Genomic DNA, 51,004 nt, shown 5'->3' on the forward strand with positions numbered 1-51,004 from the left:
AAACCATAATGACTTTAGTATTGATGATCTAGGATTGACTTGAGTTGTTTTGAGGTGAGAAAGGGCTGAACTTGGTGATTCTTAGTCTCCTCACACCCATATTTAGTGTCTCCTTATGGATTTATTTCCCTGTGCATTTTATAATTACACAGCTTCTGCAATTGTAGATTTTGGTTTCAGTAGAGATGTTATTTGGGGTGTATTAAATCCCTTCTGTTATCAGTGTAGTGGACATTTGGAGTCTTGACTGGACAGGTTCCTATTGGTTTAATGCTAGAGCTCTCTTGGACCGATATCCTATACATACAAAAATTAGAATTTAAAATAAACAGCTATTTTTTATTGTGAATTCCCTTTTATTTTATGTAGACAACTTTAGAGGATCAAAAGATTCTTCTAAAAAAAACAAAAACAAAAAACTTTTCAATGAATACCCAAAGAGCTGAACCATAACAACGTACTATTTCTTTATTTAAAATAAAACATAGATATTTAAAAACAATTTGAAAACTATTAACACTGATAGTAATACTATCAATTATCTCCTGTGTGCAATGAGATAATTTGCCTGAATTAAACATTTTTACGGAGCAACAAACTGAATGCTTCCAGCTGGCTGTAAATCCATGCTAGTGCTCTTGCAAACACTGTGGCTTGAAGTGTCTTGTTCTCTCTTCCCAGTCATTTTCCTTCTACTAATATGTGTATTTAATGTGTGATTTTCAGCTTACGAAGTCCTTCTGTCAGCTTTATGGAGACATTCCACAGACTTTCCATATTCACTACCCTGTAACAAAGAAAAATGAAAATTAAGTGAAGAGAGGTGTAGATATAATGGAATTAACAACCAGGATGTCAGAATGAGAAAGAAAAGAATGCACATGGTAATTTTTTTTGAGACAGGGTTTCTCTGTGTAGACCTAACTGTCTTGGAACTAGATCTTGTAGAGCAGGCTGGCCTTAAACTCACAGAGATGCACTTGCCTCTTCACCCTAAGTACGGAGATTAATGGCATGAACCACTCTCCCCTCCCCAATCCCTGGCCCCTGTATCTATTTTGTTATTGAATTTTCTCAAAACATTTTGTCCAAAAAAATTGGGTGGGCTCATTACAGACAGATGGGCCTTAATTTCTAAATATTGCTGTGAATTTCCTAGAAAGCAGAACAATCTTCTTTTGATTATTTATTTACTAACTCATCGGTTGTGTCTGTGTACATGCTTCCGCTCCACAGTGAGCATCTGCGAGTCAGAGGACAATCTGTGGGGATTGGTTTTCTCCTCCCACCATGTGGGTTTCAGGGTCAGACTGAGGTTGCTGGGCTGGGCAGTCAATGTCCTTACCTGCTGAGATATCTCTCTGTGCCAAAGCATTCTACACAGCACAATTATCTTGGCAAGTGTGATGAACATTACTATGCTATCTAACATGGGGTTCTTACATAAATTTTCACCAAATGTCCTTTTCACGAAAATGAAAAGTGGTACCAGTACGTATTTAGCAACCTTGAAACACCTACAGAGTACAGAATAATTTGTCCTGTTCTCTTCAATCAAATATACAAAGCAAAGCCCCCAAAACAAACAATCGAAGGATGAACACAAAGAGGACAGTCCATGCTTCAAGTCTCACTTGCATGGAAACAGGAAAATCACCCACAGTCCTCACAGTCTCCACACACTTTGTCCACACTGGTCAGAACAGGGAGAAGTGCACGTATATTATCACTTTTTGTTTTCATGGCATCTTTGGTTCTGTTTAACACACACCTTTCTCCTCCATCACAGCATATAGAATAAATGCATCCCCTCAGCCAGTATTTCCAAGGACAACCAAACAAGCAGGCACTGATAGAGAAATATAGCAATGGAAGTTTTCTTTAAATCCAGAAAGATTTTCCCTGCCACTGATGTTTAAGGTACACATCTAGGGAATGCACTGAGAGGAAATGAAGAGAGGTAGAACTGGATGCATTAGGGGCTGTGTTGCTCATCTTACCAAAAGCTCTTCATGGCTGTCTGCTTGTTCTTTATAAGGTCTCGTTCTTTGTGAGACACAGATCCGGCTCCATGAGCTTCAAGTTCATCCAAAAATCCACGGTCTCCACTGGCATGAATTAGATCACCTCTTGTCTGAGTGAGAGTTGGAAGGAGAAGACCATTCAGAAACCATGAGAAACATGATTGCCCAAAACTCTCCTAGACTATAATGTACTTTTGCTAAGGATGACTGCCTCCAGTCAGAGGTCAAGAGGTCAGCGCTTGTTAAAACCAGCAAGGATGCCTTTAGGAACCATCACTTTCTATGGAGATAATAAAATCAATTTTTTGAGGATGAAGGTAAATCATGTCATATGTATGTGTGTGTTAACATATTTTATTGACATTCAAAATTTCAAATTTATGTCATGTTTCTCAAATAGTGCCAGAATTGACTAAACTATTTCTTAGATGTTATAGGTGGAAAGTCTTATTACTAATTTAATATTTAGTATCCACAGTAAAATAGTTACAAGTGCTGGTAGGAGAAGTCCCATATGTGAAAATATTGCCATTTGAAATATAAATTCATTAATATAAATACCACATTTCTATTACTTTAGATTGTAAATACTGAGAAACTAAAATTCCTTGAGTTGTCTTTTGTGTGGTTAGAAGTAACTATGGTTGCAGACCTCTACCTAATAAGATCTCCAACACATTTTTCCTCCTCAAAACAAAGAAATCTCATTAGGTATATGATTTCCAAGAGCTAATGACATTCCCACATTAACTTAGTAGAATATTACTGTGAAAACTTTCACTTCTTAAAAGAGATGGTAACAAAGGATATGTGCTAGAAAGAATCTAAGGCAGTACATCCCACACAAGTCCTAGAGAATTCAGCTGCCATGTAGTATTTTTATATTTCTTTTGTTTCAGTGAGTAACTTTAATACTAGAACTGATAATCATATTTGAAGACCACAGAACATAGTTTGCTCTTGCTTCTATAATAGTAATAAAACTACACACAGTGTTAAACATAATTTGACCTGTGTCTATAGCTTTTGTTCTAGTGTTGGGAACAGCATCTAATATAGTCTGTCAGCAAATGAAAAGCCTAACATGGGAGGAATTTAACAGCTAAACCTCATGGGGCCAATTGTGAGCAGCTGGGCTTCAGGTAGCCAATAGATCACCCCCAAAGTCTTTGCCATAACCATGCAAGGCACCCCTGCACCTTATTGGGAGTCCTGTCTGGAAGTAACCCTGTTGTCTCAGGGTGGAGCTTTCTGAGACCAAGTGCCACAAAATTCATGAACCACAATTTCTGATTCAAATGAACTGAAGCCTCTCCTTTAGGAACAGTGTATTCTCCTGAAGTCTCACTAGATATAAGTTGTTTGATATGAACCAAATACCAGACTTATTAGTAAAGTATCAGTCAAATTAATGAACAAAGATAAAAAGTTACCTAGAATATTTAAGTGAAAAAAAGCACTGAAAACTAACCTCAGAGATATTCAAATCTTGAATGAAAACTAACCTCAGATATATCCAAATCTTGAAGGCTTCTTTCGTTTTCTTTAATCTCTTGCCTTTTTGTAGTGTCCTCGCCTAGAGGCATCTGTAGCTTCAGTACTTTTTCTATATCAGAAACCCTTTTCTCTGTAATTTCGCATTGTTGTTTCTCTTTAATGAAACTAGAACGCATTTCAGCTACTTGGTTCTCTAACTGTGCTAGTCTCAAAGTTAATGTGAAGATGTCTATTCCTGTGTTGTCTCCTTTCAGAGGATTTACATTGTGCCTATCTCTCATTTCTGGTTCTGATGTTCTCTTCTCTTGGAAGTACTTCACGTACTGCTGAAAGGCCTCCATTTGTGCTTGATTAACGGTGGCTTCAGCTATTTTCTCTACTAGTAAATTTTGAAGAATATTGATCTTCTTTTGAAGAAGTTCTGGTTTTGACTTTCCTTGCTCCAGGGTTAGTAACTGTGTTTCTAGACTTCTGTAACCTTTGCAGCTTTGTTTAAGGCCACCGACAGGAGTCAGGGTCTTTAGAAGCTCAGAAGAGTCCTGGGCAGAGACATCTTCTGGCTTCAGTGCATCAGCCTGGAGCTCATCGGCAGTCATGCCAACACTTTCCATAGGTACAGTGTGCAGTTGCTCCGGGTCCATGTGTCCTTTGTTCAGAGTTTCTGTTACAAAAAGTATGTTTGTGAGAACAATGTAGTAAATACAGAATAAAACATTTTTATGATTAGGAAAAGAACAAAGTTCAATTGAATTAAAACATAAAACACTGACTACATTTTTGACCATAGGCAAAACTAAGTACATTCCAAAGCAAATACTCACCTGTATGTGCATACACAATGAATACAGTAAGCAGATAGGGTTAAAATGTTAACTGAGAAAAGGGAACAGAAAGAGGAAGGATATGACAGTCAGGGTTTCTGATTAGTCTTGTACTTTTTCACATTAGGTCCATGTCCCTCAGGTCCCTGTTCATGTGTATAAGTTTGTGCAACAAGGGAACACAAGCACATATGGGGATCCATGTGGTTAGTGCATGAGAGCAGATTCATTTCCTACGTCTACTACTTTTCTCATGTGTGACATTTGATAAGATTGTCTTCAGTTTTGTTATCTGAACAATTGGGCATGAAATGAACTAATGAGTGTAAAGATTAGAGTCTGGGGTATAGAAAGGACTTTGTGAATGTATTTATTGTTAATGTAGGTGATAAAATACAGACAGCAAATATAAAAATAAAAGAACCTTGTAGAAATTTTACACTGACTAATGTGCCAACACTGTTTTCAGATCTGGGATCTGTAGATAATGCCATTATTATATGTTAATATCAAAGCAAAACAGCCAAAAATGCCTCTTAGTAAATCATTTGATCTATTTGATACCATGAGCTTACCAACTTCTCTGTTTAGCAAGGAAAACTATGAAAAAAATTGAAGACCATAGACTTAATATATTCAAAAAAGAAAAAGAGTTTGCTTCTTTTTAGATGTGAGCCTAGCCTTTAACAGATAAGCCTTCCCTCCAGTGGGGGAAGGACAGAGAGGGAGAGCACGGCAAGAGAAATTGACAGCAGGAGCTATTATCAGGTGTCGAGAAACCTAGCACTAGGGACTTTCCCAGGAATCCACAAGGATGACCCCAATGAAGAACCTTAGCAACAGTGGAGAGGCTTCCTTAACTGCCCTTCCCCTGTAATCAGATTGATGACTACCTTAACTGACATTATAGTGCCTTCATCCAGTAACTGATGGAAGCACATACAAAGATCCTCAGCTAAGTAGGGTTTCTAACACTTGGAGATCAGCAGTAGAGAGGGAGGGGTGATAATATGAGCAAAGGAGTCAAGACCATATTGGGGAAACCCACAGAAACAGCTTTCAAGCAACTAGGAGATGAGGCCACACTGACAGCTGGCCAACCTGTATAAGACTGAACCAGGCTCCCTGAATGTGGGCGAAATTTGGGAGGTCTGGAGAGACTAGGGACCTGCTGGTAGTGATATCAGTAATTATCCCAGGTGCATGAACTGGCTTTTTATACCATTTCCTATGGATGGATACCCTGCTTGACTGATATGCAGGGGAGAGGGCCTTGTACCTGCCCCATATGATGTGATAGACTTGGAGGATTCCCCATGGGAGGCCTCATCCTGTCTCAGCAGTAGATGGGGTGGAGATGGGAGATGGTGGTAGGAGAGGGAGGATGGGTGGTAGAGGAGCTGGGATTGGTATCTGAATAAGATTCTTTTAGAAGGAAAATGAAATAAAATGATAATAATAAATTTTTGAAAAGAAAAAATACTTTGTTTCTTAAAGATACTCAATTTTTCTTTGAAAAAATCCCAATGAGTTTGTGCTCTGTGCAAAACAGATGAAATATGATTATGGTAACGATGAACCTCAGGTTTTAGTAGCAAATCACAACATATTTTTACTGTAAAACATGCTGTGTTCTGTTAAAAGAAAATGAAAGGAACACAACAGACATCTATAAATTAGAACTGTTAGTTGAAAATCAAGAGTCACCCAAATTTCACATCCGCACACAAATTTCACATCTGCACACATTAAAATGCTAATGTCATTGCTTGTCACTGCTACACACAGTTCCACATCTCTTGCATATGTTGTATGTATGACATGAGATCTTTAAACCTTAAAAATTCCAGCACTAAATCTCTGCCAAACTACTCAGAGCACCCCCCCCAGGAGAAACTGGATATTTTATTTCTAAGGTTATCAAATTTGAGAAACTCAAAATTTATAGATTCCAACTGTGCATTGAAAATCAAAGGTTTGATAAGGAGAATTTAAAGGCCATAATCACAAAGACATATATCCCACTCAACAAGCTATAAAATCAAGATGTAAATATCAGCCATTATGCAGTTAAATGTTCTGTGAATGCTTCTAAATGAGATGTCAGATGTCTTCTGCTCTCTCTGGCTTGCAAGCCCACACTGCCCACACCTGCTCATGACCAGCAGCAGATGAGGGTTCACAACACACTCATGACCTGTCTCCCACTAAAGATCTCTCTTTACCCATTTCCTAAGCATGCAGCCTCAACAAATGTAGCTTTTTTCTTTTTGATACAGATGATTGAGAATAAATGAATAATTCTATTGTCCTGTTAATAGTTAATAGCCTTAAAAGGCAAAATAGTAAATATGATTACATAAAAATGACTAAAAACTCATTTGCCTTTCGAGTATATTTTCTTATGATTTTTCAAGTTTGTCTGTGAAACATACAAATAACACCACTGGAGAGGATAGTCTGTCACATGAGCATCTGAAGAGTAAAGACAGGAGAGGAACTATAAGACACAAAGTCTCAGTACATACGCTGCTCCACTGGGCCAGCCCCTGCTCCCATGGCCTCCTTCTGCCTGGACAGCAATGCTCGCTCCTCCTGTATTTGCTGTTGCTCTTCTTCGAGTTTTGAAACTCTCCCGCTCATGCACAGCAACTCGTGCTCTAGATGATCTATCGTGCAGGCGTTTTCCTGAATTTCTCTTTCCAAAAGAATTCTTTCATCCAAATTCCCATCAATAATACCTATGAGACACAATGTAGGGGAATGGAATTGCCTCCAATTTAAATTCACAATGAGGCTTTGTTTTTTGAAGCAGGGTCTCACTAGCATACCCAAAGGTAGCCTTGAACATTGTGATGCTCCTGCCTCAGCCTTCTAAGTGTTGAGATAGCAGATGTGTACATCTAGGCCAAGCTAACCATCAGATTCTAATAGTAACAATAAAACCATCCTATTAGCAAAACTCTCAGTCACTTCATCCTAGTAAAAGCCTGTTGCCGAGCTTTGCTGTCATGTTGCAGGAAGTTTCCTTGCTTACTGTACATAAACATGAAATCTTCCTAAAATGTCTAGTAGTTTGCTATAATAAAGAACACAACACACATATGTAATATAGTTTATTATACATATGGAAATAGACTCAATCTAAAATACATCATGTGTTTTGAATTTAGCCACATTTAAGATTTACTAGAGAAGGCTGATATTATAAGCAATTCTAGAAGGCCAGCACCCTAAACTGCCTGAGAAAACAGAAGAGCGATTTTGAGGTTAAAGTTACCAATATCATTTAATTATGACCTTACACCTTAGAAACAACAGCTTTAGCCTCAGTTTTCTCATTTTGAAGAAACTACCTCAGACTCACCACCATCTACATTTGCACCATTGAAATTTTTAAATGTCAGCTCTGATTCTATAAATTCTTTTTCTAATGTTCATGTGTGCCTTGCTAATTTTTTTAATTGCTTATAGGAACTCAGAGGACACACCATAACTATTTTTCAGTGGTGACTTTAAAGTAGACTGGGGGTTTACAAACCTGACTGTAGGTCAAAGTTTCTCTTTTTTTTGTTTTTGTTTTTATGAGACAGGGTTTCTCTGTATTGTTTTGGAGGCTGTCGGTCCAGCCCGGCCTCGAACTCACAGAGATCTGCCTGCCTCTGCCTCCCGAGTGCTGGGATTAAAGGCTTGCGCCAACACCACCCTGCTCAAAGTTTCTCTTTTAAGACTAAAACATCTCCTGCCTCAGTGACCAAAGTCAAGGCACTTACTTTCAGCTTTATTTAGATGAACAGCTGGCTGCTCTCTGGACCTGGGCTGTTCCTGTTGGTGCTCATTCAGGTCATCTAGGCACCACAATGACTCTGTGTTTTCTTGGTTCTGTGGAAATGACTCAAGCATCTCTTCTGTCTGTGTAACATATAATTATGAGATGATTAATTATGTTAATATATTGGCTGTCTAGAATTATATTTTAAATTATATATAGAATAATATATAGTTAGATATTAATATTAATTTGTTTAATGTGACATTACTAATATCTAAGCTAGAAAAGGATTTATCCTTTTTAAATGTAAAATGACTTTTGTGGCGACTGGAAAGAAACAGAAAGTCATCTGTACACAAATACTTTTTAATTGAGTTGCAACAGCTATTTGCAAAAGTACCAGTCACTTCTGCATAAGCACACATAAATCTCTCCATTAAATTACTTAATTGCTCCCTACTAAATGAGTGAACTCTCTAAGAGTTCAGAGCCATGATCTACACATATGCATTTCTTTTTATATTTCAAATTTAGAACACATATTGAACAAAGAATCTGAAATAAAAGAAAATCCAGCTTTATATGAGTAAATTGCCACACCCTTAATTTTTTCTGTCATTTCACACGATTTAAGCTAGTTAGCTTCACAGTATACTTAAAAATATAGAATAAGAACAAGATGGAGATCACAGCTCTGCTACTGGAGATTTGAAGAGTGGAGCTCTTGGATGTTTCCCTGTGGGGCATGCACTGTCCCAAGAGTATTATGATGATACAACCTGTGCTACTTGAGGACCTATCCAATAGCACCAGGACCAGGATCTTGGGGATTCCTGAACACTCATCTGCTTCCCCACAGTAGGAAGACCAAAGTACTGAAACTGATTTCCCAAGAATAAGGTGTGTGTGTGTGTGTGTGTGTGTGTGTGTGTGTGTTATGATAATAAGGAAAAAATGATGTGAATCTGAGAAGTAAGAGGGGCATATGGGGAAAACCTAAGAATGGAAAAGGAACAGGGGAGATAATGTCACTGAACTTTAATCAAAATGAAATAAATCAGGACAAAGTTTAAACAATATTTAACATACTTAGATAATAAAAAACAAGTTTACTTGATCATGGTGCGTGATTTTTCTGATGTGTCCTTGGATTCAATTGCTAGTAATTTATTGAGTATTTTTGCATCAATTTTCATGAGGGAAATTGGTATGCAGTTTACTTTCTTAGTTGTGTATTTGTGAGGCTTGGGTACCAAGGTAATTGTAGCTTCATAAAAAGAGTTTGGCAGCAAACTTCCTGCTTCTATTGTGTGGAACACTTTGAGTAGTATTAGAATTAACTCTTCATCAAATTTCTTATAGAATTCTTCAATGAATCATCTGGGCCTAGACTTCTTTTGGTTAGGAGAATTTTGATGACTGCTTGTATTTCATTAGGGGTAATAGGTCTGTTAAGACTGCTTATGTCTTCTTAGTTTAATTTTGACAAGTGATATCTATCCAGAATACTGCCCATTTCTTTAAATTTTCAAATTTTGTGGAGTACAGGTAATCTGGTATGTATTCACACATATATGGATTTTAGACATGGAGCAGGACGTTGCAGCCTGCTATCCCACCGCCAGAGAGTCTGGGAAGCTGGGAGGACCCTAAGAGAGATAAGCATGGTAACCCGGAGCAGGGTTATGGAACGAGATCTCCTAATTGGATTGGGGAAGCTGGGGAGGGCAGAAGGAGATGGGATGTTTCCCTGTGGGGCATGCACTGTTCCAAGAGTATTATGACGATATGTCCTGTGCAACTTGAGAACCTATCCTATAGCAACAGGACCAGGATCTTGGGGATTCCTGAACATTGGTCAAAAGATGGCCTGTTCTGCTTCCCCACAGTAGGAAGACCGGAGTAATGAAACTTATTTCCCAAGAATAAGGTGTGTGCGTGTGTGTGTGTGTGTGTGTGTGTGTGTGTGTGTGTGTGTGTGTGTTTGAGTGTGTGTTATGGGAAGCAGGGACGACCCTAAGAGAGATAAGCATGGTAACCCGGAGAAGGCTTATGGAATGAGATCTCCTAATTGGATTGGGGGGCTGGGGAGGCCAGAAGGAGATGGGAGAAAGGAATGGGGAAAGAGGAGGGGGAGGACATGGGTGAGCAGGAAGTTTGAACCAGGGTAAGAATAGAGGAGAGAAGGAGGAGAGATACCGTAATAGAGGGAGCCATTATAAGTTGGAGGAGAGATTTGGCACTAGTGAGATATTCACAGATCTACAAGAATGACACCAACTGGAATTAAAGCTACTTTAAGTACCCTCCCTTGATAAAGATATTGATGACTACCTTATATGCCATCCTTGAACCTTTGGCTAAAAACTGAACTGAACACCTGGAACCTAATTGCAAAGAGGAGTGATGAGCAAACGAATTAAGATCAGGCTGATGAAAACCCACAGAGGAAGCTGACCTAAACAAGAGCGAGCACTTGAATCCCAGACTTATGCATGAGAGGCCACCATGGGATGGATTCAGATATCCCCCCACCCAACCTGGGTTTCAGAGAAGAGGCCTCAGCAAGCTATGGGACTTTCGAGAGTAGAGCTGTGTTTATTCCTGGCATTCAAATAGACTCTGGGGGCCCTTTCCAATAGGAGGGATGCTGTCTCAGCCTGAACATATTGGGGAGGACCAAGCCCCTCTGAGGATGATATGACAGCCTCTAAATATCCCGCATGGAAGCCCTTACTCACCCTGGGGAGTGGAGAGGGGATGGAGTGGGGTGGTGGATTCAGGACTGGGGGGCTGGGGAAGGAGGAGAGGGAAGTGAGAGTAACATGTGGAAAAAGATTAATAAAAAAAGGACAAAAAAACCCCTTCGACCGAAAAGCAAAATAGGAAAGAAAAGACAAGTCCTCATGTTTACTTTTACATGTGCTAAGAAAAAATGCAAGTCTTTAAATGTGCTAAATCTATTTTCCTGAATAAATAGTTAATAAAACACATTTATAAACATGATAGTAAGAAAACTCAGGGTATTTAATGTTTAAAAATGATGGGAAAAAATAATACCTCTATTACTATGATGACGTGGTCAGGTCGACAGTTTCCTCGGCAAACAGTTTTCTGTAAAACACTGTCTTTGAATAGCATTGAATCAACACTAAATATAAACAAAAGATGGTGATTAATGTTAATAAGGGTTTTGAGTCATTTTATAATGTTTATAGCATACATTCATATAGTGGGAAAGGGGGAAACAAAACATGAAACATGATACGCCAAGGCTTACAGATACTGTAACACAAGTCATATTTTTGTCTAAATTTTATATTTAAAAGTAATATAATGACAAGAGAATTTTTCAGATCAACAGATAAACTTTACACCATTTTATAAAGTATATTAAGATATTCATACAGGCATTAGTTTTAGAAATTTATTAAAAATACATTATCTAGTGAAAAGACCGAAAATATCAATTTTACTAAAATATATTTAACACAACACACACACACACACACACACACAGAAAACAACATTTAGAATGAAGACTATCAGTGGAAATGAAGTAAATGGGCAGAAGACACGGTTCCCAGTTACATAGGGATTTTGGAGTTTGCTGATTTTATTCTACTCTTTGTGTAGTCTTCAGCATGTGTCTCTATTTTACATTGTTCTACAAACATCCATTAATTTATGTTTTTCTAAAATTTTAATATCCATAATAAAAATAAAGCAACATGAACATTTAGGAACACAGGAGAGGAAAAAGGTAGAAAACTATAGTTTTCATTTTTAGGAAATAAAATTACCCAGTCCCCATTCACGTGTATCTATACTGCCTTCTTGGTTCCAATCTCCATTTTAATTTTCCAATCTCTTCCTTTTTCTTTTCTGCTCTACTCTTCTTATTCCTATTCTCTTTCACATTTTGTTCTGTCTAAAACTTTCCATACACAAGTGATGTCATTGTCTAGCTTTATCACTTAAATTCTTATGGCATCTAGCCCTTTCAAATATTCAGTAATATAAATAATGCTACAATATCAAATTCCACAAAGTATATCTTGACGCTTACATCCTATTTCTCTATGATAAAATCCTAATTGCTGTTAAGTGCAATACCTGGAATCCTGACCCTTCATGAGCAATGACTTCATTCTGTAAGCTTTATAGGTATTTATCCCAAATTGAAAAAGACCAGTTTGGTTAACACTGAATTCACTGCTACTCTTTCGACCAGGTGTGTCTACTGGTCCCTTCCTATCTGGTTTCATCCTTTATATAAGTGAAGTCAAGTTCCATATTCTCTACCAAAACACACGGGTCCTGGTATGTCCTCTATACTTCCAATAACATGTCTATCACAGGTATCTGTAAACATCCCTTATTCTGCTTTCCTGGTATTCTAGTTGGCAACATCACAGCAATGTGCAATGAAAGTGTTATACAGCTGTGGCCTTAAATTCCAGAACTTTCCTTATGTCACTAGTTTATAGACCCAACCATTATTATCTTGTGAATGATACTCACTAAATAATTACATTGAAATGCCTGAGAAAAGGCACTATATATACATCTCATTCATTTTTGAAAAATTAATTATTAACTTGGTATATTTAAAGCATTCAGTACCATTCTGGCACTTCCAAGCAAAATGTGTTTTAGCAGATTCTCCTCATTGGCTTCACTCTGTCCTCACCTTCCATTTAAGCCCTTTCCCCTCTTCATTTCCTTTCTGCTTTCAAGTCACAAGGCTTTCGTTTGCCCCTCCTCCATCTTCACCAGCAATCCATTGTGCTCTCAGACTCTATTTTTTGGGGGTGGGGTGGAAGTTCCAGATAGGGTTTCACTGTGTAACAGACCTGACTTGTCTGGAACTCTCCTTTTACACCAGGCTGACCTCGAACTCACTGACATCCTCCTGCCTCTTCCTCCCAAGTGCTGGGATAAAAGCAGTTTGCCACCACTGCCTGACCAGACACTATTTTATTAAGCCTTATATCATTTACACACTCTCTCTCCTCTCTGTATCCCTGTCTCTCTCTCTTTCTCCCATTCTGTGTGTCTCTCTCTGTCCAAATTTGTCTGTCTGTCTGTCTGTCTCTGTCTCTCTGTCTCACACACACACACACACACACACACTCACACACAGTCATGGCCATTAGAAGTTTAGATCCGCATTCAAGGGAGAACGTTTTGTCTTTAAGAGTTTGGACCACTTTGCTTAATTTTATCCTTCCCAGATTCATTAATTTTCTCACAAATCTTATATTTTCTCTACAACTTAGCAAAATTGAATTGTTAAAGATGCTGCACACATTGATTACCCAGTCATCTGTTGGTAGACATCTGGTTGATGGCACTATTTGCTACTGCGGTTAGGGAAACAATAACACGGATATGAGGTAGCATATGGAGTCCTTTGGCTGTATGTCCAGGATTGGCATAACTGGGTCATGCATTAGCTCTATTGTTAAATTTTAAGAGACCTCTGTATTGAGTTCCATACTGGTTGCACTAGTTTGCACTCCCACCATCAGTGAATAAGGCTTCCTCTTTTCCCACCTCCATGCAGGCATTTGTCATTTGATTTCCTGATTTTAGCCATTATGACTGGGGTGAGGGGAATCTCACTAATTTCCATTTCCCTGAAGGATGAGGATGTGGCAAAATATTTCAAATACTTATTATTGATCATTTCTATTTCTTGAGAACTATTTGTTCATTTCATTAACCGTTTGTTAACTGGCAGTTTGGGGGTTACATTTTTCCAGTTATTTCTCAGTGCTGGATATTAGTCCTCAACGGCAAAGATTTTCTCCCATTCTAATGGCTACATGCTTGCTCTGCTAACAATTTCATTTGCTGTGCAGAAACTTTGAAATTTCATTGTAAATCTAATCATCCTTACACAGTATCTACTCAATACTCTTCACAATTTCTGCTTCATTTAATCCTCAAAATCCCGACGGAGAATATTATTGTCTCTGTTACTTTTAGAAGTGCTGTAATCTATTCATGATCACAGACACAGCCAAAAGTTATTTCAGAGGTCCAATGCTCTGAAATTCATGGATGTTTCAATCTCAAATATCTGTCTAAAAGGCTCTGGTGTGATGCTTCTAAATATTTGTTAAATAAAGATTCTGTTTTTGTCAAACTAACAATGTCTGATTGCAGAGGATACTAAGCTCTTAATTACAAGTGTAAGAGAGGTCAGTAAGCAGGCTCAACCCCAAAAGCAGAAAAAACAAAGCAGCTTCTTGATGTTCTCAGGTCACCACCCCAACACTGCCACCTTTTCTTCACACATTAGAAAAAGTATCACCAATTCAAGATTAATCATAACTAATCACTAATGAAAGACTGTTTGAAATACCCTGACTGTTTAACAGAGAATTCTTGCTCAAAACGATGACTGCAGTAGTTTCTAAATGCCATTCCGAGGATTTGGTGCGTGAGTTATCTTGTTAAATACACAAAATTGTGAGATTTCACAGTTAATCTGACTCCAAAGATATAATTAAATAATTCTTGTGATACATGTTTTAAAAGTATAAACTAACTGAAGAATCTCTTGTGTTTTTTATGTGTGGAAACTTGAGAAGGCCTCAAAGAACCTAGGGATTTACAGGACTGACAAAATGAGTAAGCAGCTCCAAAGGCCACATACAGCTCTTAAATAAAAGAAGAATAAGACAGCTTTCAATCATTCAGTGTCTTCCACCACAATTGAAAAGCCAGTCTGTGGTTCCATTGACAAGTGCCACGAATACTTATGTTCTTAAACGGTAGATTTTAACAGTCAGAATAAACCTTCATTTTCATAACAGTAGTTACGGGTCATGCATACATCCCGAAGTGAATTACTAAACATTTATCAAGGATAGACTAAGCTCCTACTATGTGCAAGGAATTTCAAATCCTCAGAATCAATCAACTATCGAATAACACAAGACTCCTCCCTTCCTCCTACAGATTTATGTTTCTTCATCAGAATCAATACTAATTCATTTAGGGTGACCAAAAAGCCCTCATGACTATGTTCATAAGTGAGGATTCAAGGGACGTGAAGGTGTTGGACAGGTCAGGATTTGTTGAATGCAGTACAGGTGGAAGAAAGTGTCAGGCAAAATACTTAAGCAGAAGCAGACTGATATATTTAAGGACTCCAAGGAGGATTCTCAATCTGAGAACAGCGACAGTTGAGTATGTGAGAATATTCAAGGGGGTCACAGGAACCTATTGTGCAGGACAGAATAACACTGAATTTACGTGGTCTGTGTGAAGTTTTGAGGAGTATAGTGCTGGCCCTCAGTTGCCTGTATAGAGAAGAGACTCTAAGGAAGAATTAGAATAATTAGTCCTCACGAAAGAGCAGGGACTAGTGGGTGGTGAAGAATGGTGTGGTTCCCATGACCTGTGAAAGCAGAGAGAACAGGAATTTTTCATAGATGAGAAGACAGGTATGAGGAAAAGAGGAGGAGTCAAGGCAGATGGAGAGAGCTAAGAAAGGCACACTTCGAAAAGATGCAGGTTTGCTTTAGACATTGCTGATTGTCAGGCATTCCATCAAAAAGTGAAAGAAACCCAGTGGAATTATCTATCTAACACTGCTAGAGGTACTTGCAATGTCAAAGTAGTGAAGACGCTGCAAAGAATACACAACAAATGTGCACTCATTGTCTCATCTAATCCTGCAGAACAACATCTTTATGAAAATGCAACTAAAATTCCCATGGTAAATATCTTCGGGTCACATTTATTTCACACATCTAAAAGTCACAGAATGATCTCCAATTTATTCCTTCTTATGTCTCTGATCAACTTATATTTCAGTCTTAAAATAACCTCTTTGTATATACTGATGCATGACAGACAGCACACAGATGGATACCTCGGATGAGCTGACGGTCCATGGATGGTCTCAATGCTTCCCTGAACCATCGGGATCTCTGTTCCATAATGAGCTTCAGTTGCTTTCAGCTGCTGCTCTAAGGTGTCGACAGGGCTCTCTAACACCTGAAGCTGCTTTTCATGGTTTTTACTGTCTTCACCCTCTGGCCGAGAAGACAGCTCACTCTCATGTCGGATGTCAGTGTCTGTGTCATCGGAACAGAAGGAAAGGCACACCTTGGTCCAAGTTTCTTTATGACAATGCAGAAATACTTGTGTGTATTAAAAATACTTGTGATTCTTTAAAAACATTCTTTTAGTGATAACTTATTCTTCTCATAAAAAACCCAGTGTGATTCAAGAACACTTTTTCTATCCTCCTGTTTGTAGAATCACTAACTCCAACAAGTTTACATCATTATGTTTCAAACAATTTAGAAACATAGTGTGTGAGAAATGATAAGGACAAAAGAGATGAGGAGTCTGGACTTTCACATTAAAGATGAGAAAACTGAACAAGAAGATGACCATGAGAGGTCATCAAATTACCACAGAGTTTTTTGTTTGCTTTATTTTTTTTTTTTTGGTTTTTCAAGACAGGGTTTCTCTGTATTGCTTTGGAGGTTGTCCTGGAACTTGCTCTGCAGACCAGGCTGGCCTCAAAGTCACAGAGATCTGCCTGCCTCTGCCTCCCGAGTGCTGGGTTAAAGGCGTGCACCACCACTGCCCAACCACAGGTTTTAAGGAAAGCACTTTTTTAAACATTGGCTATAAAAGTGCTGTAACATGGTCTACACTTAAAATTTACCAATGCTCTCTAAACCAGCCTGAGAGCAAACCGACAAAATCCCTGATTCCTCTTCTGCCACATTTTCCTCTGCAAACTCAAGTTTCGCACCATCTGTTTGCTGTCTGTGAATCTATTGAAAACAGAAGAATGATGACATGAAGGTCCAATCAGGGACATTGAAATCTATATTAAAAGTATTAAAGAACTTCACATTAAGTGTGATTTTTTTAATCACCTACACTTGTTTTGAAAAGGGAAAATAAAGCTAGGTAAGTAAAGTACATATAAATTACAAGGAAAAGAGTTTTAAGAGACTATTTTAATTGGTCACTACTCTAATAGGTGTCCTCTACCACACGCCTACCTCCTGAATGCTTCTTATTACCTTGTGTGTTTGTGTGAGCACACGCATGTTTCTGCATATACAATTAATATGGGGTGCATGGACATGGAAGTCAGAGGTCAACAGCAAATGTTTTCTCTTTCAGTTTCTCAACACACTTGGAACTTTTATATTAGGCTAGCCTGGTTGGCCAGCAAGCCCCAGGGATCCTCCAGTCCCTTCCTCTCTCAAAGTGGGATTATGGGATTTGCCACATTGCTATGAGTTTGGAGGGATTAAACTCAGGTCCACTTCTTGCACAGCAAGCACTATACTGAGCCTTTCTCCATCTTCTGACGACACTGAAACAGGGGAATCTTACCTCTCACTTCTAGGGGAAATAATAAAAAACACCAGATAATACAATTTACAGCCTAATATTTTATATCTTTACTGAATTCATTCATAAATACCTACTGAGCCTATACCATGTGCAATCCAAGTGCTGTGCTAACAAGAATGAATAAGCACAGAATTCTCTGACTTGAAAGTTTGGAGTCTTCAACTTTGAAGACACTGCATGGAAGACCTCAGCCTCCCTGGGAGCAGAAAGGGGATGAGAGTGGGGGTTGGTGAGGGGCAGCAGAGGAGGGAATGGAGGGGAAACTGGGGTTTGACATGTAAAACAAGACGGTTTCTAATTTAAAGAAAAAATTGTATATATACAAAAAAAAATATTTGGAGTCTGTGGAAGAGGTAGATCAATAAACAATTATAATACAATGAAAAGTAATGTGATACAAACATATGCTTAACAGAGAGCTTTGAAACATGAAAGAGAGAAGACTATCCAGGCACATGCGCTAAAAGAAACTTAGAGAACATACGAAAAAAAATGTCAAAGCCTAGGAAGGCAAGAGAAGATGACATAAGGAAGTGACGTTTAAACCAACAGTAACAAGAAACAGGAACAAGTAAGAAAGACTTGAGGAGGATGGGTACCACTAGAAAAGGAAAATCATTCAACTAAGCCCAGGAGTGAGAGTTTCAGTTCCTCTGGCTGAGATGCTGGTGTAGTGTTGTTATGACCTGATAAGCAAGGACTTGGCGTTGGCTGTGTCTTAATTGTGGTAGCATATAAACTGTGTTACTTTTGTTTGTGCTGCATTTGTTTAACCCTGTGAAGCTGTGTTACTGTGTCTGTCTAAAACCCCTTGTGGTCCTAATAAAGAGCTGAATGGCCAATAGCAAAGTAGGAGCAAGGATAGGAGGGTGTGGCAGGCAGAGTGTAATCAGAAGGAGAACTGAGGAGGTGGAGCAGCAGGAGGTCCAGGAGAGGAGGACATCAGGGCTCAGCAGCCCATCCACCCTGCCACCACAGCCAGGAAGCTGCAGGATAAGAAGGAAAGTATGACACAGCAGAAGTAAGAAGGATAAAAGCCCAGAGGAAAATGCAGAAGGGCAAAAACAGTCAACGTAAGGCCAGGGCCTCATCACTAAGAATACATCTGAGTCTGTGATGGTGGCTGTCCAAAAGCCAGAAGAGTAAAAGAGCAAAAGCCTCACACAAGGCACAGATAACTGGCAGTGAAAAACTCACTCATTACTCAATGTGCAGAGGAGAGTGTAGAGAGAGTGCTAGATGTCTGTCTTTAGAATGGTCTGCTTATGAGCTTTTCTCTTGGCAGTAATTGAGAAACCTAGCAAAGAGCTCTCTATGCCAATACAGACCTCTCCATGTGCTAGCATGGGCAACATTGCTGCATAGAAAAGCACTAAGGTCTAGTCCATGAGAACACTTGTGGAGGCTGCTTATCTGCACTTGATAGAAAAGTTTGGACTCCTAGATGCAAATGTGCACTGTTGGTACACAATTTGAACGTGTTATTACACTCATACTGAGGACATGTGCACCTGCTTCCTTTGGGACTCTGGCCCTGCATCATTTCCAGTCCTTCCAAGGATGCCTTTGCCTGTGCTTTTGCTGTGATGGAACCTAGCCCTATATACAACTAAAAATCTTGATCAATTATCTAAAACTTTTAACAGAACTGAAGGCCAAAAACTATCTCAAATTAATGAAGATGTCTTTTGTCATATTTTTCTACAACTTGTAAATTAGAATATACAATTAGAAATTCAACAGTGTGTGTTTTAGTTCTGTGACGTGGCTATTAAGTTATATTATGCTGTACATGTCATCTTACCTGATTTTTAAGAACACATTATAAACTAACTATAGCAGAAGAAAACTTACAGAGATGATACTATGTAATAATACTGAGTTATGTGCAAAATAACTAATCATCTTCTTTAAAATTTAAGATAGACCCATTGCCTTAATTTCTTAAGATATGTAACAGGCTGAGGGTATTGTTCACTGATAGAGTGCCTTTGTGGGGGCTTCAGTGATGTCTCAGAGGTTAAGAACACAGGCTGCTCTTCCAGAGGCAAAATATCTACACAATTAAATACAATTGTCTCATTTGCTTAATATTTGACATTCATGTACACTTCATCATGACTCAGAGAGATACACATTACTCAACCTCTCCAAATTTTTTCAGCTGACAAATATAAATGTTCTAAGAGAAACATATAAATGTTTACTATATTTCTACTAGCCTTTTCTATATTCACTTATTTTAGAATTTCTTGACTAACAGAACAGCAGTTAATAAAATAAATGCAAATACCATATTTTCTACCTCACAAAACTTGCTTAACTGCATCTGCAGTGTCACAAACTTGTTGTGTTCATCTGTGACTTTACTCAGAAGGTTTTGAATGGCTTCTTGAAACTCTGGATGAGAAAAAGCAATTACAATCATTTTTCTTCACTGTATAAGTTTACCTTTATACAATTATGATTTACCTAATTACAACTCTAGAAAGCCATCTGGAAGTAATAAAACCACATATATCTAGTAATCAATTTTTTTAAATCATAACTATGAAATAAGTGGTATGACATTAACTTGAAAACGTCATCCCAATATACATTCTGTAGCTACTTATTGGGGGGTTGTTCATTACCTATATAAATAAATATACTGCGAACATACAACTATGTAGGAACACCAAGAAATTCAAGTTGGAATTTGTTGAGTACAAAAAAACCCTAAAACCACGAATGAATAATGTTATGTCTTTCTTTGTTTAGCCATGGGAGGCCTGGAATTGCTATGCAGACCCTACAGCCTAGAACTCACAGGGATCCACCTTCCTAGCTCCGAGCTTGCTCCACCACACCAGGCAGAGGATATTTCTTACTGTAGCTCACTCCTCAATGGTTTTGTCATTCACTCTAAAATTATAAACCATTAATTTAAACTTAGTAAACTCAATAATTTCTTTAAGATTTTAAAAGGAGCTACAGTTAGAACCGTTAACGGAAAGAAGTAGAATGAAGAAATAAGTGGGAATACAGACATAGATGTGAAAGAGACAAAGAAAATAAGGACGTCTCAATTATGTGCATTGTATGATTGTTACACTAGGAAGAATGAAAGTGTACATTAATTTACATAAATAAATTTCATCTCTAAAGATAAGATACTAAGATAGAAAATTTATCTCTAATTAAGTCGTGATTAAAACTAAGTTTATAAGCAATTGACTTACGCCAAGAGAATAGTGTTTAACAGTATGGTAAGGTTTTTACCTTCAACTTTGTATCTATATTCTTGCAAGGTCACCCTTGAAATTGCATGGTATACAAAAGAATTCACTTTCTCTTCTATGTTCATTTCACAGTTTAAAGGACAACAGTGTTCATCAAGAAAAGCTTGCATACTCTGTTAACAAAAGTGAATTATTTCAAAATAAAATTTTGATTTCTTCTAAATACTATTAAAACATCATTAACCTAAAGGCAAAGATCAAAAGAATATGAATGGAATCTTAATTCCGTCTTCTTCCACATATGAATTCAATCTGCAAAATAACCATGTTTCTCTTTGACATGAAATTATTCTTTTATCAGGAAAAATCTGATAATCTTAATACACAAAATGATGTCATTTTCTGTTTCCTGTTAAAATTGTATATATCAATAAGTGTTGGTGTTTACACTCTAGCATGGCTCCTACTTCTATTCTCTAATTTGAAAATATCTCATGACTGTATCAACTATCCTGGAACAAACACAAGAAGGGGAGAAGTTCAAAATTGACAATTAGAGAGGTCTGCAAAATGAAAATCTATCAAGGAGAGATTATACTAGTGGCCTTTCTATAATATGCAAGCATGTTTTTGTGATCTGTATAAATACAAAGTTAAAGATATCCAGCACAATGTTCTGCAGAGTAACTGATAACCCCACTACCATTTAAAATTACATTTCATGTTCTGTGATTTGATAATACATCTAAGTTAGTTTTACCTTTGTCTCTCACACCTGGAAATAACCATCATGATTTGAAAGATTTAAAAGCCAGTTATTTATTGCTACTCTTTCTTGCACTTTTTAAAGTTAAACCACACTGTCAGTTAGTGATTGCACATATTAACTTCTCAGCACAGCCACAAAGGTACCATTTTATCCCACGGCACCATCAATGAACAAACTGTGTCCCAGAAAGGTTAACTATCACCTCTCTGACAAGAGCAATGCTTATGCCATCTGCTCTTCTGGAGATGCAACTGATCTGAGTTTCTTTGTCCTTTTCCTGTTCTGACAGAGATTGAATCCAAGACCTTAAACATAACAGGCAAGCAATGATTCACCAAGTCACATCCCTAGCACTGATTACTTTTGTTCCCAAATGGCTATCAGAAAAAAAGCCAAGTGTTCATTTAAATCTTAGAACTCAGGAATGCTTTTTCAGTACAGTTCTATGTATAAGGGATTTAGGGAAATCCACATGGGTGGATGATTCTGCTCAGTGAATCAGCAGCAATTTAAACCTTGGCACCTCTAGTCCAAAACCACTTTTAAAGTAACATTTTACCTTTGAAACAGAGCAGCACTCCTCAGACAATGCCTTTTGAAGTCGTCCAATGAGCACCTGTATAGGCTCTTTGTCTTCACCTAGCAGAAGATATAGCATATATGAGCCATTCACTGTACATGTGTAAGCAATACTGTCAGAGTTAATTAATCCAACTGCAAGCTTCCCTAAAACAAGACACATTTTAATTTCTTCCAATTTCTTCTATTGTGCAATGTACTGTCTCAAAGAGTGTACAGCAGCGACTTACACTCAAACACAAGAAATACATCTATATTGTTATCCATGAAATACATCAATGCAAACCTCAAATAAAACTTCCACTAATGAGTCTTCACTTTTTTGCATAAGGACATAGTTCAGTGGTAGGGTGCATTGACTAGTATGTGCAAGCCCTGGGTTTCAGCCTAGTGCCACAAAAATCAATCAATCAATTAATAAATTAATTAAAACTTTTTAAAATGCAGTCCATTCTCTTCTCCTCTTTTCAGAAACAGTCATCAATACGCACTAAACTGCTTTATTACCTACTAATACAATAATCAACTGTTAATAGAAAACACTGGACAGGCTATCTGAAGACCATATCAACACAAACAATGCATGCAAATCCAAGTAAAATCTTACCAAATTGATAAACCAAAGAAGTCTTGAAATGAAAACCTGGCATCCTTCTTTAAGTGACTCTTGAAATCTGACTTATTTCAGTGCAGAAATTCTACTGGAGACTTCAAAAGTACCCCATTCCTAATGGTAAATACCTAAACAAGAGAAAGGCAATATACAGTAACCCAACACCCAACATCAAACTGAGTGGAGAGAAACTCAAAGCAATCCAACTGAAATCAGGGACAAGACAAGGCTGTGCACTCTTGCCATATTCATTGAACACAGCACTGGAAGTTCTAGCTATAGCAAGAAGACAACAAAAGGAGATCAAAGAGATACATTGAAAAGAAGTAGTCAAAATCTCGCTATTTGTTAATTATATTATAGTATACATAAATGATCCCAAAAATGTCTAACATAGCATTTCTACAAGTGATAAACAGGATCCAACATTAACTTAAAAAAACAAACCATCAGTAGACATCATATATACAGATGACAAACGGGCTGAGAAGGAAATCAGAGAAACATCACCCTTCATAGTAGTCACAAATAACAGAAAATTATCTTTGTTGTGACTCTAACCAAACAAGTGAAAGGCCTGTATGACAAAAACTTCAGGTCTTTAAAGAAAGAAATTTAAGAAGATATCAGAAAATGGAAAGATCTCCAAGCTCTTGGACAGGTAGGTCAGCATAGTAGAAATGGCAATCCTACCAAAAGTAATCTCCAGATTCAGTGCAATCCCGATCAAAATCCCAGCACAGTTCTTCACAGACTCACAGAAAGGAAAACACTCAACTTCATATAGAAAAACAGAAAACCCAGGATAGCCAAAACTATCCTGTACAATAAAGGATCATCGGGAGCATCACCATCCCTGACTTCAAGCTCTACTATAGAGCTATAGTAATGAGAACAGCTTGGTATTGGCATAAAAACAGACAGGTGGACCAATGGAATCGAATAGAAGAGCGCGATATCAACCCACACACCTATGATCACCTGATGTTTGACAAAGAAGCTAAAAATATAAAATGGAAAAAAGAAGACATATGGTGCTGGAGTAACTGGCAGTCAACATATAGAAGAATGCAAATAGATCCATATCAATCACCATGCACAAAACTGAAGTCCAAATGGATCAAAGACGTCGATATAAATCCATCCTCACTGAACATCAAAGAAGAGAAAGGGGGAACTACTTTTGAATGCATAGGCACAGGCGACCACTTCCTAAGTAGAAAACCATTAGCACAAATCCTGAGAGCAACAATTACTAAATGGGACTTCCTGAACTGAGAAGCTTCTGTAAAGCAAAGAACACCATCAACAAGACAAAAACAGCTCCCTACAGAATGAGAAAAGATCTTCACCAACCCTCCATCTGACAGAGGACTGATCTCCAAAGATCTCAATAAACTAGAAATCAAACATCATGTTCAATACGTCTAGTTGCTCTTTTTACTCTTTATACATATTGCACATACCTAGTGTAGTACGTGCATATGATGCCAAGATAGTTTCCATTTCACCTTCATGGTGGGATTTAAGATCCTCCATCTTAGATGTGTGTCTTATTAATTCTTCCTTCATGTGCATTATTTCTCTTCCATACATTTCATCTAGCTCCACTTGGAGGTGATCTACTTTCCTCCTTGTTTCTCTCTCTGTGCTCTGCTCTTTGCCAGTGTCTGTATGGTTATCTTTGTAATCTTTCTTCTGGAGTTCTTCTACTCTCCCCTTGAACTCTTCAATTTCTAAAATGTAGTGTTTCTCTTTCTCGTTACAATTGGCTAGCTCCAGTTTTAAGCTTTGGGTCTCTTGGTCCTTTTCTCTAATCTGTTCTTTTAAATCTCCTACTAACTTATCAGCAGTTTCTAACTCATTCTGCAGGGCAGCAGATTTATTTCCTTCTTCTTTTATTGTTTCCTGTAAATCTTCAATGATGGCTTGTTTTTCTAATTCTTGGATGTTGTTATTTTCTAATTTCTTATCTTGTTCCTTCAGAAGGAAAAAAAAGAAAAGTAGAATGATTTCTGATAACTTTGTCGCTTAACTTTATTAACAAAAGGCAGATGGAAGTCACATTTTTACATCTTTCTAAAAGAAGTAACTGGTGTGCCCATCCCTCAATCATCCCCATGGTAAGGCTTGTGTACCTAGACACTTAGGAACAAACAAGAGTTCTAGAGCAGCTCAAACCTTCTTAGGAAAAAATACAGAATTACATTTGCTGTGATTAAAAATTTTAATTAATATAGGTGTGAACCATCTGGGAGAACAGGAAAGAATATGATAATAATATATTGTATGAAAAATTTTAAAATAATAAAGATGTAATGAATTTTTAATTTAAAACTATACACCCTGATTTGCTTAGCAGGTATGAGTTCCAGGGTTCTAATCCCAGCACTGCCAAGAAAAATGAAGAAAAGAAGGAAGAGAAAAGACTGGCGGGCTGATGAGATGGCTCTGATGACCTGAGTTCACTCCCCAGACAAGTAAATAATGGTAATAATTAAAATCTTTGCTAACCCATTATATCTTCACTTTAAAAGTTAACTGATTAATATCCCAATTATTTCATCTTTTGGCACCTAAATATACTATTAATCACTCTCAGACTACTCCAAGAAATAGATTTATAAGTAAGTTGTGGTTATTCCCACGAAAGCTATTTTGTGCAGTTCCCATTTAGGGTCAATTACACAACTGTAGGTAACAGCTCAACCCAGACGACCACACCAAGCACAGGCATATCACAAACATATCAAAGCACCAATTGGAGCACAGGCTCAGGCAGAGTTTTGGATATGTTATTCCGTTTTCTCTGTGGGCAAAGACTTCAGATATAAATACTAAGCATGAAATAAAATCTCCAGAAATGTCCAAAGGCAGGTGAATTATATCACAAAGGTCCTTGACAAACAGAACTCAAAGAGATTCTGAGTGAATGTATAACACATGGAAAGAAAAAATGTCAAAGCTCAGACAGAAGAAAGCCCTCTGAAAGAAGCACTGAGAGTACCTGTCTAAGTACAGTCCATGGAAAAACACCAAAGTGCCTTCAGCCTTTGACAATTATGGTCCCTCTAGAAAAATTATACACTGAGCCAGGCCTACATGTAGATAGTCACAGCACTCAAGAGGCAGCAGGATCTTCTAAACATACTCAATATAAACACTCGATTAAGAAAAAAAAACAATGTTGGAAATCGTGGTGAAGGGGACTGAAGAACTGCAGCGCATAGGCATAAACTGCACTACAATATGATGCATCTCAGTCCATCCGAGTCTATCGCCACAACGTCTGATTGCTAACACCCTCTCATCTTATCACTAATAACGTCCTAACCAGTGTTTGTATTTTTAGGTTCATGTGTCCATGGAAAGAAGATAAGATGCAAAGGACCTGAAATGTACAGTTACCCATGAAGGTTAATGGTTGTCAACTGAAAATCTTATAATTGAATTTTTAAACATCATCTCGAACTTGGAACAACGTCATTGATGTCTGTTCATGTTCAGGACACACATAACACATAAAATGAATTTTATGAGCCTACAGCTTTAATCAGATTGTGCTTTTGATTTGCTATGGATAGTAACATATTTTTATATAGAAAATCGCAATGTGGTGCAAGAGCTCTGCCCTGTCCCAAGCCATTTGAATCCAATTCTTGTGTGGAAGTACAGCAGCCAGCAACAAATCACTTTTACATTTTGATTTCTCACTTGAAAATAAGTGAGAGCAAAGCTTTTAGGATGAGTTGCTCTTAGAATTTAAAATTACAAACTATATGATACATAATGCCATCCCCTATCCAAAAGAAACTTAATAGCTAAAGGTTTCCAAGAAGTAGAAATTAACTTGCATAAACAGTCAACTGTATTTAAATTTTGTAATAGATCTACAGAATTTTACATTGTGACAAAAGCATTTTCACAATTTAAGTCTCATAGCTAAAATAGATGGGAAAACTACAGAGGGGACAAGGTAGATATTTGAGTTACAAATTTAGCTTCTACTGAGGACTTCAGGTAACATATGCATACCACATTAAGGTATACATTAGTGGGCAGTATTATCTTAACAACTATATTGGTGTGACATATACAGTTAGTATGAGATTCTTAATTGCTTTTGAAACAAATAAATTCCATAGTCAAAGATTTGACTTAATTATAAAAGTTTCTGATTCCCATGCATAATACACATGAATAAGAAAAATACTAAGCTGTAACAAGCTAGCTGACATCTATCTTTTCTATTTCATATACTTTAATTTTCTCTTGTAAAAAGGTAATTTCAGTTTTTAATTCCTCCTCCTTTTTCTGATAATCCAACAACAAATGGTTTTGCTCCTCCAGCTGCTGATGTAGAGCATGGACCTGCTGCTTCACGAGAACCAGCTCCTCAGCAGTGGTACTGTGGGTGCTGCTCTGCAATGTCTCACTGACCTGTAAGTTGAAAATAGAAAGAAACTTCAACCTACTGAACACTCAATGACTGTTCATGAACAGACATCTGGAGTCTTATTCTGCTGACACTGGCACTCTGTGACCGGTCTTCACTTCAGGACTTTGAGATCTACTGATGCTATGACTGGACTGACAGACTGAGACACCAAACTATCTTCTAAATGATATTTCAGAGAAAGCAGTTCTAGTGAGGGAACTAGGACCGAGGTCACAATGCCAAGAGAAGTGGTCAGGAACATACTGTTGCATCCTGGATACTTTTCAGACACTAGTTCCAATCTCTTTCAAAGTCTTGATTATATTTCTGTCCCTAAATTCTGTAGGACACCTGCGTACTTCCAGTGAACTCTCAGGCTTAAGATACTTCAAGTTGTTTTGTGATACTTGCTGTAAAACTCTGATCAATGCAACCAGACACTGTGAAAGTCAGCGTACTTCTGCTGAATGATAAAACACCACTGCCAAGAACAAGTTGGTGAGGAGGGTCTTTATTTCCTTATGTTTCCATCATCAAAGGAAGTCAATCCAAGAACTCAAATAGATCAGGAACCTGGAAGCAGGAGCTGTCTTAGACGCTATGGAGGATTGCTGCTTGGTGGCTTCCTCCTCATGGTTTGCTCAACCTACTTTCTTAGAGAAAACAGGACCACCTCCCTAGATTGGCACTACTCATAATGGGCTGAGCCCTCTCTCACCAATCACTATTTAAGAAAATGCCTCACCTGAAGCTGGACTCGCTGGGGTTGAGGTGAACTAAAAAAAAATCAGTGGCCCTATTATATACAGATGATGAAGTGACTGAGAAAGAAATCAGAGAAACATCACCCTTTACAATAGCCAAAAACAGCATCAAATATCTGGGGATAATGTTAACCAAGGAAGTGAAAGACCTGTATATCAAGAACTTTGTGTCCTTAAAGAAAGAAATCAAAGAAGATACCAGAAAATGGAAAGATCTCCCATGCTCTTGGATTGGTAGGATCAACATAATAAAAATGGCAATCTTGCCAAAAGCAGTCTACAGATTCAATGCAATCCCTATCAAAATTCCATCACAATTCTTCAAGGACCTGGAAAGAACATTAATCAACTTTATATAGAAAAACAAAAGGCCCAAGATAGCCAAAACAACCCTATACAATAAAGGAACTTCAGGAGGCATCACCATACCTGACTTCAAGCTCTATTATAGAGCTATAGTCCTGAAAACTGCTTGGTATTGGCACAAAAATAGGCAGGTAGACCAATGGAACCGAATCGAAAGCCCTAATTTTAACCCACACACCTATGAACACTTGATTTTTTACAAAGAAGCTAAAACTGTACAATGGAAAAAAGAAAGCATCTTCAACAAATGGTGCTGGCATAACTGGGTACTGGTATGCAGAAGACTGCAGATAGATCCATGTTTATCGCCTTGTACAAAACTTAAGTCCAAATGGATCAAAGATCTCAACATCAATCCAGCCACACTGAAACTTTTAGGAGAGAAAGTGGGAGATACTCTTCAACGACTTGGTACCACTTCCTAAACATAACACCAGTGGCACAGGCACTGAGATCGACAATTAACAAATGGGACCTTCTGAAACTAAAAAGCTTCTGTAAGGCAAAGGACACAGTCAAAAAGACAAAAAGGCAGGCCACAGAATGGGAAAAGATATTCACTAGCCCTATATCTGACAGAGGGCTAATCTCCAAAATTTACAAAGAACTCAAGAAACAAGTCTCCAAAACACCAAAGGATCCAATGAAAAGGTGGGGTACAGAACTAAATAGAGAATTCTCAATAGAGGAGGCTAAAATGGCCAAGAGACACTTAAGAAAGTGCTCAACATCCTTAGCCATCAGGGAAATGCAAATCAAAACAACTCTGAGATACCATTTTACTCCTGTCAGAATGGCTAAAATCAAAAACACCGAAGACAATTTATGCTGGAGAGGATGTGGAGAGAGGGGAACACTCCTCCACTGCTGGTGGGAGTGCCGACTCATACAGCCTCTTTGGAAATCAGTATGGAAATTCCTCAGGAAAATGGAAATTAATCTACCACTGGACCCAGCAATTCCACTCTTAGGCATATATCCAAATGAGGCAAATTCATACAACAAGGGCATCTGCTCCACTATGTTCATAGCAGCATTATTTGTAATAGCCAGAAACTGGAAGCAACCTAGATGCCCCTCAACTGAAGAGTGGATAGAGAAAATGTGGTACATTTACACAATGGAGTATTACTCAGCAGAAAAAAAAACAATGGAATCTTGAAATTCACAGGTAAATGGATAGCACTGGAAGAAACCATCCTGAGTGAGGTAACCCAGTCGCAAAAAGACAAACATGGTATGTACTCACTAATATATGGATTTTAGACATGGATCAGGATAGTGCCAGTCTGCACTTCCACTGATAGAGAGTCTGGGAAACAGGAAAGAACCTAAAAGATATGCACATATGCATAGTACCCAAGAGAAGAGGATGGAGACAAGATCCTCTGAATGGATGGGGAACATGGCGGCGAGGGGTGAGGGGGAGTGGGAGCTGGGAAGAAGAGAGGGGTTGAAGAGGAAGAGAGTTGGTCATGGGGGATCAGGAAGTTGAGTGGGTGGGGGTAGAATAGGGGGAAGAGAGAATCATAGGATAGAAGACAGATCAGGCACCAGAGTGACCTCGAGCGATCAAAAGGGATAACACCAATTGGCAAGCTAAGCAATAGTGGAGAGACCACCTCGAATGCCCATTCCTGATAATGAACTTGATGTCTATAACCATCCCGGAGCCTTCATCCTGTGACTGATGGAAGCAGAGGAAAACACACAATTAATCACTGAACTGAACCCAAGGAACCCAGTGACAGAGAGAGAGGAGTGATGAGCAAATTGGCAAAGATTGGGCTGGCAAAACCAGCAGAGACAGCTGATCTGAACAGGGGAGAGCTCTTGGACCCCAGACCGACAGTGGGGAGGCCAGCATGGGACTGATATGGACCCCCCAAATGTGAGTGTCAGCGAGAAGGCCTGGGCAACCTATGGGGCCCTGAGTTGTGGATCAGTGTCTATCCCTGGAATACAAACAGTCATCGTGTGCCTATAGCACAAAGAGGGATGCTCTCTCAGCCTGGACTCTTAGGGGAGTGCCTGGACCCTACCCTGAGTAAAATGACAGACTCTAGATATCCCCTATGTGGAAGGATTTGGCAATAGGGTGGGGGGGGAAGGAGAGTGCTGGAGGAGGGAGGGAGAGGGAACTGGGATTGACATGTAAAACAAGCTATTTAAAATTAAAATAAAAAATGATTAAAAAGAAAGAAAGAAAATGCCTCACAGGCCAATCTTATGGAGGCATTTTCTCAAGTGAGCTTCCCTTCATTCAGATCACTTTAGGTTATAATACTAGCCAGGTTAGATTCCCAAGTAAACAAAGTAAATGAAAGGTGTAGAGTATATCCAGTTACCATTTACAACCTAACTAAAACCATGCCAGGACTGCAAAGTTCCAATACTACTACAGAGTGATGCCTGCAAAAATCCATTCAGGCCACCTTGGTATGATTTTGAAGACTTACAAAAAATATGGAGTTTCATACGAAAAATAGTAGGAAACCACTCATGAAAATAAGATAGATTCTTGGTTATGCTGTGACGTGGTAGCAGCAAAAGCCTTTAATCCCAGGACTCAGAGGCAGGAACAGCTGGATCCCTATGAGGAGGCCAGCCTAGTCTACATAGTGAGTTTCCAGAAAAGGCTTGAAAGCTACACAGAGAAACTCTTTCTCAAACAAACAAATATTGTTTACTAATATCAACACAGATTTACCAGTGTTTTCAATATCTTAAAGTAGTACACTAAAGTACTTTTTTTCTACACAAAAAAGCAGCAAATGGCTCCATAGTAAGTTTTGATTTGTCCTAAAACTTGAAAAAGTATATGATTCATTGCTTGAAAACCAATAAATGGCCCTACGTTGGTGGTGCACACACCTTTAATAGAAGCACTGGAGAGATAGAGGCAGTCAGAGCCCTCTGAGTTCGAGACCATCCTGGTCTATGAGAGCTAGTTCCAGGACAGCCTTAAAAGCCACCGAGAAACCCTGTCTCAAAAAATCAAACAAACAAAAAAAAAACCAAGCAAACAAACCAATATACCTTGCAGTACTCATAATACTTACGTGCTGTAATTGAATTTGTGATTTCTGCTTTCTTTCAGTCAATTGGAAAAATTCGTTAATCATTTCATCTGTCTCTTTTCTTGATTGCTGCAAATGAGCAGTTAGCCGAGTAATGATGCTGTCTCGTTGTTTTCTGGCAGCTTCAAATTCATATAGCTAAGAGAAGCCAGTAAAGACTGTAAATATTAGCTTTTGGATATTTTTTCCACACTGAGATAATCTGCCATGAAAGCTACTGGCCTGTCCAAATCAGTTCTAATTCAAAACTGACTTTGAAAACATATATCTGCATTAAGGAAGGAAGAGAATATAATTGGGTTGACTTTTTCATGTTTTCTTATAGAAGAAGCGTCTTTATACTTTGTAGTGCCCCGATTAATTCAGGGCAACAGCAACAGACACGATTAACCCAGCTTGATTCTGAAGAGGCTGGAATGAAGCATGCTGTCATTTTTATCAGTGTCCCTCTTCATCTTGACCTCTCTGCGTAGAAGATGTGACTGTCACCAGTGAGATGACTTACAAGGTCTTGTTGATAGTCCTCATGGGCTTAAGTCATACTTTTTGTGGTACACCAACTTCTCTCAGACTGATGACAAAAAGACACCTGTCTTACAGGAGTGGATTCACTTTAGCTACCTGACACAGTAAAATTTTGAAAGTTCAAATATTGCAGCTGTGTTTCTGCGATCCTCATTTTAAATGGGCTTCATGTTGCTATCTATGTACAAGAACAAAAATTATGAAACGGCCTAGATTGCCATTACAAAGGCCCCTGTGTAATGAGCACACACACACTACCATTCACATGTATACAAACCAAAGCCACAGGAGGTGAGCACACCCTCTGAAGCACTTCTGTCCCCCAGGTGGCCCTCATTCCTTCCAGTTGTTGAGTTAGTTCTTCAGTCTCATGCTGTTTCCCAGCCAAATCATTTTCAGTCATCTCAACGCAGGTCTGACTACACTGAGCTCCTTGTTCATAATGAGACTATCATGTCCAAATTCTTTTTCCTAAATCAATCCACGGTTTTTATAATTCAGTATTAGCAACGTTCCTCAGGCAGAGAGAGAAAAATTAAAATTCCCCAGCAAAGTCCATTTTAAAACATTTCTACCTCCTGCAAGTTCATTAATACAGAAATGTTTGTTAGTAATGAGACAGACACCTTAGCAGCATAAACAGGATTTCTGCACTACAAAAAGGAGATAACTGTTCTTTGCTAAGTATTAAGAAACAGATACAAGTGCATGCAGGAGACCTTTGTTAATAAGCTGGGCACCTTTACACAGTATATAATATTGGTATCATACATAGTTTAAATCCTACATATACTTAATAAATTTGTAGGCTCCCATGCATTTGTCAGAAAACAGAAGCCATTTAACTGAAATAACTTATTATGATCTTAAACTGAATGTAATTTACCTGACAACAGTATTTCACTGAGCATTGGGACTGCAAATCCAGCTACACTCACAGGCCTGCTAGCCCTAGGTAGCACATTACTCATCAAAAAGGTATAGTAATGTGAATCAATCCTCAAACACCTGAGTGCTTACAATGCAGCTTCTCTTCCATTCACCACTAATTTCTTCGCACTCCTTTTCCATACAAACGATATTTGGACAGGCTACGGACTGTTATGGCTTTCAGTGTATGGACGTGAGGTCAGAGTTCAATGTCAGGTGTCTTTCTCAGTCACTCTCCATCCTAATATTTTGAGATGGGGAGCTGAAGCATGAACGTGGGACTTACTGGTTGAGCTGGACTGACTGAGCCAAAGACACAGGAATCCTGTGTTGACTTTCCCAGTGCTGTGACTACAGAAACCACCAATCACACCTGGCTTTAACACAGGTGCTGAGGAAGCAAACCCAGGATCCCATTCTTCAACAGCAAGTACTTCAGAGCTGCACCATCTCCCCACCCACTGAAAAGGCTTTGTCATTGCCTCTTTGGCTTCCCTCTCCTCTGCACCTGTCTGCAGTTCTCTAAGATGAAAGAAACATCACGTTGATAGCCCAGCCAACAGGCACAATGAAGTAGCCCCCAGTGGAAGACTCCTCAGTACACTCTTCATTCTCGTGTTTTGTAATCACAACTGCTTTCTGGCTGCCAAACAGGCATGTGAAAAGCCAAATCCCAGTTGTTTAATCATAGAAGTATTTGTGCCAACCTAAAGAGCTTCCATAAATGCTTTAGCGCCACACTTGGCAATGGTGCCCAAACAGGTTAGGATGTTAACCTTGGTCAAAGCAATGCCCATGTCCACCAAATTCAGAGAACTGAAGGCTGGGAATGAGTCAAGACTTTACCACAGTTCAAACTGGAAAAAACAGCCAGGATCTGATTACACTAACCAAGGAATCAGAAGCATTAGAGACCAGCTAGTGAAAGAAACATCCCTGTTGGGATAGGACAGAAATGACGATCAATCATGTAAAATTGGCAATTGCTCAAAGGTCTCCATCTCATGCTATGCAGCATTCACTCTCTCAGGCATACAGAAAGGGCCTGTAGAAGTACAAAGGAATATACTTGCTTTATTAACATGCAGCAACCTTCTTTATCCTTTCTGATCGACTCTGGTATAAAGTGCATTCACCAGATAAGAGTACACCTACCTGTGTTGATTTTTAAGCTTCCTCTTACCTGGTATGTGCACTCTGATACATTCACTTTTCCTCTACTGTGAATTTGCAATTGAGATGTATTTCCCTCAGACAACAAACAATTGTCTCTTCTTTATTTTTTTAGCCAGGCAATTTTGTCATTTATTAGGAAAGTGGAGGCTATTTACAATTACTACTATTATTGACAACACTTTGCTATTTCCTATGAGTCCATTGTTTTCTGGTTTTAAGTTTTCTTGGTTTGGTTTGATTTTCCCCACCCCTACCCTCCAAAACAATATTAGGGGTTTGTTCATTTTCAGAACAAGACAGAAATGGTTTTTACCTAGTTTTCCAGTATTCATGTACTTTCCGTGATTACTTACTCTTTTAAACCACCAAAGTATGATTTCTCTAAACTTTATCACTCCTAAATAAGATACTATCCTAAGTATCATTTTTCCGAAAGTATTTTCAGAACTTGATTCTAAAGTAATCACTCAAAGAGTAATGATACCCTTTGATGTTACAATGCTTTTACAGATTATAAAGCACTCAATTAAAAACATTTACTGGAGGCTAGAGAAATGACTCAGCAGATAAGAGCACTAGCTGCTCTTGTCAAAGAAGGGTTCAGGACCCCTATAGGGACCCACAAGCAGCTCTAACTCCACTGATGCTCTCTTCTGGCCTCCATGGGCACTGCATTTATGGGAAGCAAGCATAAAACGCCATAGCCAAAATATCCATGCATATAAAATTATAAGGTAAAAATTAAACATTTTGCTTTATCCCAAATTTTAGGCACAAGGTAATTGGCATTCAAAGCTCCTCTCAAGTGTGAAGTAAGAAATAGATGAAAGAAATAAATCCTAATTCTTCTAATTTCTGTTTTACTGTCCAACACACACACACACACACACACAACTCTAACATAAAACACAGAGAGTTTATAAATACTATCACTGTAATTCCTCATCTATTCCTACAGAAACACTATTTAACATTCAAGATCAAGTTCTGTAATGGTCTTCCCAAGAAGTAGTGACTGCTGGCAGGCAAAGAAATATGCTTGTCTCTTAGTCTAAAATCCTGTAGCTATGGTTCCAAACTCAGGAGGCTCTGCTCACTTGGTTAGTTAGTTAGTTAATTACTTAGTTAGTTAGTTGGTTGGTAGTTACAGGACTACTTCGGGTACCATCCTCAGGATGACTGCTCATCTGCCTTGAGACAAGGTCTCTCACTGAGTTGGTGAGACTAGGTGCCCACTGATCCCCAGGAACCCTTCTATCTGTCTCCATAGAACAGGGATTATGAGTGTAGCCACCACTCTCAGCATTTTAATGGGAACTCTAGGAACTGAACTCAGGTCTCCAGCCCATGATGTTCTTTTCTAAATCTAAAGATTCCTGTGACACAATCCCTCCATATGACAATTAAGTACACATTGTATATTAAAATCTGGCACCAAGAATAAACAGACCAGCTGGGTGGTGATGCATGGCTTTAATTCCAGCACTAAGGAGGCAGAGGCAAGTGGACCTCTGTGAGTTCAAGGTCAGCATGGTATACAGAGCAAGGTCCCGCTTAGCCAGGGACACACAAAGAAACACTGTCTCAAAAAGACCAACCTCCTGCTACAAACTGAAAGATCACACGGTAATTATACAGCCATCAATCATATCATTAGACAACACAGGATAATTAATAATTCTTCCATTGGATTAAACCAATACCAAAGATGTAGTTGGTGTTATAGTCTTACGAATAAAAGTGTCTGTTTCTTGCTATAGATTCTTCCTGTAGATTATTCCTTTCTGTAACAGCCTTGGATTTACTTCTCACAGTTTAAGACTATCTAGTAATTTACTGGGAACAGTTTCTCCCATGAAGTTCAGGTTAACTGATTACATTCCTTAGCTTGGTGTGAGGCCAGTTTCCCACAATCAGCTCCTTGTTTCCTTCTCCATAGTAGTTACAGAAATCTGCCTTCCTGTGATTGTCCTCAGCAACAGGCACTTGGTCAGTGTTTAGGGCCCAGGCAAAGCATTCCATCTAAGACATTCCCAGATATCCAAAGACATAGAATTACTACATGTGCAAAGCTGAAGATTCATAACTGCCTTGATGGATAGAAAAAATAAGCATGTCCTGGTTCTACCTCACAGAAAGATAGAGAAGTGATAACCTAAAGTCACCCTGCAGTAAAAGATTCTCAAACTTGTTGTTTCATTAACTCAAGATTTTAGCTCAGAGATTTACTGCTCCCTCCTGTTTCCTCTGAGAAGATAAAGACAAAGGGAATCAGCCCCTTTGCTCATCCTCAGGGAAAAGTAAACTTTCCTGAATGCCTGTGCCACCACTAAGGCCAGAGCACTGGAAGGTGCCAGGTTTTGTTTCTTGTGCGAATAAACATAGACCCACTCCCTAAGCAACTAGTTCTAAATGGGTCTCCAAAAAGTTTTACTTTATTGCTTTGTGTGTAAATATTAACTGACTTGCTGATCCTGAGAAACTCAAGACTCATATTGTGTTACAAAACAATTACTGATACAAACATGTATATATTTGTACCCCCAAGAACTGGGGAGAAAAAGAGGAAGAGGAGGAAGAGGAAGGGGAAGAGGAGGAGACATAGATTGAAACATAATGCTGTAAGTAGATTCTTTTTTCCCTCACATTTTAGTTCCTTCAGTTAATTGTGGCGACTTTTTTGAAGCCTGAGTGAGGATTTTAGAAGCTGACCTAAAGCTTTCAATAACTCGACTCCCAAAAGAATAACAGAATGATTACCCAGTCATGGTAGTGCATACCTTTAATGCCAGCACTTGGGAGAAAGAGGCAGGTGGGTCTCTGTGAGGATGTCTGGGACTACATAGAGAGATTCTTGTCTCAAAAAAGAAAAACAACATGATTAACAATGATTTTGCATTCAAAATGATAAATACAGCAAAGAATACAAATATCAATATACTATAAAGTTAAAAAAATTCATCTTGAAACCAAATTCCATGCCAGAGTTGCCATAGTACAAACAGTGTTTTGAAAATTGCAAGGCACACAAAGGTATGGGAGAGTATGGCCTGTCCATAAGTAAAATTGTGGTTGATAGAGAGAAATTGTTCTTGATTATGGATATAGCAGCCACAAACTTAAAATCGGTTCTGTTCAATGCTATGTGTCAAATAAATAAAGGAAATAATGCTAAAGTAATTTAACAGCAAAAGCCCTGAGTAAAACATCACTGGGGGAATGCAACCACAGTACAGGGAAGAACCAGCAAATTCAAGTTACAACTTTCACATCTATCCAGACAACTCTGAAGCTCTGACTATGCTGGAACTTACTTTATAGGCCAGGTTAGCCTGGAACCCACAGAGATCTTCCTGCCTCTGCCTCTCTAGTGCTGGGATTAGAGGCCTGGGCCATTAGGTCCAGTCAGCAAGTGACTTTAAACACTGAACCATCTCAACAGTCCCTCACCATTTCTTTTCAAAAGTTAAACATTTTGTACATCAAAGAATACTATCAAGATAAAGAACAGGATAATATTTACTGATTTCATATCTAAGAATATAGTTGATTTTTGTTATGCAGACTCTTTCTTTCATGAACTCACCTCCTTAATAAAATTTATTTGCTAGTCCCTAAATCAATTTTTGTGACATCTACTAGGTCATTTGAGGTCATGAGCAGAATTTGGAAAATGTAGAGTGAACACAAGGTAGATAACACTACATGACACAGAACAGGGCAACATTTCCTTTCTTGTTGCTCACAATGTAAATTCAGTATCCTTCTAGAGTACATAGTGGCACGTTTTGGCACTTGTTACTGGTAATTTCACTGTTTACAAATGACCTCTAGCATAAAGTTGAAGTGCCGCCTCTTATATCTAAGAACAACAAGGTTGCGATGTGCCATATGAGGACAGGTGAGGTAGTGAAGTTTGGCTCAGGCATGGTCTCTAGTGTGTGTGTGCATGTGTATGCTTCTGTTTCAAGTCCTCTTACTCAATACACACATGTGAACCACACTAATGATTTAACAATCTATCCTACATAAGGAGACTTGAAACATAAATTCACATAAAAGACTGTGTAACAACTGCTGTTTTAATTATATGTTTAACTTATTTATTAATTTGTATGTGCATGACATGGGGGAACATGCACAACATGTCAAATGTGAGATTACACTGATAATATGGGGGAATTGATTACTTTTCCTGTTTCCATGCGCTCTGGGAATTGAACTCAGGTCACCATGCTTCTGCGGAAAGTGCCTTTACCCACTAACCCTTCTTGCCAGCCTTCTACCAACTATTTAACAAAATGGGACCAGTATCTCACAGGAATCTAGACCTGATTTCCTTAGGAAAAATGGTTCAGTGTATAGTAATTCATCATTGGGATAACTTTACAGAATACAGCTGCGGCATGTAAGTAAAGCTCTCTCTATGTGAAGCACAAACGCTTGTTCTACAGTGGATATATGGATTTCAGGGAGCTGATCATTGCATGCAAAAGCAACCACTTTGTAAACAGAGCCATCATACCAGCATGAATTTCCCTTTTCATATAATTTATTTTCTATGAAACAAATACCACCACTACTTAAATTTGAATTCTCATATAATCACATCGAAGAAAACCAAAACTAAGACCTCGAGCCTTCAAAACACCTTTCTGGGTAAATTGTTTCCTAAATTGCTCCACTGACAATTTTCATTTATATAGAACACAAAAATGATCATTGTAGAAGCAGCTCCTCATGTATACATTATAGTACATGTTATGAAATGATTTACACCAACTTAAATCCAGTACAAGAATCATCCTTTTCTGAAGCCAGCTTGGATTATACATTGAGCTCAAGGCTATCCTGCACTATGGTCTAAGACGGCTAAAAAGGCAAGAAGGGGAGGCAGGAGTAAGGACAGGAAAAATACTGTCTAATCAAAGTATGTTTGCAAAGGGATGCACACTCCATCTTCAATTCCTTCGATGCACAGAAGGTGCTCACTTTCTCAGATTGCACAATGGTAAGCAAAGCTGGGCTTCTAAAGATGCTGATTCCCCTGTCCCTCCATTTATACATAGAATGCTATACACACATTCAAAACTAGACCCTACATAGAGGGTGCTTATGGGAAAGTCAGCTAAACATATTCTAGAGATACAAAGTTAGCTCCTGCACATATTCTGTAACAAACCAATCCTGAGCATGTACCACCGTATCTCTGCAGTATCCCTTCATTCGTTACTGACCTGCTCTCCTCTGTTAATGTGAGAGAAGAAAAAAGGAAATAGATGTCTTACTTAGGGTGACTATTGCTATGATGAAACACCGTGACCAAAGCAACTTGGAAAGGCTTTATTTGGCTTCTATTCCCATATCACAGTCATCATCAAAGGAAGTCAGGACAAACTCACACAGGGCAGGAACCTGAAGGAGGAGCTGGAGCAGGGTCCTTGGTGCTGCTCACTGGCTTGCTCCACATGGAGTGCTCCACCTTAAACAGCCCAGGACAACAGCCCAAAGGGCACCGCCCACAATGGGCTGGGCTCACCCCAATCAATCTCTAAGAACAACTTGCCATGGGCTTGCCTATAGCCAGAACTTAAGGAGACATTTTTTCAATTGAGGCTCCCTCCTCTTGGATGACTGTAGCTTGTGTCAACTTGACACAAAGCCAACATCTACAATAGGACAAAAACAGTTTAAAACATAATTTAATTGACCCCACCTATGAAAACATAATTATCTCCAAGGTAACTGCATTTTAGGAAGAAAGGAAGGCAAAACTAAGCTCAAAGACCAGGAAGAAATCATTACATTCAATTCACGTGTGAAATATTCATTCAGCCCAATGAAAGACACCTATATAGAATTCTGGATGGTTTACAGGTCTTGCCATACACACCTGCCCACATAAAACTGAACTCACCAAATGCATAACAAATGCATTAACAGCAATTCGACAGGTGCTGTTTAATTTATAGAATATTCGGTGTTCAGAAGTTCCATTCCACATACTACAAAAGATCACGTGCCATGGCAAAGACCTTCTACACAAATATACAAGAGAAGAGGAGGACTAGAAGGAGGAGGAGGAGGAGGAGGAGGAGGAGGAGGAGGAAGAACCCCTTCTAAAAACGCCCCCACAGCCAAGTTCACAGCTGGCACTTGTGGCACACTCAAGCCACTCCGCTGGGGAGGCAGCTGTCACAGGCCAATCACACTCACCCAAGAATGCCAGCCTGACACCTCAGTGCAACAGGCTGGTGATCAGAGCACGGTGTCCCTCGGAGTAAAGAAATCCCTAAACCCGAACTCAGAAAGCTCAAAGCTCCCTATAGAAAGTGAAAGGGCGGAGGCTGCAACGCAATTCCGTGGCAGTTTCTGGGGAGGGGGGCTGAGAGGGTTTTGTGTGGCACCCAGGAGAAAGGAGACTGGTGGTGCAGGCATCAGGTCTCCTGCTCGCAGCCAGAAGGGGCTGCTCTCTCCAGACCAAGACCCAGCCCTGCGGCCCCGCCTCCCGTCCCGCCCCGCCTCCCGTCCCGCCTCGCCTCCGCCCCGCCTCCCGTCCCGCCTGCCTCCCGCCCCGCCTCCCGTCCCGCCCCGCCCCCGAACACCGCCTCCAGGCTGCTGAGCTCCCACCTTTGCTCTTGCATATTCAATCTTCCTCCTTCTCTCCTCCTCCTCCATTGCTTCTGCGGGCTGGCTAAGCCTCCACACTTCTACAATTGCTCTTCCATATTCAATCTTCCTCTGTCTCTCCTCATCCTCCATCGCGTCTGCCGCCCCGCTAAGCCGCCACGCTGCTGCAATAGCTCTTCCATATTCAATCTTCCTCCTTCTCTCCTCGTCCTCCATAGTGCCTGCAGGCCTGGCAGGGACAGGGTGGAGAGGAAGGATCTGTTCAGACACTAGGGGACCATCTTAGTCCCCATGTTCACACTGGGAGGGGGGGGGGAGCAGCAGTTGGCAAAGCTGCCCCCAGGTGCTCCCCTTCCCCCCTCACCTGAGGCTCTGGGCCTGAGCCTGACACCAACTCCTCCCTTGGAGTCAGCTTCTAAAACAGCATGGTGCTGTTTCCAAATTCAAAAGCAGAGGCTGCCTCAAGACTACAAGCTTCAGTGGGGCATGTGGTGGCCATAGCTGGACCCGCCTGGCAATGGTCTATCAGCCCAGGCTGAGGGGGAACACCGAGGACACCCTACTCCTTCCTTACCCCCATCCCAAGTCCTTCCCTCTAGTCCCAGCCAGTTCCTGCCCACCCAAGTTCTACAAGAACAACTCCTGCTGCCCCAGGCTTCTCCCAGCTGTTTGTTCCCTGAAGTAAGTCAGAGACACTGCTCCCCATGGGGTCTTCTCCTTGGGAACCTTTCTCCTAAGAAGGTGCCATTCCTAATATAAGTTGAGAAAAACCCATCTACACTCACTGAAATGACTAGTGTGAAATTTTGTGCCCAGTAAACTTGTTAGACTGAGTTGAGCCGAGCTTACAAATTGAATATTAATGTCTGTCCTCCCCCATCTGGAGTGTGTCTCAGATGGATCACTTCTTTGTTTTAACATTTGGACTGAAAAATTAGCAGATAAAAACTAAAGATAAATTTAATCATAAAAGTGGTGCTAAGTGGACATACATATATGAAAAAGTAGAAACTAAAAACCTTATGTCTGTCAGACACCAAGGATGTCTTCAGTACCTGTGATTTAGAGATGCCTATATTTCAAACATTATTGTGCCAATTTAAATCAAGTCTATACTGCCCTGTAATCACAGCAGGAAATGAGAATGTGAGGTTAGACAACTCATCATAGCAATAAAGAAATAGAAAGAGTGGGAGTGGGGAAAGGAGTTATTTTCTCAGATACCCTCCACACTGTGTAGATCTAAATCTACAATGAAGTGTTCTAAACTGCCAGAACTGGGTGATTATCTCTTGTTTCTGGTTGCCTAAGAGTCAGATCCAGGATAGCTTATAGGTTTCCTGTTTGCTAATGGACACAAATTTCTCAGTGGCTCAGAAAGTCAACTCTTAGAATTTGTCTCCTCTTTGTAACTACAGATGGTCATGATCGCCTCCTAAACTGAAAGATTATTTCTGCATTTCCCATTAATAATCACGAATCATATACCTGTCTGTTTCAGGTATAAAGATTACACACATAGCACACTGTCAGATGTGTGATGACACATCTGACAAGTCTATGGAATTACTGCTGTTTCTTATGACACCTGCTCAATTGTAACTTCCTGTCACACACTTCCATTATTCCTATATGTAATTTTTTACTCAGGTCCTTCGCTGAGAAAATAGCATTTCACCAAAGGCTTGAAGAAGATGAAGTGGTGAGCTGTGAGTGTGAATGAGGTCAGCAACAGATCTAAAGTCCACTGTGAGTGGTGCCCTAGAGGGAGAGCATGACACAAAGGTGGCCAATGAAGAATGGGATGGATGAGAGGGAGATTAGACATGAACTCACATGGGTGACAGAAGGCCAGACTATATTCTGAAGGCCATTGTAAGAAAGATATCCTTTTCTCTGAATGAGACCAGAAGACACTGGGAAAGTCTCATGGTCTCTGCTATTACTATGTAGAGAAGCTACAGTGAAGGGTCGATTTGGATGTCAATTATTTTGGAATCTCCTTCACATTGGGTCACCTGATTACCTGGACCTGGGGCGTCTACCTAGAAATTAGTCATACCTACCGAACCTTCTAGTGACCTAACTACTTGTTCTCCTTCAAGGCTAAAGGCAGAAAGACTAAATAAGACAGCTTACCTTTATGTAATTTTCTTTAAAACTTTGCTCAAAAGGGTACCTATCACCAGTAGCTTCAAACTAGTCTACATCCAGCAACTGCTGAACCCTGGGGTCAAGGAATTTATCCCTCACACTGAGGTTATGTCCCTCACACGGAGATTATGTCATAAAGGAGCAGATGCATCATCCCTTGGCAACCAGCTGTTTCCAAGGGAACAAGAACTCCTTTATGTCATGTGGCTAGCCAGCCTGCTCCACAGATCCCACCCGCTGTTGCCTCTTGAGCTTGGGATCCAGGCATGTTGCTGGGCCTGCTCAATGTCAATAAGACTGGGATGCAAACTCTGGTCCTCACACTTGTGTGGCAGTCACTTTCCCCACTGAGCCTCCTCTCTGCCCCAGTAGTGGAGAATCAAAGGACTAAATATGTATTCACAAAATGTTTTCAAAAAATAGGGTGGCTTTGTTTAAGTTTCAAAGTGAAATTCCTTTAAAAATAGAGAACTAGCCCTGCATTGGTGGCAAAACCTTTAATCCCAGATCTTGGGAGGCAGAAGCAGGCAGATCTCTGTGAGTTGGAGGTGATCCTGTTCTACAAAGGGAGTTCTAGGACAGCCTCCAAAGCAAAACAGAGAAACTCTGCCTCAAGAACCCAAAAGAGAGAGAGAGAGAGAGAGAGAGAGAGAGAGAGAGAGAGAGAGAGAGAGACATAAACCTGACCTATAATCAGTCAAAGTAGTATATAATCTAAATGAAATCAGAGAAATTTAAGGTGGTGCTATTATTATGAAGGATGAAATTATGAGATAATAGTTCAAGAGAGTCCAACTAATTACTAACTAATAGAATATATGAACACAAAATTCAGGTCTGCATGGAGGTTTATACCGCTAAGTAGTCACAGCATATAAACTCAGCTCTCAAATAATTGTGACAAAGGCCCATGTAGGCTTTATATTCAGAATAAAACACATTTATTCTAAATAGAAGTGTATTCTGTTACCCTTGTGAGGAAAACTGCTGGATTTGACTACTGGCGGTTTTGAGAGACATCAATCTTGCTGGCATACAAGTGTTCAGACTTTTGAAAAGACTAAATACGCAAAGAAGATACATCTCACCTGAGTTTCACCAGCACAAAATTCAAGTCATTTTAGTTCTGATTTGAGGAGGAATGTACAAACCCAATCACATCATCAACTTCTTGGAAATCAACAAGTCTTATGAATTAAGAGAATTCAGGTCATTAGATTCTGGTTTCCCATAAGACCTGCCTTTATATTTCCTTTCTTCTTGGAAGTACCTTGAGCAACACTATAGCTCAAGAGATAATATCTTTGGGTAACTTCATCACACCACACCCTTGCACAAATCCTCCATTGCCAAAAGTGATCAGGGTTTGGTTTCTTTTCTTTTCTTTTTTAAGAAATCTAATGAATTCATCTCACATATAATATATATCATTTTTTAAGATCAGGTAAAATAATATAAATTATTTATCCCTACATTGTTAAATCTAGGAAACTAGAAATATAACTTACCATTGTGTCGGTCTATAAATATTTTTTGTTTCAAAGTAAAGAAAATGAAAAGTAAACTCTTTAAAAAAGATAAAAATGAGCTGGTAGTGGTGAAGCTTTAACCCCAGCCCTCAGGAGGCTGAGGCAGGCAGATCTCTGTCAGTTTGAGCCCACAATGGTCTACAGAGAGAGTTCCAGGGTAGGCTCCAAAGCTACCCAGAGACCTGTGTCTCATCCACATCTTAGCTTAGCCAGCTTAGGCTGGCTCCACTCTACTCCTGCTACTGTCCTCGGTAGACAATCCACAGTCCCAGCATCTCCAGTACCCTGGGTCTCTATTCAAACTGAGGTTGAACCTTCACCAATGTCCTCTCTTGGTGTCTCTTAGATATGTCCACTGTGCCAATCTGTGCCAAGCTTTAGCTTCTTTCCATGACCCCTTCAATCCGGCAACTTTCATCCCCTTGAAAGCCAGTACCGTGTGAGTGATGCTTTCCCGTTGTCAAGTTCAGTTTTCTTCTTTAGACCACAGCTTCTGTGTGCTGTAGACACGTGTGTCCTGAGGAAATGTGTCCCTGTTCTCCCATTGAAGTGCAGAAGATGTTTACATCAATGATGTTGATCTCATATTAATAATAGCTGAATCTTCACCTGACCAGAAACAACAAACTCTTAGTAATGATCTCATAAGAATGACCCCCAGGCCAGTTCTAAATATAGCATTGAAACCTTCTCAAACTTGAGCTAAGTTCCCTGAGACAGCTTTTTCCTCAACATTGTCCTTCAAATTCCTGTAGCAATTGCTCACCAAACTCTACATAATCAATGGCTTTTACTCTTAGCCACCAAAATTCTCCCTAATACTCCAACAATATCATTCCAAGCATAAAAAACTAAAACAAAAAATCAAACAATAAACCACATGGTCAGGTCCTCACACGTGCACCTCACTTTCCTGGCACCAATTTCTATTTCTGTTGATGAGATAACATACTCTAACAAAATCAATGTGGGGAGGAAAGGGTTTATTTTGACTTGTACTTCCAGGTCGCAATCCATAAGTTAGAGAACTCAGGGCAGAAATTTCAGCAGGAACTTGAAGTAGAAACCATCAAAGAACACTGTTGGCAGGCCTGCTCTCTAAGGTCCTCACACTTAAGTAGCCCTCATATCCAGTCCAGGATTAGTGCCTAAAGATGATGCCATTCACAGTGGTCCAGGCCCTTCCACATCAATTAATAGTAAGAAAATCTCCTATACACATGTCACAGCCCAGATGCCCTTCTCAGATAACTCTAGGCCATGTCAAGTTGACTAAGCTAACTAAGACATAAACCATTCACAGCAAAAGCACCATACGAGGTCTTCCAAATTGGCTCAATAATGTTACATATTCTGTCGTCCACCTACTCTGCTTCAATCACACTGGCTTTCTTAGCCATTGACTAAAATGTTAATTACCTCAGTGTCATAGCTCTTGCTATCTATACTTCCTTGTTTGTCCTTTTATCAGATAACTAAGTAAGTCACTTTCTCATCCCCCTCCTCTGCCCTCTGTACAATTATTATATTAGACAAAAGACCTACCTTCTTTATCAAAATAGGGTCTCATATGCCAAACAGGCCTTGAAAGCATGATGCCAGTGAAGATAGCCTTAAATTCCTAATCCTTTTGTCACATAAGGACATCATATAAGGAATACCGAATAATGCCTGGAGCACATGTAAGAGCAACTGATCACATGGAGGTATAGGATGCCCTAATCCCTCAATGGGCTCAATTCACTCTTTCATTTAAAAAAACAAACACCGTTTTTCATGTAATATGAGGTATAGAACACGGAACTTTGAACTTTTCTAGTCAAGTCCTCCACCACTGAGCTATATCTCTAGGCAAACAAATCCCTTTTGAGGAAACTGAGCATCCCACAAGAACTACCTCAGTTTCTTCCAAGAACAGCACCTCTAAAAGCCTAGTCACCTCATCTCTGCTCTACCTCCTAAGGATCTCCCACTTGTGTGGAACCCACACACTCCAAGTACCCTATCACCTCCCATGTTCAGTGTTGGCTGATCTGCACAGCCCTACTTCCACGCCTGAGGATAATCTGAATAGTCAGGTGAATTGAAGAGAGCAAAGTAACATTAAAACTCCCCCACAGTAAGGATGAGAAATATCACAATGCAGGGAGTTAGGACTCTGTATAGTGCTACTTCAGATAACTCTAAAATAGAAATAGAAAATGGAAAGATAAATGACATGCCTGAGATTAACATAATACTGATCATAAGTACTATGGGTCTGGTAATTAAAATTTTATCACTAATAGTCATAGTGGATTTTTGTGTCAAACATGAAAAGGTGACTAATAAGATACAATCTTTAGAAAGACTCATCAATGAAAAAAGAAAAATACTCAGACACTGGTGGAGGAATGAGAAAAGAATGAAGTAGGCGAGATCCAGGTAAACAAGGCCACACATCCTGGTGTACCTTCCAGTGCCTGGGGACTGCCACAGAGCTTCCCATCCAGGCAGTAGGAGCCAAGTACCACAGATCCCAGGTCTTCTCTTCTACCAAAGGGACCAAGGGACCAGGTGGGAGACTATGCACCCCAGATTACTGGTCTTCTTCTCCTCCCACAGGAATAGAATAGGAGTAGGAATAGAAGAACTACTAGAGTATTGGAATTGCTTGCACCTGGAGAAAGGGTACTCTGGTCCCCTAATCACCAGATGAATACGGGGCTCTTTCTGCACCCACTAGAAGATGAGAACAGAAGAGAATGACCTTAAAAACAATTTCCTAAAAATGATAGAGGCCCTAAAAGAGGATATAGGAAAATAACTCAAAGAAATGGAAGAAAAACCAAACCAAAAAAATGCAAGAAATGGGAGAAAGAACAAACCAAAAAATTCATAAAATGCAACAAATGCACGAAAAGATAGACTGATAATTGCAAAAAACTATTCAAACAGTGCAAGGGTTGAAAACTGAAACAGAGACAATTAAAAAAGCACAATCTGAAGAAAGGCTGAAAATGGAAAAGCTGGGCAAATGGTCACTTACTACAGATACAAACATTACTAATAGAATACAAGAGATGGAAGAGAGAATCTCAGATGTTGAAGAAACACAAGGAGAAATGGATTCATCAACCAAAGAAAATCTTAAGTCCAACAAATCCCTAACACAAAGCATCCAGGAAATATGGGACACCATGAAAAGACCAAACCTAAGAAAAATAGGTATAGAAGAAGGTAAAGAAAACCACCTCAAAGAAGCAGAAAAAATATTCAACAACATCATAGAAGTAAACATTCCCAACCTAAAGAAAGGCATACCAATGAAGGCATAAGAAGCTTACCAGAATACCAAATAAAGTTGATCACAAAAAAAGTCCCCTTGCCACATAATAATCAAGACGCCAAATATTCAGAATAAAGAAAGAATATTAAGAGCAGCTAAGGTAAACAGCCAAGTAACATATAAATGCAAATCTATCAGAATAATACCTGACTTCTCCATGGAAACTCTGAAAGCCAGAAGGTCCTGGATAGATATTCTACAAACACTAAAAGACCATGGATGCCAGCCCAGACTAGTATACCTGGCAAAGTTCTCAATCACTATAGATGGAGAAAACAAGATATTCCATGACAAAAATAAATTCAAACAATACATATCCACTAACCCAGCCCTACAGAAAGTTCTGGAAGGAAAACTCCAACCAACCCAAGGAAGTTAAGTACAACTAGAAAAATGTAAGAATTAGATAATCCTACTTTACCAACAGCCAAAAGAAAAAAGGGGTGGAATTCCACACATAATTCTACCACCAACAACCATTCTAAATCAAAGGTAAATGAGTAAACAATGGTCATTAATATCCCTCAATATTAATGTCCTTAACTCACCCATAAAAAGACACAGGCTTACAGAATGGATTTGAAGACATAACCCATTCTTCTGCTACATACTAGAAACACACCTCACCCTCAAAGACATACATTAACTCAGAGTTAAACGTGGGTAAAAGAGTTTCCAATCAAATGGACCCAAAAAACAAGCAGGGGTAGCAATCCTAATATCTAACAAATTAGATTTAAAATACAATCAATCAAAAGAGAAGAAGGAGGTCATGACATACTCATCACAGAAGAAATCCACCAAGATGAAATTTCAATTCTGGACCTCTATGCCCCAAATACAAGGGCATCCACGTTTGTAAAAGAAACAATACTAAAATTTGAGTCACCAATAAAGCCCCACAAACTAATAGTGGGAGATTTCAACACCCCACTCTCACTAGACAGGAATACCAGACAGAAAATAAACAAAGAAGCAAATGGACTAATAGAAGTAATGACCTACTTGGGTTTAACAGACATCAATAGAACATTCCATGCACATAAAAAAAGAATATACCTTCTTCTCAACACCACATGGAACCGTCTCAAAAATCGGCCACATACTAGGCAACATATCAATCTTCAGCAGCTACAAAAAAAATGGAGTAACTCAATGCATCTTATTAGACCACCATGCTTTAAAATTAGAATTCAACAACAACACAAATTGCAGAAACCCTACAAATTCATGGAAATTGAATAATGCACAACTGCACAATTCCTGGGTCAAAGAAGAAATACAAAAGAAATTAAAGACTTCCTAGAATTCAATGAGAATGAAGAAACAACATACAGAAACCTATGGGACACTTTATAAAGAAGTGCTACAGGGGAAGTTCATAGCACTAAGTGCCCACATAAACAAAGTGGAGAATCGTTATACGACAGAATTAACAGCACAGCTGAAAGCTCTAGAACACAAATAAGCAAAGTTCTCCAGGAGGAGTAGATGCCAGGAAACAATCAAACAGAGTGCTAAAATCAATAAAGTAGAAACTAGGAAAACAATACAAATAATCAATGCAAGGAAGAGATGGCTCTTTGTGAAAATCAACAAGATACACAAACCTTTGTCCAAACTCACCAAACAGCAGAATGTGAACATGCAAATTAACAAAATCAGAAATGAAAAGGGAGACATAAACACAGACACTGAGGAAATCCAGAGAACTATCAGGTCATACTTTGATAACCTATACTCCACAAAATTTGAAAATTTTAAGGAAATGGACAACGTCCTGGATAGCTATCACTAGCCAAAATTAAATCATAAACAGATAAGCAATTTAAATAGACCTATAACCCCTATGGAATTAGAAGCAGTCATCAAAAGTCTCCCAAACAAAAAGCCCAGGTCCAGATGGCCTCAGTGTAGAATTCTCCCAGAAATTCAAGGAATAGATTATATCAATTCTTCTCAAAGTATTCCACTCGAAAGAAGCAGAAGGGTCTTTGCCAAACTCTTTCTTTGAGGCTTCAATAACCTTGGTTCCCAAGCCACACAATGACACAACTAAGAAAGAGAACTTCAGAACAATATCCCTCATTAACATTGATGCAAAATTACTCAATAAAATATTTGCAAATCAGATCCAAGAACACATCAAAACAATCATTTACCATGATCGCGTAGCTTTCATCCCAGGGATGCAGTTATGGTTCAACATGCAAAAATCCATCAATGTAATCCACCATATAAACAAGCTGAGAAACAAAAATCACATGAACATATCACTACATGCAAAAAAGCAGTTGACAAAATCCAACACCCCCTCATGATAAAGGTCTTGGAGAGATCTGGGATAATAGGAACATACCTAAACATAATAAAAACTATATACAGCAAGACAACAGCCAACATCAAACTAAATGGACAAAAACTCAACGCAATTCCAATAAAATCAGGAACAAGACAAGGCTGTCTACTCTCTCCATACCTTTTTATTATTGTACTTGAAGTTCTACCTAGAGCCATATGACAACAAAAGCAGATCAAGGGGATACAAATTGGAAAGGAAGAGGTCAAACTTTCACTATTTGCAGATGATATCATAGTTTACATAAATGACCCAAAGAACTCTAAGAGGGAACTCTTGCAGCTGATTAACAACTTCAGCAAAGTGTCAGTCTACAAGATCAACTCAAGCCCTACTATATACAGACAATAAAAAGGCTGAGAAAGATATCAGAGAAACATCACCCTTTACAATTGCCACAAACATCATAAAATACCTTGGAGTAATGCTAACCAAGCAAGTGAAAGATCTGTATTGCAAGAACTTTGAGTCTTTAAAGAAAGAAATTAAAGAAGACACCAGAAGGTGGAAAGATCTCCCATGCTCTTGGCTAGGTAGGATAAATTTAGTAAAAATGGCAATCCTGCCAAAAGCAATCTACATATTCAATGCAATCCCCATTAAACTCCCAGCACAATTCTTCACGGACCTTGAAAGAACAATAATCAATTTTGTATGGAAAAGCAAAAGACCCAGGATTGGCAAAACAACCTTACTCATCAAAGCAATATCTGGAGGCATCACCATCCCCGACCTCAAACTTGACTATAGAGCTATAGTCCTGACAACAGTTTGGAATTGGCACAAAAATAGACAGGTAGACCAATGGAATTGAATTGAACACTCTGATACTAACCTATACACATATGAACATCTGATCTTCGACAAAGAATCTAAAAATATACAATTGAAAAAAGAAAGTGTCTTTAACAAATGGTGCTGGTATAACTGGATGCTAGCAAGAAGAAGAATGCGGATAGATCCATGTCCATTGTGATGCACACATCTTAAGTCCAAATGGATCATAGACCTCAACATAAATCCA

General features: G+C 39.1%; 1 protein-coding gene across 7 annotated transcripts; it reads right to left on the reverse strand.

Moving 5' to 3' along the window:
* Positions 1–443: 443 nt before the first annotated feature.
* On the reverse strand, positions 444–46,715 carry LOC121132747 (A-kinase anchor protein 9-like). Of its 7 annotated transcripts, XM_040740856.1 has the most exons (15): positions 40,197–40,437; positions 31,332–31,487; positions 26,962–27,141; positions 24,168–24,681; positions 22,069–22,148; positions 20,781–20,913; positions 19,813–19,919; positions 16,813–16,924; positions 16,006–16,210; positions 11,175–11,265; positions 8,116–8,254; positions 6,871–7,083; positions 3,530–4,182; positions 2,001–2,134; positions 444–787 (listed from the first exon to the last, which is right to left on the reverse strand). In XM_040740856.1, exons 2-15 carry the CDS (start codon positions 31,392–31,394, stop codon positions 709–711), a joined length of 2,703 nt encoding a protein of 900 aa, XP_040596790.1. In that variant the 5' UTR covers positions 31,395–31,487; positions 40,197–40,437; the 3' UTR covers positions 444–708. The 7 variants fall into 7 exon arrangements, with proteins under 7 accessions (XP_040596790.1, XP_040596793.1, XP_040596794.1 ...); XM_040740859.1 differs by lacking the exons at positions 26,962–27,141; positions 31,332–31,487; positions 40,197–40,437 and adding exons at positions 40,611–40,839; positions 44,730–46,715; XM_040740860.1 differs by lacking the exons at positions 26,962–27,141; positions 31,332–31,487; positions 40,197–40,437 and adding exons at positions 40,611–40,839; positions 42,750–43,318.
* Between the last annotated feature and the right edge of the window lie 4,289 nt (positions 46,716–51,004).

This window comes from Mesocricetus auratus, unplaced genomic scaffold, assembly GCF_017639785.1.
Source record: "Mesocricetus auratus isolate SY011 unplaced genomic scaffold, BCM_Maur_2.0 contig_9182_pilon_subseq_1:51004_obj, whole genome shotgun sequence".
Classification (NCBI taxonomy): Eukaryota; Metazoa; Chordata; class Mammalia; order Rodentia; family Cricetidae; genus Mesocricetus; species Mesocricetus auratus.

What these genes read in the sequence shown, in the direction of transcription:
- LOC121132747 (XM_040740856.1), bottom strand. Translation starts at nt 31,394, where the DNA reads ATGATTAACGAATTTTTCCAATTGACTGAAAGAAAGCAGAAATCACAA. An exon ending in GGCTGGTTTAGAGAGCATTG is followed by an intron (nt 16,211 to 16,812) that starts GTAAATTTTAAG and finishes CCGATGACACAG; the next exon opens with ACACTGACATCCGACATGAG. An exon ending in ACGTCATCATAGTAATAGAG is followed by an intron (nt 8,255 to 11,174) that starts GTATTATTTTTT and finishes TATGTTACACAG; the next exon opens with ACAGAAGAGATGCTTGAGTC.